At 43.8% G+C, this 72,089-nt stretch overlaps 1 protein-coding gene and 1 non-coding gene across 11 annotated transcripts; one reads left to right on the top strand and one right to left on the bottom strand.

The window, feature by feature from the left end:
* Positions 1 to 15,532: 15,532 nt before the first annotated feature.
* On the top strand, positions 15,533 to 59,516 carry POMGNT2 (protein O-linked mannose N-acetylglucosaminyltransferase 2 (beta 1,4-)). Of its 10 annotated transcripts, XM_038388838.2 has the most exons (5): positions 15,610 to 15,863; positions 19,341 to 19,476; positions 26,741 to 26,824; positions 53,343 to 53,614; positions 57,222 to 59,516. In XM_038388838.2, the coding sequence occupies exon 5, from the start codon at positions 57,314 to 57,316 to the stop codon at positions 59,048 to 59,050; it is 1,737 nt and encodes a 578-aa protein (XP_038244766.1). In that variant the 5' UTR covers positions 15,610 to 15,863; positions 19,341 to 19,476; positions 26,741 to 26,824; positions 53,343 to 53,614; positions 57,222 to 57,313; the 3' UTR covers positions 59,051 to 59,516. The 10 variants fall into 10 exon arrangements, with proteins under 10 accessions (XP_038244762.1, XP_038244772.1, XP_038244766.1 ...); XM_038388839.2 differs by lacking the exon at positions 19,341 to 19,476; XM_038388833.2 differs by lacking the exon at positions 53,343 to 53,614.
* LOC119852366 lies at positions 20,880 to 21,049 on the bottom strand. The gene has a single exon (XR_005291634.1). It is a non-coding gene; the product is annotated as a U1 spliceosomal RNA (small nuclear RNA).
* Positions 59,517 to 72,089: the final 12,573 nt, after the last annotated feature.

The raw sequence follows: 72,089 nt of genomic DNA, 5'->3' as shown, positions 1-72,089 counted from the left end.
TAACATTCAAAAACCAGTTGGAGAACACTTCAATCTCTCTGGTCACTCGATTACAGACCTAAGAGTGGCTATCCTTCAACAAAAAAGCTTCAAAAACAGACTCCAACGAGAGACTGCTGAATTGGAATTAATTTGCAAACTGGATACAATTAACTTAGGCTTGAATAGAGACTGGGAATGGATGAGTCATTACACAAAGTAAAACTATTTCCCCATGTTATTTCTCCCCCGCCACCCCACCCCCCACTGTTCCTCAGATATTCTTGTTAACTGCTGGAATTAGCCTACCTTGCTTGTCACCATGAAAGGTTTTCCTCCTTTCCCCCCCTTGCTGCTGGTTATGGCTTATCTTAAGTGATCATTCTCCTTACAGTGCGTATGATAAACCCATTGTTTCATGTTCTCTGTGTGTGTATATAAATCTCCCCTCTGTTTTTTCCACCAAATGCATCCAATGAAGTGAGCTGTAGCTCACGAAAGCTTATGCTCTAATAAATTTGTTAGTCTCTAAGGTGCCACAAGTACTCCTTTTCTTTTTTAGTAGAACCTGAGAGTTACAAACACCTCGGGAAGGAAATGTTCAAAACATTATGGTTGTTCTTTCAAAAGTTTACAACTGAACATTGACTTAATATAGCTCTGAAACTTCACTATGCAGAAGAAAAACGCTGCTTTTAACCATCTTAATTTAAATGAAACAAGCACAGAAACAGTTTTCTTACCTTGTCAGATCTTTTTTTTACAAACATTGCCTTTATTTTTTTTTAGTAGTTTACGTTTAACACAGTACTGTGCTGTACTATATTTGCTTTTTTTTTGGTCTCTGCTGCCTGATTGCATATTTCCAGTTCCAAATGAGATGTGTGGTTGACTGGTCAGTTCGTAACTCTGAGATTCTACTGTATTTTGTTTTGTGCATTTTTAATGCCATTTTTAAGCACCATATGGAGATAACTGTTCTATATCTCTGCTGCATTAGAGGAATCTGAACCATAGGTTTCACTCTCTCTTGATGGCAGTTAAAGAAGTATCTCTGATGTATCTCTTACATTTATTTCCATGTGAAATTGACTTCTAAAGCCCGTTGAACAAGAACAGATTGTCATACATAGGCAACACAGTTTAGTGGATTGAATGTGGGGCTAAGAGCATTTCTTCTGTCACCTTCATATCTTGCTATGTAACCTTTACTAATTCACTTACGCTCTCTATCTCAGTATATCCATCTATAAAATGGGGATAAAAATGTTTATTTACTCCTTCTCATAGAGGTGTTTGAAGGGTTGACTTTCAAATACCATAGCAATGAGAGGGGTATAAATACCTAAGCAGATAGTTAACATAAGTGCTTTGGACTCTGTATCATGCCTTTAGAAGACCCAGCCTTGCAATGCATGTGCAGAAGCAAAATGAACCCGTGGCAGTCTCAGGAAGTATTCTACCTGCAGAGCACGTGGGAGGCAGAGTGCTGCTGGTGGAGCTCAAAGGCAGCTCTTGCATTTCATTTTGGAAGTGTAGTGTGAACTCCCTCTCTATCAAGTGGTTTTCACCAGCCAGTAGGGAGGTGAACAGGGCTGTACTCATACTCCTTGGCAGCACTAACGCTTCCTAAGTCTTTGTACTCAGGGAGTGGAAATACTGGGATCATGGTTGCCCCCTGCATTGGTGCATATAGCACCTTCTGTACACTCCCCTTCCCGGCATGTGTACACAGGGCCAGCTGCAATCTGACCCTTAGGGTAAGTCTACCCTTGGAGCTAGGGGTGTGATTCCCAGCTTGAGGAGACATATTTGCACGGGCGCTCATCAGGCTAACATGCTAAAAATAGTAGTGTAGCCCTGGCGGCATGGGCAGCAGCAAGCAGTTGGAGGGGCTAGCTTTCCTGAGCACAAACCTGCCTGGCATTATTGATACATAGTTGGGCAGTTAACCCTAGCTGCTGACCATGCTACACTACTATTTTTAGAGCACTGTCTCAATGAGTGTCAGCACAGTTTGTCTCCTCAAGTTGGGAATCCCTTAAAGTATGTCTACACAGGTAGCTGGATTCAGGCTAGCTCAGGTTCGCTAGCTCATGCATAGCTCCTGCTGTGTTGACATACCCTGAGTGGTGGTGTTGCTGAGCAGCAAATGTAGATTTAATCTCACATGCATGTGGCATCACCTTCTGCAGAAACTAGAACAGGTAAGTATTCTATAATCCATAAACTGTGGTGCAGGTTTTCTGGATGACACAACTATGACTGGATGCTGCAGCGTTGGGTATGGTTGATGCTGGCCTTCTATTGCAGGGCACTGTAAGCATTACCTTGGCAACCAAAAGTTTGGAGAATTCTGCTGTTTCTAAGAATGCGTGTATCCAATATCTGCCCAATGGGACCAGTTCATCAGCATCTGGCAGAGTGAATCTAAATCTATGCACAGCACATTTATAAAGACCCTCATTCTAAGGCTTTGTCTTTATTTACAAATGAGTACATTATGTATTTATCTGAATTAGGGTTTTTGGTAGTCTGATCAAAGAATAGCAGAGTCCCAGGATTTTTGTTTATTGCCTTTCACAAGATTTGACTCACTTTGGTGCTTGTCCAGAATGTTTACAGTTTATAAGTACTGATTGGTTGGCTTCAAACCTCTAACAGTATGGGTGTGGTGTACAGTTTATCACATACCTTGATTTTTTCCCCATCCAACAAAATGTAGAAGACTGATAGTTTAAATTGCCTTTGGTTCAGTCTCTGAGACATATTTGTAGCTATCATCTGCTTCAAATGATAGATTTGCTCCTTGTATACAGAGGTTAACAGAATACTTAACATAAATGCCCATAGAACGTTTAGCCATGCAACAGGCACAAAAATGATGAAAACTAAGAGCACTATGGGTCACTCACTGCATAGCTAAACCTAACTGTGATTGTATAAAATCTCATACAAGGCTACAGTATAGGAAACGAGTTGGAATGGCTGGATAGGTATGTACAGTGAGAGAGACTTGTGAATGGATACTGATTTTTTTCCCCCTACTAGAGCACTAACATCAAACTGGAATGTTTCCTGTACTTGCTGCTGTTGGTAGTGTAACCTTTCTGCCAGGTGGTCAATGGTAGCAAAAAGGGCCAGGTTCAATATAGCTAGGATCCTTGAAAAATAATTTAACTGGCTTAAGCCACTTCCCAGAAAACTGGGGAAATTAAACTCCCCCTCCCTGGGTGCCCTTAAAAGGCAGATCTTTCCCACTCACAAGCATCCCGAGACTGTGTACAAACAAAAAAATCTTTATTAAGGGGAACAGTCATGAACTTGAGGAAACGAGGCAACTGTACTTGCAAATAAAGAGGAGAATACCCCCCCCCCAGTAACTTTGGCAGTCATTCATCTAACTCCCTTGTCACCCACTGGGGGTAATAAATAGTCCCTTGGCAGTATCACCTCACTCCTCCAACAAAACCCACTGACTGTTGGGTCAGGGGGTAGCAGAAGTCTCTTTGCGGGTCTTTGTCCAGCCCCGAGGGAGCTGCTTGCCTGGAAGCACTGCCCTGTAACTCAACTTAGTGCTTCAGTCTTACTAAGGTGCTGCAGAAGCAGAGGCTCATCAGAGTCCACTCAGCTTTGCTGTTGCCCTCTGCATTTCTCTTGACATGGAATCCACACAAAAAGGGATCCAAGAGCACTTAGGACCCTTGATTAGACTCCTGGTTGTCTGAAACTCAGTTCTTTGCCACAAAATGGAGCCTCTTCCCCCTCTTTGAGCCTTTCTGGGAGCCCACTATTCCCCCAAATCCAAGTTCATGTCTAGGTATGGCGGCTCCCCAAGTGTCACTGCAGGAATTGTGGGTAGGTAGTCTAAGGGTATGTCTACACTACGAAATTAGGTTGAATTTATAGAAGTCGGTTTTGTAGAAAGCGTTTTTATACAGTAAAGTGTGTGTGTCCACACACAAATGCTCTAAGTGCATGTAGTCGGTGGACTGTGTCCACAGTACCGAGGCAACAGTCGACTTCCGGAGCTTTGCACTGTGGGTAGCTATCCCACAGTTCCCTCAGTCTCCACTGCCCATTTGAATTCTGGGTAGAAATCCCAGTGCCTGATGGGGCTAAAACATTGTTGCGGGTGGTTCTGGGTACATATCGTCAGGCCCCCGTTCCCTCCCTCCCTCCGTAAAAGCAAGGGCAGACAATCGTTTTGCACCTTTTTTCTTGTGTTACCTGTGCAGACGCCATACCACGGCAAGCATGGAGCCCGCTCAGCTAACCGTCACCATATGTCTCCTGGGTGCTGGCGGACATGGTACTGCATTGCTACACAGCAGTAGTTTATTGCCTTTTGGCAGCAGACAGTGCAGTATGACTGGTAGCCCTCGTCGACGTAGTCCTGGGTGCTCTTTTAACCGGGCGCCTGGGCAAACATGGGAGTGACTCAGCCAGGTCATTTCCCTTGTTTCGTCTCATGGCAATTGAGTCCTACCAGCAGTGCATTGTCTTTTAATTTGCAGCCAGCAGAAGACGATGGCCAGTAGTCATACTGCACCGTCTTCTGCCAAGCACCCAGGAGGTGACGATGGCTAGCGATCGTACTGCACAGTCTGCTGCCAGCATGATGTATAAAGATAGATGAAGTGGCTCAAAACAAGAAATAGACCAGATTTGTTTTGTATTCCTTTTCTCCTCCCTCCCTCTGCTACACCCAGTTTTGAGTTCTATCCTTGAGGTTTTGAGTTCTATCCTTGAGGCGGCCATTCAGTTTCTCACAAAGCCACCCCCTTTGTTGATTTTAATTCCCTGTAAGCCAACCCTGTAAGCCATATTGTCAGTCGCCGCTCCCTCCGTCAGGGCAACAGCAGACAATCGTTCCGCGCCTTTTTTCTGTGCAGACGCCATACCATGGCAAGCATGGAGCCCGCTCAAATCACTTTGGCAATTTGGAGCACATTAAACACCACACACATTATCCAGCAGTATATGCAGCACCAGAACCTGGCAAAGCAAAACCGGATGAGTAGGCGACATCAGCGCGGTTACGAGATTGATGAGGACATGGACACAGACTTCTCTCAAAGCACTGTCAATGTGGGCATCATGGTGCTAATGGGGCAGGTTCATGCGGTGGAACGCCGATTCTGGGCTCGGGAAACAAGAACAGACTTGGGGGACCGCATAGTGTTGCAGGTCTGGGACGATTCCCAGTGGCTGCGAAACTTTCGCATGCGTAAGGGCACTTTCATGGAACTTTGTGACTTGCTTTCCCCTGCCCTGAGGCACAAGAATACCAAGATGAGAGCAGCCCTCACAGTTGAGAAGCGAGTGGCAATAGCCCTGTGGAAGCTTGCAACGCCAGACATCTACCGGTCAGTCGGGAATCAATTTGGAGTGGGCAAATCTACTGTGGGGGCTGCTGTAATGCAAGTAGCCAACGCAATCAAAGATCTGCTGATATCAAGGGTAGTGACCCTGGGAAATGTGCAGGTCATAGTAGATGGCTTTGCTGCAATGGGATTCCCTAACTGTGGTGGGGCCATAGACGGAACCCATATCCCTATCTTGGCACCGGAGTACCAAGCTGGCTAGTATATAAACCGCAAGGTACTTTTCAATAGTGCTGCAAGCACTGGTGGATCACAAGGGACGTTTCACCAACATCAACGTGGGATGGCCGGGAAAGGTACATGACGCTCGCATCTTCAGGAACTCTGGTCTGTTTCAAAAGCTGCAGGAAGGGACTTTCTTCCCAGACCAGAAAATAACCACTGGGGATGTTGAAATGCCTATAGTTATCCTTGGGAACCCAGCCTACCCCTTAATGCCATGGCTCATGAAACCATACATAGGCAGCCTGGAGAGTAGTCAGGAGCTGTTCAACTACAGGCTGAGCAAGTGCAGAATGGTGGTAGAATGTGTATTTGGACATTTAAAAGCACGCTGGCGCAGTTTACTGACTCAGTTAGACCTCAGTGAAACCAATATTCCCACTGTTATTACTGCTTGCTGTGTGCTCCACAATATCTGTGAGAGTAAGGGGGAGACGTTTATGGCGGGTTGGGAGGTTGAGGCAAATCGCCTGGCTGCTGGTTACGCACAGCCAGACACCAGGGCGGTTAGAAGAGCACAGGAGGGTGCAGTGTGCATCAGAGAAGCTTTGAAAACCAGTTTCATGACTGGCCAGGCTACGGTGTGAAAGTTCTGTTTGTTTCTCCTTGATAAAATCCCCTGCCCCTTGGTTCACTCTACTTTCCTGTAAGCTAACCACCCTCCCTACCTCCCTTCGATCACCGCTTGCAGAGGCAATAAAGTCATTGTTGCTTCACATTCATGCATTCTTTATTAATTCATCACACAAATAGGGGGATAATTACCAAGGTAGCCCAGGAGGGGTGGTGGAGGAGGGAAGGACAAGGCCACACAGCACTTTAAAAGTTTAAAACTTATTGAATGCCAGCCTTCTGTTACTTGGACAATCCTCAGGGGGTGGAGTGGCTGGGTGGCCGGAGGCCCCCCCGACGCGTTCTTGGGCGTCTGGGTGAGGAGGCTATGGAACTTGGGGAGGATGGCGGTTGGTTACACAGGGGCTGCAGCGGCGGTCTGTGCTTCTGCTGTCTTTCCTGCAGCTCAACCATACGCTGGAGCATATTAGTTTGATCCTCCAGCAGCCTCAGCATTGAATCCTGCCTCCTCTCATCACGCTGCCGCCACCTTTCAGCTTCAGCCCTCTCTTCAGCCCGCCACTTACTCTCTTCAGCCCGCCACCTCTCCTCCCGGTCATTTTGTGCTTTCCTGCACTCTGACATTGTCTGCCTCCATGCATTCGTCTGTGCTCTGTCAGTGTGGGAGGACAGCATGAGCTCAGAGAACATTTCATCGCGAGTGCGTTTTTTTCACCTTCTAATCTTCGCTAGCCTCTGGGAAGGAGAAGATCCTGTGATCCTTGAAACACATGCAGCTGGTGGAGAAAAAAAAAGGGACAGTGGTATTTGAAAAGACACATTTTATAGAACAATGGGTACACTCTTTCACGGTAAACCTTGCTGTTAACATTACACACATATGTTATGCTTTCATTACAAGGTTGCATTTTGCCTCCCCCCCCCCCCCGCGTGGCTAACAGCGGGGAATATTTCTGTTCAGCCATAGGCAAAAGCCCAGCAGGAACGGGCACCTCTGAATGTCCCCTTAAGAAAAGCACCCTATTTCAACCAGGTGACCATGAATGATATCACTCTCCTGAAGATAACACAGAGAGATAAAGAACAGATGTTGTTTGAACACCAGCAAACATATACTGCAATGCTTTGTTCTACAATGATTCCCGAGTACCTGCTCCTGGCCTGGAGTGGTAAAGTGTCTTACCATGGTGGATGGAATAAGGCTGCCCTCCCCAGAAACCTTTTGCAAAGGCTTTGGGAGTATATCCAGGAGAGCCACGAATGCCAGGGCAAATTAATCATTAAACATGCTGGCTTTCAAACCTTGTATAGTATTTTACAAGGTACACTCACCAGAGGTCCCTTCTCTGCCTGGTGGGTCTGGGAGGCAGCCTTGGGTGGGTTTGGGGGGTACTGGCTCCAGGTCCAGGGTGAGAAACAGTTCCTGGCTGTTGGGAAAACCGGTTTCTCCACTTGTTTGCTGTGAGCTATCTACAGCCTCCTCATCATTGTCTTCCTCATCCCCAAAACCTGCTTCCGTGTTGCCTCCATCTCCATTGAAGGAGTCAAACAACATGGCTGGGGTAGTGGTGGCTGAACCCCCTAAAATGGCATGCAGCTCATCGTAGAAGCGGCATGTTTGGGGCTCTGACCCGGAGCGGCCATTCGTCTCTCTGGTTTTCTGGTAGGCTTGCCTCAGCTCCTTAAGTTTCACGTGGCACTGCTTCGGGTCCCTGTTATGGCCTCTGTCCTTCATGCCCTGGGAGATTTTCACAAGTGTTTTGGCATTTTGAAAACTGGAACGTAGTTCTGATAGCACGGATTCCTCTCCCCATACAGCGATCAGATCCGTACCTCCCGTTCGGTCCATGCTGGAGCTCTTTTGCGATTCTGGGACTCCATCATGGTCACCTCTGCTGATGAGCTCTGCATGGTCACTTGCAGCTTGCCACACTCGCCAAACAGGACATTGAAATTCAAAAGTTCGAGGGCCTTTTCCTGTCTAGCTGGTCAGTGCATCTGAGTTGAGAGTGCTGTCCAGAGCGGTCACAATGGAGCACTCTGGGATAGCTCTCAGAGGCCAATATCATCTAATTGCGTTCACAGTACCCCAAATTCGACTCAGCAAAACTGATTTCAGCGCTAATCCCCTTGTCGGGGGTGGAGTAAGGAAATCAATTTTAAGAGCCCTTTAAGTCGAAAAAAAGGGCTTTGTCATGTGGACGGGTGCTGGGTTACATCGATTTAACGCTGCTAAATTCGACCTCAACGCCTAGTGTAGACCAGGGCTAAGCAAATGGCAGCATTTTTCCCTATTCACCAACAGAGGGAGTAGAGAGCTGTTTTGCCTCTGGAGCGTCTGCTCATACATGTTTTTTTTCCACCAAATGCATCCGATGAAGTGAGCTGTAGCTCACGAAAGCTTATGCTCTAACAAATTTGTTAGTCTCTAAGGTGCCACATGTACTCCTTTTCTTTTTGCTCATACATCATACATCATACATACAAGTTCCTTTGCTGGTGCAGATCTTCAAAATATTGTTCAGTGATAGCCTTTTGGAAGGGATCCATATCTAAATAATGCCTGGGGTTTTTTTCAGAATGGTTTGACTTTAAGTATCGTGTTTAGATATATGGTTCTGCTGTTCTTCAGATGCTACACTTCCAAATTGACTAACTCACAGTTGGAGACAAATGAAAATTGTTTCCCAGTCACAAAAAGCTACTGTATTCAAGGGTACCTCCCAGGATTTTAGACTTGAGCCAAAGAGACAGCTTTAAGGCATCTTTAAGGTGGGCAGCAATGTGGAATCAAAGCTGTGCTTTGTGCCTCACAAACATGGTTTGCAGAGTCAACAAGAATCACTTCTGAATCATGGGCTCAATTCTGTAAGGTGCTAAGCACTCTGGCCCCTATCCAGCAGAGCAATTAAGCATATTTTAACTATAAGCACATGAATAGCCCCATTTATTTATATGTTTTGCTGCATTGGGGCCACCAAGCCCTATTTTCCTGCTCTCTTCGGGACAGGATGCATGCAACTAGCAAGGGTGCAATAATGCACATGTAAGGGATAGGGACATGTGAACTAGAAACGGTTTTTGTATTCATTTAAGATTGGAAACAAATCCCATGTCTTGCCAGTTCTCTTTCTGCATCGGTGCTGTGGACCCATCCAGCCAGTATCTTAAGAAGCTGGAGCTCAGACGCTGAAGCTTAGGGAAGGAGGTGGGCTTCAGACCCTGATCTTCAGCCTGAACCTAAACAGCTATACAGCTATTTTTAGCACCAGAGTGCGAGCCCTTGGAGCCTGAGTCTGTAGAATAAGGCTCTGAGACTTGTTGCTGTAAGAACCTGCTGGTTGTGTAGACATACTCACAGTGGTCACCCACCGGCAAACTCATACCATCTCATCTAGGTAACCACTATGTTATCTAGTATTAAGGAAAATGTTTCCCTGCCCCTTAACAGAAATATACCTATACTGTCAATGCCCTAAAATTTTGTTACAATCATGAAATTCCTTTTTTGGGTGATGACTGGAGATGGATGAACTGTTTTGGAGTGAAAATTTTGACAAATTTTGTCCTTTTATTTTCTATTTGCAAGTTACCCTCACAGACATTGACTGTTAATCATAATGGATCTATGAACACTTCACGCAAACACATTTCAACCTTCATAAACTATTATTTCTGTCTTTGGCTATTCACTATTTGTGCTATGCAACTGGCCACCTAATTCACATATATATTTTCTGCTTCTTGGTTGGATCACTGAAACTTTTATGAAAAGGAGGAATGGCTTTAAGAACATTGCTGTTGTGAATATTCAAACAAGTATTCATAAAACTTCAGTTTTCAGCAAACGTTCTTGGGGACAAAAATTTCACTTGTGAATATTTGTGGGAAATTGACAAAGTGCTGACAGGATCATCAAAATAAATGTGTGTTTTATTCATTAAAATGCTGATTAATATTTTATTGTATTGTTCCAGTTACAGGGACGACAGTGTAGGGAGCAGATATGGTTTCCCTCCAAACCAGAGGGTGAGGAGCCACTCTCTCAGCCTGTGTGGGCGGAGCCAGGCCAACCTTTCTCCTCCCCCCAGAAGGGGAGGGGGTGGAACAGGAAATACAAAAGGCGGGGCCCTTAGCCCAGTAAGGTAGCACCAGGGAGGGAGACAGACACAGGCCCCTGGCAGCTCCCTGTTGGCCCTGCTGCTGAACCAGGGCATGCCCTGGACCAGGGCAAACCTGATCCAGAGGAGGGACTCGGGTTACCAGGACTGCTGGCCGCAGAGTACCCGGAGGAACTGGAGGAGCCGGCCAGCAACCCGAGCCCGAATGAACCCAATGCTGAGAGCGAGCTGGAGCTACCGGGGCTACCGGCGGCTGAATACCCCAACAAGTGAGAGGAACCAGAGGGACCCACTTGAGAGACCGGGTAGGAAGTAGCCTTGGGCGGAACTGGACAGTGTGGTGAGTTGGTTTTTGGTCAGCGTGTTGCAGAAAGATCCCCGCTGACCCAGTGGCGGGTGGGCCTGTGTTCCCCTACCCCTGCCACCCCACCTCGGGGTGGCAGAACCCTGATAAAGCATCATAGACTCTTGCCAGCGCTCCTCTGCCTGAGGGGTGTGCCGCGGACTCTGGCCGGTACTCCCGTGTCACATCAACTGCGATGTCACACCTCCCTCCGCTAATTCCCCGTTGACAGAGAGGTGTGACCAGGGCCTTTTGGCAAGGCAGTAGCTCCCTGCCACCCGGTGGACCAGCTGAGACCTTGCTACAGACAGACCTAGCACTTTTTAAAGATCTTTTTAAGACTGAACTATAACTCCCAGAGATGATTAGAAATTTGGTAGATGAGATCTCTTTCAGTTGGTCAATTCACAAGTCAATATTTCATTAAGTTTATAGTTATTTTAGTCATTCTTATAGCTTTTGTGTGAATCTAGGATGAGATTTTTCAGAAGTGCTCAGCATTGGCCTAACTGTTCCCAGGGAAGTCAATGGTAAAATTCACGTGAACTTCAGTGGAAGTAGATTTAGACCCACATTAAGTACTCTTGAAAAATCCCACCCTTAGTGTATATCTCTTTTTACAGAAGATAGCTCTTTGGATCATTAGTTACATAATTTGGAACAAAACACAGATTGGGGGAGGGAGTGTTAAGCTATTAAATTGATAGTCATTTGGGGGAAATCAAGTTTAGCAGGGGCAAATGTTTTAACTGTTAAACCATTACATTAATTTATGAAAGCATGTTTAACAATTCTGTCACTCTGGGAGTATTTAATTATGCATACAAACATGAGAATTATTACCGTATCATTAACTGCTGAATACTACATGGATGTGGAAATAGGAAGTTCCCATGATAGAGGGCCTGAATGAAGTCAATGGCAAACCATCTATTGACTTCAGTAGAAGCAGGATCAGGCACAGACTTTGTAAGATTGTATGCTCACTGAGGGCTGGTTCAATCATAAAACATACAGCGGTGCCATTTCTCTCTGTTATCCTCATGATTTTAGTGTATTGTTTTAAAAGCTGATGATGATCTCAAGATAAGCTTGGACTGTCTTGTGAGTTCTGTCTGTTTAAAATCACCACATGCCCCCATGGGTACCCTCACCCCAATGGCCATCACTTCCTTAGATCCTTTGGTGCTGGAAATGAGCCAGCCTCTAGAAAAGATGGCTACTATCTTCCATTGTCTCCAAAGGGACTGAAGCCAGGATTTCTTTAATGGAAGTTCCTGCCCCCATTTACTGGGTATAGTCCAGGCAGGAGACAGTGAGGGGACAGTGAAATGTGGGCGACAGGTAGGGACTGTGGGGGCAGACAGACTGAGGAGCAAGGGAATGTCAGGATAGAGAGATTGGGAAGTGGGGACAAGAAACTGAAGAGGAAAGGGAGGGAGAATGGGGGGAAGAGATGGAGACCGTGGGAAGTTGAAGAATGTAGGTGAGCAAAAGACTGGAAGGAACAGAGAGGATTTTAGGGATATGAATGCCTGGGAGCGAGATGAGAATGAGATGGCAGGGAAAGGAGTTATGGGAAAAAAGCTATGAAGGGAAGTGACTATAATGTTGGGGAAAAAATAGGGCAGGGTAGGGAGGTGGTGGTGGTAGAAAGGATAAAATGGCAAATCCACCCACCTAGCGGTGCAGAAAGAGTAACTGGAGTGCCCCTGAAAACATATTTTTCAACCTTAAATGATCTCCCCCCCAACATGAGGGGATGGGGGAATAGGGCTTTGCAGGACTCTTTCTGCTCCCCTCCTGTGAGAAAGTTGTTGGCTATTCCCTCTCCCCCTGCCCCAATGTCCCTGAGGGGAGGAGGAATCTGCCTGCTTCCTGTAGTAGCACTGATTGGTGGCTTTTCTGAGGAGGCGGGAAGGTGGGGAATACAGCAAAGCAAAGGGAATTTCCCCAGGCAGGGATGAAATTCAGGAGAGATCAGGAGTTTCTGGCTTCACAGGGAAACTAGCCTTAGCCTCCAGTACTAACCACACTCATGTAACTCCCCAAGAAATCCTGAGAGTTGGCAACATTGGCATGAGAAGCATCCACAGCTTCCAGTGACTTCTTTTTAAAGTAGCAAGGTGTACTGGTGCCTAGGGAAACTGAAAGATGTGATGTTTGTTTATATTTAAAATACAGCCTCTGATCGTCTTTATGTTACACTGATGGGTTCTTGAAATTCGTGTATCTCCCGAGTCTTGTGCTTGGCTTTAGGAAATCTGCAGAAGCCAAGGCCCATCTGCACAGCTCTCAGCTTAATGGCTTTTGCAGGGTTAATGGAAAATGAGAGCTGGCACTTTCCACTTCTATGCCCTTTCACTACAGATCCTCTCTTTTTACTTCCATCTACTTTAAAAATGTAATTGGCCCTTAAGCAGTGACAGTTACAACTAATAGTGGTTTCATATTTAAGGAAACAGAAGTGAATGCTAATTTTTGTTTGGTAGGAAGGCAGTGAACCCAAAGCACATTCATCCCTGCTGCATGTTGCTGCCATCTAATCTATCTGTGTAAGATTTTATAAGGTCACCCCTCACCCTGGCTCTGAGTGCTTCTATCCAATGTCCTGAAGGGTAGCCCTGCATTTTGAAGCACTTGAAGGAGAGGAAGGTGATCAGGAACAGTGAACATGGATTCACCAAGGGCAAGTCATGCCTGATCAACCTGATTGCCTTCTATGATGAGATAACTGGCTCTGTGGATATGGGGAAAGCGGTGGATGTGATATACCTTGATTTTAGTAAAGCTTTTGATACGGTCTCCCACAGTATTCTTGCCAGCAAGTTAAAGAAGTATGGATTGGATGAAAGGACTATACGGTAGATGGAAAGCTGACGAGATCGTCGGGCTTAATGGGTAGTGATCAACAGTTTGATATCTAGCTGGCAGCCAGTATCAAGCGGAGTGTGCCAGGGGTCGGTCCTGGGGCCGGTTTTGTTCAGCATCTTCATTAATAATCTGGATGATGGGATGCATTACACCCTCAGTAAGTTCACAGATGACACTAAACTGGGGGCAAGATCGATATGCTGGAGGGTAGGGTAGGTCCAGAGTGACCTAAACAAACTGGAGGATTGGGGCAAAAGAAATCTGATGAGGTTCAACAAGGACAAATGCAGAGTCCTGCACTTAGGACAGAAGAATCTCGTGCACTGCTACAGGCCCAGGACCGACTGGCTAAGCTGCAGTTCTGCAGAAAAGGACTGGGGATTACAGTGTACGAGAAGCTGGATATGTGTCACAATGTGTCCTTGTTGCCAAGAGGGCTAACGGCACATTGGGCTGCATTATTAGGAGCATTGCCAGCAAATCGATGGAAGTGATTATTCCCTTCTATTCACCACTGGTGAGGCCACATCCGGAGTACTGCATCCAGTTTTGGGCCCCCCACTACAGAAAGTGGCCAAATTGGAGAGAGTCCAGGAGAGGGCAATGAAAATGATTAAGAGGCTGAGGCACATGACTTATGAGGAGAAACTTAGGGAACTGGGCTTATTCAGTCTGCAGAAGAGAAGAGTGTGAGTGTGTTTATGGGGGATTTGATAGCAGCCTCAACTACCTGAAGCGGGATTCCAAAGGGGATGGAGCTAGGCTATTCTCAGAGGTGGTAGATGACAGAAAAAGGTCTCAAGTTGCAGTGGGGGGAGATCTAGGTTGGCTATTAGGAAAAACTATTTCACTAGGAGGGTGGTGAAGCACTGGATTGGGTTACCTAGGGAGGTGGTGGAATCTCCATCCTTATAGGTTTTTAAGGTCCGGCTTGACAAAGTCCTGGCTGGGATGATTTAGTTGGTGTTGGTCCTATTTTGAGCAGGGGATTGGACTAGATGAGCTCCTGAGTTCTCTTCCAACCCCAGTCTTCTATGATTTTACATCCAGACAATAAGCGGGTAAGTCCAAAGTAAGTTTACAGGACCAATCTCACTTCTGTTGTTTGCATATGCACACACACTTATATCTGTTGTGTGAGTCGTAAGAAATTATGGTTCATCCATTTAGAAAGAAGAATATTCCCTCGTGGAATGACTATGTGGAAGCCAATATGGCACGACTAACAAAATAATTATTAGAAAGACAAGGTGAGTAAGGTAATATCTTTTATTGGAGTAACTTCTGTGTGTGAAAGAGACAAGCTTTTGAGCTTATAGAGAGCTCTTCTTCAGGGTCTGGGCCAGATCTTCTCCAGACCCTGAGGAAGAGCTCTGGGTAAGCGCCAAAGCTTCTCTCTCACCCACAGAAGTTGGTCCAATAAAAGATATTACCTCATCCACCTTGTCTTTCTAACAACCTGGGCCCAACACTGAATAAAATAACTACACTGCATTTAATGTTTAAAATAACAAGAAACAGAGGGCAAAGAGTCCTATGGTACCTTATAGGCTAACAGACATATAGGAGCATAAGCTTTCAGTTAGTCTATAAGGTGCCACAGGCCTCTCTGCTGCTTTTACAGATCCAGACTAACACGGTCTGGATAAGAAACAGAAGATTAGTCCTCCTCCTCTTCTCCCTACTCCCCTACACACAGAGACACTTCCAGGAAAACCCAAAGTAAAATAGGTTTCAGAGTAGCCGCCATGTTAGTCTGTATTCGCAAAAAGAAAAGGAGGACTTGTGGCACCTTAGAGACTAACACATTTATTAGAGCATAAGCTTTCGTGAGCTACAGCTCACTAAGAGTTTTTTCCACCAAATGCATCCAATGAAGTGAGCTGTAGCTCACGAAAGCTTATGCTAGAATAAATGTGTTAGTCTCTAAGGTGCCACAAGTCCTCCTGTTCTTTTTCCAAAGTAAAATAGGAGTATATTACAAAACTACAATCCCCACAATGCATGTAGGCAGTTCAGGGGCTGCCCGACAGAAAGTGACCATGCAGGCACTGAGCATGAGCAAGCGCCTGTCTGCGAGGCGGGCTGGGCGCTCCGGGACTGGACATAAACAAGAGAGCAAGGGGGGGTGGACGCGCGTGCGCGCTTGCCGCTGCCCTGCTACACACACTTTGCGTAGAGCTGCCGGCCGGGCCTGAGGAGCTCGTGCTGGCTGCGGCGCGCGCCGAGAGAGGGCGGGTGAAGTCGTGAGGTTCCGCGGGCGGGGGGCGGAGACAGAACGCGGAGACCCTGCTGCAGCGGCGGCACGAGGAGGAGGAGCCCGGGCAGGGAGCTGCGGCTGCTGCAGTGTCCTGGCGGCGGCAGGTGAGGAGTTACCCGCCTGAGACCCGGCCAGCGCGGTGTGGCATAGACAGACCAGCGGGCGGCGCTTGTTTCAGCCCTGGGCTTGTTTGTCGAGGCAGCGCCGAGGCCCCGCCGCTCTCTGCGGTGTGGCCACTGAGCCATGCTCTGTGTGCTAGGCTGGGACTGTGGAACCGGGATCCCAAATATCGGCCAGGTTTGGGGGGGTCGGGCTTCGGTTGCTGTTTCTCGCAACTGCAAGGAGCTTCCGAAGTAGGGGCAGCGTATATAATTGGAGAGGAAAAATGGAAAGAAATTCGAAAGGGACCGGAAACTTCCCGGGATATGGAGATTAGGTATGTCCCCGTCTGTACTTTGGGAATAATGATACAGTCATCTTTACAGAGAAGCTCAGTGCTATCTAAGAGTTAGGTCTTGCTGTTGTTCCTTTTCTTATCACTGTCACAGCTTAGTGCTTTCCCTCTTGAAAGCACTTTAAGACTGGGACAAATTGTCAGAATTCAAGCACTGGTCATGAGGCAGGAGAAGTTGATTACGTTATGATACCAAACCATTGCTTAGTTCCCTACTGCAGTGTTTATGTCCTAAAAATTTAAGTCCCTTGCCCCGCTACGGTGCCATGCCTGTAAGCCGATCCACATGGGCAGCCCTCTGTGTCTGTTCATAGGCCCATTAACTTTTTTGAGGCTTTTTTTAAACTTTGGGAGGTAGGGGAAGAAAGCCAGCACGGAACAGAGCAAGTCCCAGTCCTTGAACCTCTAGTGCCTCCATAAATCTTTCTCCTTTGACTCCCTGGATGAAAGGTTGGTATTAAACAAAAATGAGGGTTGTTTGTAAAGCTGGTTGGGAATATTTCATGAAAGGTTTCCCGTCTTTCCCCCCCCCCCCCCCCTTGAAATAGGTCACTTTCAATGAAGTGTTGGGAAAGTTTTCAGGTCTTGGATGGAATTCCTAGGATGTGGGTAAGAGACCTGATTAGCCACCAGCATTAGGGTTACAGCCCTCACAGGGGATGTGGAAGGCTCCAAGTTCAAGTCCCTGTTCTGCCTGATTCCCACATCCTCAGCAAGTGCCCTAATCACCAGTCACTCTCTCTTTATATAAGTAACTATATAGTCACTGAGGCAGAAAGAGACTGACTCTGCAGACTGATGATTAGGGAAGTTGCCTGGGACTTCAGAGACCCAGGTTGAAGTCCCTGCTCTATCTGAATTGGAGTTAAGGACCTAGGTGCTTTAGAAAATTCCATTAGGTGCCTATTTGTGTCTTTAGGTGTCTAAATATCTTTGTAAATCAGGCCCTTCATGGTTATGGAGGCTGAATTATACCATCACTTTAGTGGGGTGACTTTCTGTATCACAGGTGATGTATGATGACTAAACATTATGGCAAAGTTTGTATTGCTGCTGCCTCTTGTGTACCTGTTTGATTGATAACCTGGATTTGATTCTCCAGGATTATCTGTCTGGTACCTTACATGAACACTAAATTCACTACCTTCTCCCCCCACTTCAGTTAACACACACTACTCAACTCATATTTACATTGTTCTATTAATATATAATGGCTGTCATTAAAAAGGCAGCATTTGCCAAAAGACAAAATACACATTTGTTATCTAGTTTCGTACACTGGTGCCCATAACTGCAGTATCTGATAATTGCAAGGAATAATGTTAGAATATTAAATATCACAGTGGGATTACTATTGACAACATAATGTACAGTAGTTGGCATTTATCTATTAGTAAAGTGTTGGGAGAGAACATTTAGATATGTGCTCTAACTTTAAGATTGCACAATGCTATTTTACATTTCTACCTGATCTTGGTATGTTTGGAAATTAGCTGATAAAGCTCCCATTGACTTCAGTGGTGCAAGTGCAATACCCCCCAACCAACACACTGGCAATTGACCTGGGGGACTGCAGAGCTAAAAGCATGAGCTGCTACAGTTGCACTGTGAGTCAGGGCTCTCTAGTGGGGGCTGAAATAGCTCGTTTTCTCTGTGGATCAAGCATTGTGGGGACCTGTAACATGCACTCGCCAGTGGGTTACCCAAGATTAGCTCCAAACTGTAAACACTTATGTACATGCCTAGGCTGGTGTGAGTAGTGCCACTGACGTCAATGGGGCTACTCTTATGCTTCAAGTTAAACATATTGTTTGCAAGATTTCGCAGTGTCCTCGCCATCATTTTCATTGGCATACAGTAGCAATATTTTTTGTATGTCGGAACCAGCCTTATCATTTATTGCTGCAAAAGCAAATCTGATGGGTTTATACCTTCAGGGTGGCAGTTCTACTTGGATACCCCAGTGCTTGCTTTAATTATCCATCACTGGGGCCAGAGTTCAACCTCCAAAACTTGTAAAGTATGCCATGGACATACAATCTAGTTTCCTGTTTAATGTTTCGGGACTAATTGTCTACAGCCATTCTCTGTTAAATAACAGTACTAAATGAGTTGGGTAACTAAAGTGAAGTACTTTTTCCAATTAAATTGTCTGACCTATCAACTCACTTTTGACCTTGAGTTTCTTGTGATTCTATTGGCCCAGCTGCAAATTAGATTGTACCACGCCGTGCCCCCTCCTCCCCCCGATTTGCAACCCCCATCAATATGAAACTATTGTTATTTTTAAGCTTTCTGAAACAGTTATGCTGGTTGATGTAGCCAGGACATACATTTGTTCTCAGTGGCATCAAACTAGACTCAGCGTTTTCACAAATATTTATAACAAAGTTATGCCCTAGCCACACCAGCCAACATAAGTGTTTGCAGAAACTGCTTTTAAAACCCATGGGGCAGATCCTCAGCTGCTGTAAAATGTCGTTGCTCCATTGACTTCAATGGTCATATCTAAAATGGTTTCCTAACATGAGGCATGTGGGTGTTTTTGGAGCCTAAATCTATTTCAAAATCAGATGCTACAGGTGAGCTGAACTTCATAGAAAATGTAAAAATTGCTCATCAGACAGAGTGGATACCATTGAGAGTGAATAAACACCAGAGCCTTGAAATCAGCATGGGTGAGCTTACACCTGGAGTCTTCAAAGCCAGTTACTGGACAGTGCACAATCCTGTGTCAGACTGGCTTTACTTTCATAATTGCTCTCTGAGTAGTACTGAATAGTCACTGCCACAGACATCAGGGTCTATTCTGTGATTTTTTTTTTTTTTTGGAGGATTTCTTTAATAGTTTCTCCATCAACCCTATTAAATGAACCATTCCACTTTCATAGTAATATCTGCTGGTGCTTCTCTAGCTCAGAATCTTGTCACTTTTTTTGACTACACTAAAGATATATTGGGCAGAAATTGTGTAACAGAGAGGCCACAAAATAACTATCAGAATCTTGTCTAAGCCCCGATCCCACAAAGACGCATACACATGCTTAACTTTTAGCATGAGTAATTCTGTTGTCCAGTGGCACTACTCACATGTATTAAGCGTGTGTGTGTTTTTTTTTTTTTACAGGATTAGGGCCTTAATAGGGATGTGGTGAAATGAAAAGTGGAAGGTACAACTCTGTCCTTGCATCTGTGTATTGTAGGAATCTCATTTATAAGTACTACTACATAAGAAAAGCTTTGATATCACTTACAGACAACAGGTAGGCTAATGATACGTTTTTGTCCTAGTTATTAAATTCAATAGCTTTTAACAGTTTTAGGTCAAACTCTTAATTATTTGAAGAATGTCTTGTATTTATATGTTCTTTCTACAGGGAAAAAAGAGCAGTGGAAAGTTTCCCATTCCACTTCATTAAGGAGACTTAGTTTTAAATTTGACCAAGGATTTAATTTTTGGGCCAAACCAAGACTTTTCTAACCTGAAAGCTCTAGATTAATGTCACAATTTTTATTTTTAAAATTCCAGTGGAAACAGTTGATTTTAAACATGTTAACATTTATCTGCATTTTTGAAACCCTATAAATGCAATACAAAGCATCCCAAAGTGAAACAGACTTCATTGATTTGTTCTACAAAAGAAATGGATGCAATGAAGAGAGAAAAAAAACTAATAAGCAAATTGGATTTTAAAATTCTTTCACTTTTAATCATCAAAGGTTGTTACAACAGTACAGAATTATATCTGTTTATAATACATGATTTTTAAATTGACAGTATTCCTTTAATATGCATCTTCCGTGATCTGGAGGGACCACTGAGTATTTTAGCCTCTGGCCAGATTCTCCTTGATCTACACTAGATGCAGGAAGAGTTTGGCAGCAAATGCATCTTTAAGCCACCTTTGATCTTTTTCTTTCTCATTTTCCCAGGTGTAAATCAGAGCAGTCTCAGAGCTGCTCTAATCTGTGCTTTGCTGCAGCATCCCCCAACAGTCCATTCCACATCTGAGAATAGCCAGAGAGTGGGGTGTGGCTAGAACCATATCTACACCAGAGAGAGTAAGGCGGGGGAGCAGAGGGAGGGCACAGTGCTATCTGAGGACTTTCTTTAAAATTAAGGCTAGTTCCCATAACCTGTTTGTGCTGAGTTTACAACCCCTTTATGTTGCCAGAGTGGCATAAATGGGCCACGTGGAAGACAGAACTTGGGCCCATTCAGTCCTCAGCCTCTGAGCCTACTGCTAAGGGTGCCAATTGTGATAAAGCACTCTGGGGATTGGACCTTGACAGTCAGCTCATTTCACATATTAAAATGCTCTTTCCATTACTAATCTCAGGAGTCATCCCAACTATTCTCTCTCTCCTCTTAAAGAAGCCTGTTCTCTCACATGAATACAATGCAGTACTTCACAGGAGAGACCTTTTTATCTCCCTCTTTACTTGTGAAATGGGTGCACTTTACTTAACAGCAGTAGCAGCCTTTACAACTGAAGGAACACTTTAGAAAAAGAAGAAAATAGATATCTATTTATAATGCATAGACGTGCTCAAGACAGATGCTGAGAATTCCATGGGAGATTTGCTGTTGACTTGCATGGTTCAGGTTCTAAGTTTTGGAGTGAAACTTGAACATTTTGTGACAGGGTCAGGCCAGATGGCTACAGGAGAGTGTTTCTCAGCATGAATGCAGTCCCCCACTACCACAAATTATGCAGTCAAGCTTCCCGCATTTGGGGAAATTGCAGGGGTCGGCACGCCCGCAGTGCAATGGTTGAGCCTCACCCTGGGAAAACCACCTTCATGATCATGGTATCTCCTCTGCCAGGTAAGAGTGTTAGAAGGCAGATATATTAGTCCCAGATTAAGCAGGTCCATTTTCCTTGGGTAAGGTAACAGGGGCAGTTCCAGAACAAGAAGGAACTTGCTGGAACAAATGCAGGCAGGCTAATTAGGACATCTGGAGCCAATTAAGAAGCTGCTAGAATCAATTAGGGGAGGCTGGCTAATCAGGGCACCTGAGTTTAAAAAGGACCTCATTTCAGTTTGTGGCATGCATGTGAGGAGCTGGGAGCAAGAGGCACTATGAGTTGAGAATGAGAAGGTGTACTGCTGGAGGACTGAGGAGTATAAGCATTCTCAGACGCCAGGAGGAAGATCCTGTGGTGAGGATAAACGAGGTGTTGGGAGGAGGCCATGGGGAAGTATCCCAGGGAGTTGTAGCTGTCGCACAGCTGTTCCAGGAGGCACTCTAGACAGCTGCAGTTCACAGGGCCCTGGGCTGGAACCTGGAGTAGAGGGCAGGCCCAGGTTCCCCCCAAACCTCCCAACTCCTGATCAGACACAGGAGGAGTTGACCTGGACTGTGGGTTCCACCAGAGGGGAAGGTCTCTGGGCTGTTCCCTGACCCACATGGTGGATCAGCAGAGGTTGCGGCGATTGTTCTTCTTCCTTTTCCCCATGCTGGCCAGTGATGAGGTTAGCTGAGTGAATGGCAGGTTTGAGCCACTAGCAAAAGTGTCCAAACTGAGTCTCTGGGGCGTGAATCTCTGAGGCGAGCAAATCTGCCAATAAGTGCAGGACCCACCAAGGCAGAGGAGGAGCTTTGTCACAATTTGTATGTAGGTGATAAACCTCCCGCCCCACCTCAAAACAGTGCATTTATTTCATAGTCAGTGTTGCTTTCAAAAGCCTTCTTAGAACTTTAAAGTGCAGTTCTGTTCTGAAAAGTGATTGCTAAAAGGGTACCACCTTATTCATCAGTTCTGCTCACTGTGTAGTAGATGGTATCTGTTTGCTTTAGTGAATAAAATACTTTTTACTCCTGTTAGCCTTGCAGAGCCAACACAACTGAGGGTGGTAGCTGGATTCTGTTCCTCCTTTCGCACCATCAACAGAATTGTTAGCTTTCAAAGTAGCAGCCGTGTTAGTGTGTTTTCGCAAAAAGAAAAGGAGTACATGTGGCACCTTTAGAGACTAACAAATTTATTTGAGCATAAGCTTTCGTGAGCTACAGCTCACTTCATCGGATGCATTCAGTGGAAAATACAGTGGGGAGATTTATATACACACACAGAGCACATGAAACAACGGGTTTTATCATACAACTGTAAGGAGAGTGATCACTTAAGATGAGCCATCACCAGCAGGAGCAAGGGGGAAAGAGGAAAACCTTTCATGGTGACAAGCAAGGTGGGCCATTTCCAGCAGTTAACAAGACCATCTGAGGAACAGTGGGGGGTGGGATGGGGGGGAGAAATAACATGGGGAAATAATTTTACTTTGTATAATGACTCATCCACTCCCAGTCTCTATTCAAGCCTAAGTTAATTGTATCCAGTTTGCAAATTAATTCCAATTCAGCAGTCCCTCGCTGGAGTCTGTTTTTGAAGTTTTTTTGTTGAAGGATAGCCACTCTCAGGTCTGTAATCGAGTGACCGGAGAAATTGAAGTGTTCTCCAACTGGTTTTTGAATGTTATAATTCTTGACGTCTGATTTGTGTCCATTTATTCTTTTATATAGAGACTGTTCAGTTTAACCAATGTACATGGCAGAGGGGCATTGCTGGCACATGATGGCATATATCACATTGGTAGATGCGCAGGTGAACGAGCCTCTGATAGTGTGGCTGATGTGATTAGGCCCTATGATGATATACCCTGAATAGATATGTGGACAGAGTTGGCAATGGGCTTTGTTGCAAGGATAGGTTCCTGCGTTAGTGGTTCTGTTGTGTGGTGTGTGGTTGCTGGTGAGTATTTGCTTCAGATTGGGGGGCTGTCTGTAAGCAAGGACTGGCCTGTCTTCCAAGATCTGTGAGAGTGATGGGTCGTCCTTCAGGATAGGTTGTAGGTCCTTGATGATGCGTTGGAGAGGTTTTAGTTGGGGGCTGAAGGTGATGGCTAGTGGCGTTCTGTTATTTTCTTTGTTGGGCCTGTCCTGTAGTAGGCGATTTCTGGGTGCTCTTCTGGCTCTGTCAATCTGTTTCTTCACTTCAGCAGGTGGGTATTGTAGCTGTAAGAATGCCTGGTAGAAATCTTGTAGGTGTTTGCCTCTGTCTGAGGGGCTGGAGCAAATGCGGTTGTATCGTAGAGCTTGGCTGTAGACAATGGATCGTGTGGTGTGATCTGTTAGCGAAGTTCCAGTCAGTTTTATCTGGGTGCAGCCAGGGAAGGCAACAGGGTTACATTAATCTTGCTGTTGATACGAGATTTTGGCACTACTCAGACTATGACTTTAGCACAGCTTATTTTTTAAAGTAAATTTCACAGCAGAGGTGCAGGGGAAAAAAAGTCAGGAGCAGTTGGGGTGGGGGGGGGGAGGGAGGAAAGATTCACAGTGAGATCACTCCACAGCAGCAGCTCCAGTTTGTGCAGGGCTGGTCCTAGCTCCCCACTCTTGGCACTTGACACACCTGGTCGCAGTGCCACTGAGGTTTGGCGAGTCTGCCCCCCAGCTTTATCTATGAAGGGATGGATGGGGCAAACCTAATTAGCACTGGAACCACATATGCCAAGTCACAATGCCTGGAGCAGGGTGCCGGGACCAACCTCACAGGAGAAGAGCTGCTACTGCGGGTGAGTGCAGGGTGGATTTATCATGGACTTTATTCAAATACGAGTACATGATTACCATGAACACCGTGACATCTGTGCCAAAATTGGCCATGACTAAGGCTACAATGTAGCATTGACATGTTACAGAAGCCTGCATTGCTGTTGACATAGCAGTGTGTTGCAGTCCTTCCGAATTGCTGTCGGAGCCTGCTGGTGATATTCATATGGAAAATAGTGGCAACTTTAATACAATACATGTATATGAACATATCCAGAACTGCAGAGCTACCTCTGTTGAACCTGACATCTCAGGCCTGAACACTGCAATGAGTTCTGTATGGGTGGCCCCAGCATATGCATGGATCCCTATTGATAGGCCCTGATGGCACTTCATGTGGGTGCAGGAGTCTGGCTGCACAGAGCTGTCTGTAGAGCTGTGGTCAGGAGTAGTAAGAAACCTGTGGCTGGGCTGGATAAAGCTAACATTCCACTGTTGCTAGCATCTCTTAAATAGTGTGGCAATTTTCTTTATGTAATTTCCTTTTCTTGGGATAGCAGGAGGAAATTACACATAATCACTAATAGGTACAGATTGTGTTGGTGGGGGAGGAGCAGAGGTTAGCATGAGTCTCTCTTATTCTATCATGGATCAGGTAAAGAGGAAAACAAAGTGATTCTGATTTAATTTTTTTTCCTCTGCAAAAATTTTGAAAATGGATGGACACCACCCAGTGCCCTCTAGCAGAATTTGTGGATGTCACTTTCACTTTTTGATTTGTCTGTCAGGCTGCATTGTATGTTCAAATTTTTTTCATTTGTAACCGCTTCTGACAACTCTGAACTGATCCTGATCTGACATAAAAAAACATATTTTTATTTACAGGATTTTATTGGTGGTGCCTGAAATTGGGTGCTCAAAGTAGCCTTTTTCTTGTTTTAAGATGGTGAGCAGGTGTGTTTTTGTATGCAGAAGATAGAATTGCTAAAATTTAAGAATAAGGATGCCCTTATTGTTAAGGAACTGGAGTGGTGCTTAGAAGACCTGGGTTCAATTCCTGGCTCTGTCATAAACTTACTTTTTTGACCTTGGGCAAGTCACTTAATATTTCTGTGCCTTAGTTCTCCATTTCAAAAATGGTTATAATAATTCTCCCTTTGTCTATTTAGATTGTAAAGCTGGCAAAAAAAAAAGAGGAAAAAGACCTCACAGAAAGGGGCCTTAAGTTGCTACTGTAATACAGATTCTAAAGAATAGTAGTAATACTAATTCATAAAACAGGTTTGTATGTACCAAAGTGATTGGCCCCTTAGATATTCTTCTTGCTAGCTTAATAACCAAATAATTAAAGCAAGCTTTGTAGCTATGCAGAAATATATAGTATAAGTCTTAATGCATTCACAAAGCTAAGGCTGTGCTTTCTAAACCTGAAGAAGCTAAACACGCGGCAGACAAGTTAATTTTTTTCGTTGGATGTTTTCTGTGCCATAAATTGAAGTTTTATGTAGCAATTATGCCAAAATAAAAACTAGATAAATTCCAAAACCTATTACTGTTCTTTGTCTTTTATTGATGAGGTCAACAAGAAAGTAATTATGTTTAAACTTTAATGCTTTTTGCTTTATACTCTCTATCAAGAGTTGTATAATAAGCTTATGTGTTGAGGTGGTGGGTGAGGGTGGGGGCACAAATTGAGATGGGCCTGAGTTGCAAATTCAGATCCAGGCTCAAGTCCAGATTTTAAACTCTTTTATGCCTGAACCTCTAACATTTGGTTGTGCAGATCAAGTCTGGGCCTATCGCTTGTTCAATCTTAAACCGTTTTTATGATATTGGAGGGCCAAAGTCTGACTTGTAATGCAAAGCTGGGAACAACCTTAATTATGAACTCACTACTACCACTCTAGAATGTATCATGCAAAAGAAAAACTCAAGTTATAGGTGCTCTTTATTCATATTAAAGAAGCTATTGTTTATATTCTGGTGATTTCAGATGATACAAATGTACTTTGTGAATGATTGTGAGCTGTCTGCATATTTTGGAAGCAACTGTTCCTTTTAGGTGAATGGGGAGAGCTTCTCTGTGGTTCCTTGGGTATTGGCTACCATCAGAGTCAAGATATTAGACTTGATGGATCATTGTTCTAAGGAAAATACCCAGAGTCACATACTTCCCTCTGCCCCTAAACTCATGAAAGCAGGGATGGCACAGATGCAAGGTCCTTGCTGGTCCCAAAAACTGGGGAAACTCTTTTGTATGGGAAATGTTCCGTTGAGGCTCTGTGGATGCAAATGAGGGTATCCAGAGGCAGCCACTGTTTTGGGGAATGCCCCTCTAGAAATCCATAGGGATTATGGGTGTAAAATAACGGTGAGGGAGGGCTGGAGTCCATTCAGGTATAGGCCTGGGCTCCAGGACCACACTACCTTTTGGGGCTGGGGAAGACGAGAACCATCATAAAGGCATAAGGTCTCTTGGTGGATGATGTTGGCTTGTGCTGGACTGAGAGCATGACCCCTTTTCCTGTTTTGTTTGGGTGCAAAAACTAGCACCTTCAGCAAATGATTTGAAGGAAGTTCTATGAACGTGACCCTGCCATGTTTCCTGTCTGCTACCTGTGTATTTTCTCTGGAGGAAGGTCAAGTTAGCTTTCAGTTCATAAATAGATCAATAAATTAAATCTTGCCAGAGCTAGCAAGCTGGGGCAAGATCACATATTGCCTGTCCAGGCATGGGAGGCGATTCTATTTGGGAGGTATAGAATCCCATAGGAAGAAGGCCAGCAAAGGAATGAGGCGGGATAAAGATGCAGTCCACTGTAATGCTATCTGGGAAGGGCAGGTTCTGGCATGAACTCTCCCCATGCTGCTGCCTGTTAGGTGGGGTCTGCATCTGTTGCAGCTGAGATGATTTTAAACCTCTAGTGGTAGAGGGTGATCACTACCTTGACATGTTACCTTCTTTATTATAGGTAGTGGCATGTGCTGGAAGGATCGGCAGTGTGATTGACATTCTGTGGTACTTCCTCTTGATTTTCTTCATGACAGGAGAGGAGGTGAGTGGGTGGAGGTTACTTGAGATGTCTGGTTGAAGGCAGAACATGATTTATTAGTGTTCATTTGGCTGAATGGATACACAGCATATATATATTTTTTAGAAATTTGCAAAATAGGGTACTGTTGTATTTTATTGGTCACTAGCAATCGCCTCTGTTGGCATAAAATCTTGACGCATTGATACCTACATGAAGTTTATAATGTGTGTCCTATTTATAGTGCATTTACTATATAGCCAGCATGTCTAGTACAGATTTACTAAGACAATGTGTATAAATAGTATTGACATCTGACAGACAGGTATAAAGTTAATGTAGGATTTAACTCTGGATACCATGTGTTCTGTAGACACACCGGACCAAATTTATGGAATCGCATGGATTTAATCTGGTCTGTTCTTTCTATATCACATTTAATAATGACCACTCATTTCACAGAGTATCTATAGCTTGGATTTTTCTTTTGCATTAGTATGGTATTTCTAAGTTGTGTGTCTTTTTGTTATGTGCATCTTCCCATTTCTGTTCCCCAGAATTGATGATGGTGTTCTGCAACTAGGCAGTCAAAAAAAAAAAAGTGGATGCTGATTCCTTCAGTCATGATGCTGTGAAACCTACTTCTTGATTTCTCCACAGTGTAGCAGCAAAGGGGGCTAGTATGGCAGTGCTGTACTTCATCACATTAAGGATGAAAAATTGTGTCCTAGACAGTTTACAGACATGTAAAAACAAATTCATGTTCTGAAGAATTTACAGTCTAAAGCATTTAAATTTGTACTTTAATTTTAAACACAAGTGTAGCCTCATTGACATGGAATGGGACAACTTACATACGTAAAATTAAGCACATGTGTAAGTGCTTTGCTGGATCAGGGCCCGAGTGGTCAAAGGGAAGAGGAAAGGCATGCAAACCGATACTTTAGCAACAGGCTAGAATAGCATCTGCAGAGCGAGGGTGTGTTGGGAGTAAGGACCAGCAGCTAGTGTGCTTACCTGCTAGCTTAACCCACAGGCAGTCTAACAAGCACAGCTGGGCCCCATTTGAACTACCTGATTGGCTGAGAGGAGAAGCAGACCTGCTCTTAAGATCAGCAGCAGAGTACTGGCTGCTCAAAGCATTTGCCTACATCTACGATAATTCCTGCACCTGCTTGTTCCAAGCCCAGCCGTCCTCCTGTCTTGGTCCTGGTCCCAGTCCCACTCCAGCCTTGCCTCACTCCAGGTGACCTCCACTCTGATTCCTGACTGTGGCTCCAGGATCTGGTTCTGACTTCTGGTTCTGACCCTGGGCTCTGACTCCAGCTGTGACTCTTGGTTCTGGCACCTGGCTACTGATGCCTGCTCTGACCAGTAGGCCTGAACACCCAGGCCCCAATCCCTAACAGTTTAAGCAGCCTGCCAACAAAAATCCATCAGGAGAAAAGGGGCCCTGTTCTCTGCCATCCTGGGTTCCACCAAAACAAACCTCTCCCTGTCGGAGATAGTGTGTGCTGTACAGAACTTGCAGGGTCATGTTGCTGCCCTGAAGCTCCAATGCCGAACCAAAGAGTCCACTGCCAGATAAGTTCAGCAGTGACCATGGCAAATTTTGTGGAGTCCTGCATCAGGATCAGCTTCTGTTTCTCTTGCAACCACAAGCATTCCCCACCAACCAAACCCAACTAGGAAGGACTTACCATCATCTTGCTGACTGGTAAGGCCCTGGTCAAGGCTCCCTGCTGGAGAAATCTAGCCTGCTCCTGGGCCTGTTTGAAAACTTTGTGCAACTCTGGTGATGATCTTTGATGACCTGGACTGCACATGCATAGCAGAGGCTGTGCTTGAAGCATCATGGCAGGGGCACTCCTATCCATTGCCAAATTCACTGCAGAGTTTCTACACCTGGTAGCAGACACTGGGTGGAAGGAGGCTGTGCAGCATTATGACTTCTGGCTCAGCCTCAATGAAGCAATCAAAGACTAGCTGGTGCAGGGGGTGTCCCAGCCTGGCCTGGATGACCTAATTGAACTGATCAATAACTGTCTGACAGAAACAACAAGAAGTCCTTGTGGCATGTTAGAGACTAATGAATTTATTTGGGCATAAGCTTTTGTGGGCTAGAACCCACTTCATCAGATGCATGGAATGGAAAATACAGGAGTAGGTATAAATACATGAAAAGATGTGAATTGCCTTACCAAGTGTGAGGTCAGTCTAACGAGACAATTCAATTGACAGCAGGATACCAAGGGAGGAAAAATAACTTTTGAAGTGGTAATGAGTGGCCCATTTCAGACAGTTGACAAAAAGGTGTGGGTAACAGTAGGGGGAATTAGGTTTAGGTTTTATAATGACCCAACCACTCTCTTTATTCAGGCCTAATCTGTTGGTGTCCAGTTTGCAAATTAATTCCAGTTCCGCAGTTTCATGTTGGAGTCTGTTTTTGAAGATTTTTTTTGTTGAAGAATTGCCACTTTTAGGTCTGTTGTTGAGTGACCAGGGAGATTGAAGTGTTCCGCCAAGAGCGAAACTTAGCCTCCTGTGCCTTGCTGGTTTCCTAGATCCCAGCTCACCAACTGCTGGCTTTGCCCCCTAGTCTGAGCCCATGTAAATCAGCCCTGGCTTTCTGATGCTGAGAAAAATTGATGCCAAAGGGCAGATTTATGCCTGTACTGTGGAGAACCTGGACAGTTTGCATCAAGCTGTCTTGCAAAGGCTTGACCTGTGTCTCATCTGGGAAAACATCAAGTCCCAGGCCCATTAGAGGGGACTGGGCTGGGTTGGTATTCTTCTAACAGCAGTATCCAATTCTGAGACTTGTTCGCTGGTACTCTGGCGATGGTTACCCAGAACATCTCTGACTTTCCCTTCGACACCCCACATGTCACAGGTCCACCTGGAACCACTGGTGGTTTTGGGTGCCTCCACTAATTTCATGGTCTTGGAGTTTGTGCAAGTGCACATGATTGCCATCCAGTGAAAAAGCTCTCTAGACTTGGTAAGCTCTGTTGATGGGTCACTTCTCTTGTTGGGCCCCACCAGACTGCCCCCTTGGAGATCACCATCCTCCAGGGTCATCAAAACACCCTCCAGTTTGGGCTCATCCAAGCCCAATCCTCTCTGGTTATCCTCAGTGTAGCCTAGCTGGCTTGCTAGTTGCAATTTGCATGTCCGTTGGCAGGCATGCACAGTACACTTCAACTCCCTGCACTGTTGGCAATCTTGTCTCCCAAAGCCCAGCCATGGGTCAAAAGTCTGCTGCGGTTTAGTCTGCCTCCTCAGAGAATGTGAGTCTGAGGCTGTTGGGTCACAGGGAATCTCAGAATCCCCTGTGTCACCTCCTACTATTTCTGTGATGTCTGCTAAATACCAAGAATTTGTGGATATGCTCAATAAGAAGAATGCAGATGCTCTGCCCCATTGACCTTCAGCCGGGAGCCAAGATCCATTTTGGTGGCATCTACTCCCTCTCTGAGTATAGGCGCTCTGGAACTACCTTCAAGAGAACCTTCAGAAGCGTTTCATCCATCAGATCTCTGTGGCCCTGTGTGGATTACAGGGTGTCCAACAAGGTTACCATCCAGAACCAGTATTGCCTACCCCTTATCAGCAAACTGTTTGAACTACTTCACTCTGCCGACATCTTCATGAAGTTAGACCTCCCTGGAGTTTATAATCTGGTGTAGATTAGGAAAGTGGAAGACTGCCTTCTGTACCCAATAGGAACATTTCTAATATCTGTTACCTCAGTTTCCCTAGAAACCAACCCAGAGTTACGCTTGTATTGTTTTTATTAAATGCCTCTGTTGGATCAAACAGAAAAGGGATGGGGCTTATTCATGCATGCACTCATTCATCGCATTCATACCCTTGGGCACCCACACGCTCACACAGGTGGACAGGGACTGGAGACAGCAGAGGAAGCTGAAGCATAGTAGATCTGGTGTGTCCGCCTGCAGTCACGGATCTGGGCCGGCAAGCAGATGAAGAAGGGGCTTGTCTATGCTTTCTTCCTTGTGCTGGAACTGGGTGGCTCCTGTCACGTGCACTGAGTTTCCCTTCTGTGTCTGTCACAGAGAAGCATTCCCAGGCCTCGTTCCTTTCATGCATACCAGGAGGTTCTCTTCTTTACAGCACCCCATGATCGCCTTCTCAGGGCAGACTGCATCAGACGCTCCAGGCTCTATTCTCCCTGCAGTTCCTCTCTGCCCAGTCCCCCACACACTCCCTTGTTAACACACTCTCTGATTGCGTGATGGGGTATTGCAAAGCTTGGAGGTTTATACAAGTGGTAACTGAAAAGGTTACAAAGCTTAAAAGGAACAATAACTAAAGTTATAAAGTTTGCAAAAGGTTACAGTACTTAATGATCAGACTCACAATGACTGAAAAGTTACAAATCTTACAATCACATTCCGCCGGATTGAGCGGAGATTTTACATGACAATGGAGGCTTTACATGACAATATCTAGTTATGTCGATTTGACCTGAGAGGTGGTCTGGTGACCTTCCAGCACTTTATCAATATCTTCAGGGACATGCTAGACCATTTTGTAGTTATCTACATTGATGGTATCCTCTTCTTTTTGGAAGACCAGGATCTTCATGATCATCCTGTACACAGCATCCTAGAGAGACTCTATCAGAACCATCTGTATAAGTTTGAGAAGTGCGAGTTTGACTGAGGTACAGTTGAATTCCTTGAGTATATATGTCTCCGAAAGGGCTAACCATGGATCTGTGCAATGTGGCAGCCATATCTAACTAGGATACCCCGAAAGGCGTCCATGGGGTACAGCAAATCATGGGCTTTGCCAATTTTTATAAGCAATTTATCAAGGGGTTTTCTAGCTTAGTTGTCCCTATAACTGCTCTTCTGCATTCACTTGGTCCCCAAAAGCCCAGTCCACCTTCATGTATCTTAGTCACCATGACACCTATCCAGACCCCACAAAACCATGTATGGTAGAGACTGATGCATCAAACTTTTCCTATGGGCATAGTATTGTCCCAGTCACTAGGGCCCCATGGCTAACTGCACCCTTGTGCCTTCTACTTATGTAAGCTAGTCCAGGCAGAGAGGAATTATGATAAATGAGACAAGGACCTGTTAGCCATAGAGGCAGCTTTTGAGGAATTGCACCATCTCTTAGATCAATGGTTTTCAAACTTTTTTTTTCTGGTGACCTAGTTTAAGAAAATTGTTGATGCCCGCAACCCAATGGAGCTGGGGATGAGAAGTTTGGGGTGTGGGAGGGGCTCAGGGCTGGAGCAGAGGGTTGGGATGAGGGCTGCAGGGTGAGGCTGGAAATGAGGGGTTCAGGGTGTGGGGGGGGCTCTGGGCTGGGGTAGGGGTTTGGGATGCAGGAAGAGGCTCAGGGCTGAGGCAGGGAATTGAGGTGCAGGCTTACCTTGTACGGCTCCTGGTCAGTGGTGCAGCGGGGATGCTAAGGCAGGCTAGTTCCTACCTGCTTTGACACCACGCTGTGCCCCGGAAGCAGCCAGCAGCAGGTCTGGCTCCTAAGCAGAGGTTCACAAGCGGCTCCACGCAGCTCTCGCCTGCAGGCACTGCCCCCCCACCCCGCCCCAGCTCCTATTGGCCGGGAACTCTGTGGCCCCTTCTCCTAGGAGCCGGACCTGCTGCTGGCCGCTTCAGGGGTGCAGCACAGTGACAGAACAGGTAGGAACTAGCCTGCCTTAGCCGGGCAGCACAGCTGATGGGGCTTTTAACGGCCTGGTTGGTGGTGCTGACCAGCGCCGCCGCGACCCAGTGCCTTGCGTTCCGTGACCCAGTACTGGGTCACGATCCACAGTTTGAAAACCCCTGTCTTAGATGGGGCCAGACATTCCAGTCCCAGTCCTTGTATGCAGCCAGGCATATTAACCAACATCAGATCTGCTGGTCCCTCTTCTTTGCCGAGTTCAATTTTGTAGTAATCTATCACCCCAAGGATAAGAAACGGAAAGGCTGATGTCCTGTCCCATAAGGTTGAGTACCATAGCTCTGGCAGGGGAACTTCTTCCTCAGTTTTTAGACTCCAAAATATTAGGAGGGTTATCTGACCTGAACACGCACAAAAATGTAAATTAAAATGTTCATGTCAAACCTGTGCTTTATACATTAAGTATTCTCATATTATGATGAAGTCGATCTTTCCTCATTGGTTTTCTCATCCTATCTGTTGTGATGTTTGTGTTGCCCAAAAAAAAAAAAAAAAGTCACTGAAAAGATAATGGTCAGTTAGACCCCCTCAATGTTATTCAATGGGGAAAAATGAGAGTATTCCACTTTCAAAGTCTTTGCGGGGGTCTCTTGGACCCAAATATGTATAACCATTTAAATAAAACATGATAGGCAAACCCCTGCCTCTTCTTTCTTTAAGTATCCTCAAACAATGAGGAGGATAACCCGCTAGCATAGGTTTTCTCTGCATACCTGTTGTGGTTTTTAGGGTAGCGAAAAACGTCACTCAAAAGGTATTGAGGTCAGTTAGGTCCCAAATTAATTATGCAGATATTTCAGTATCAGGTATGTTTTTATTTTGAGGCAGCAGTTATGGTATGATTGTATGATTCTTTCAGCATTGTTTTTATCATCATAGTTTCAGTGGCTTTTCTTTTTTTTAAAAAGATGCAAGACCCCAGATAATGTTTGCCTCATGTATCGTCACAGTTGTCCAGAAAATTGAGTTTCTTTGAAGATAATGCTGTCAAATGGATTTTCCTGGAAGCCTACATGTGCTAGGAAGAATTTCTGGGGAAACCACAATTGTCAGATTTTCTGGCAAGGCCCATGCTTGACAGATGTTGCTGGGGCAAAGACTCGCTGTTACATTGCACATGCAGATTGCCTGTTTGAATGCATATATTATTTGGATTTTTGTTGAATCACACATAGCATAACAGAGTAAGGGATAGATGTTTCTGAGGGATCTGGATACAGAAATGGTGAAACAACTTGATCAAGAAAGGAACATTGCAGTCTTGCTTTGGCTTCTGGGGAAGCAGCGTCTTGTGTGCTTGGTATTAACACAGGGGGAATATATTTCATCTTACCAGAGAAGAGGACAGAAAAACACACCAAAAAGGCACAAAGCATGAACGCTTTGTATGTTCAGAATATATCATCTGTTTGCTTCATTTGTTCAAAGTAGTAGGCCATTATACTGCCACTTTACTGTTTGCCTTTTTATATTCACTGGTTACAATAAAATCTGTTTTAAATGCATCCCATGTGGGGTATCTTCTAGTTTTGAAATATATGGGGTGTGTCTCCAAGATCCCAGTACGGAAATAATTGCGTGATTTATGGCCCAATATTAGGGTTAATTTAGCCAATTTTGTTAATGGGGCAATAGATGGCAACCTGATGTCTTCCATGCGTTCCTTGTTGCCTGATGACCTGGTTGCTTCTCAAATCCTCCAGGCTTTGGATGGTGTCGGTATCCAACCTGTCACCAAGTTCAGATTACAGGATGATGTCCTCTACCCTAAAGGCCGTATTTATATCCTGGAGGGACAGATTAGGCTTCCAATCCTGAAGCTATGCTCTGATATATATCAGTTGCTAGTCACTTCGGCCGCATCAAGGCTTGGAATTTGGTGTCAAGGACTTTCTGGTGGCTGGGCCTGTGCACCTCTGTCAAAAATGTATAGAAAATCATGAAAACTGTATGCCAAAAACCACAAGCCCATGTTAAACACCATTCTGTCTTCTCCAGCCACTGCCTGTCTCATCTCACCAATGAGTCACATGTCCATGGACTTCATTGTGAAACTCCCTTGTTAGGGGCACACAGCGATTTTAGTGGTGGTTAATCTTTTCATTAAGATGGCACGCTTTGTCCTGTGCCGCACCATCACTACTGCCCCAGAAATGGTTTGGTTTTTCGTTGTCGGACTGCAAACACGCATCGTGTCAGACCGGGGCTCTTAGGTCATCTCCCATTTCTGGCTGGAGTTTCTAAGGTTTTGGACATAGAATCCCTCATCTCGTCTTCATATCGTCTGCACGCCAATGGGCAAATGGAACAAGTCAACCAGATCCTTGAGCAGTTCTTTAGTTCAAAAAGCAGTGATGACCAAGAAAACTTGGTTTCCCCGCTTCCCTATGCGGAACTTGTGTATAATAATAGCGCACACGTCTCCACCCTACAAAGCTACTTCTTTGAAACCCGTAGTTGGCATTCTCAGTTTCACTCTAACATCCCTGTGAAGTGTCTGGTACAGCTGACATCTGCTAAGGAGGCTTACGAGCACCCTGGTGACTGTTCCACCAGGCCACCCCCAACCTTGTCATAGGAAATGAGGTTTGGCTATCCACTCAGAATCTTAGGTCAGCGTCCCCTTCAGCTAAGTTAGACGACCAATATCTGTCCATTTCATATTCTGGAATGGGTCAGTCCAATGGCATTCAGATTCCAGTTGCCCAATATTTGCTTTTTTTGTCTGAGACAGTGTATTCTTTGCTTTCTGATGCTGATACTCAGTGACTAGTTACCTTTCACTGTAATCAGGCTGTGAAGTTGTACTTGTTTCTGTTTGATGTAGACTTGCATCCTAACTTGAAGAATGTCAGTGCATGAAGAGAGTCCCTTTCAGATTGTGGAAGGGAGATTGTGATCTCGAGGTGTAAATCAGAAGTAGTTCAACTGAAATGAATGTGGTTACATTTTTGTAAAACTGAGGTGACAGGAGAATCTGGTCTGCAATGGAGCCCTTTGATCCAGTAGCTGAAAAATATAGAAATAATTTGCTTCTTTTCTCTGGCTCTTTCTGTTTTTGGATATTGCACGTTCACCTCTCCTCCACACAGTGGATGTTTGGGTGTGGGTTGTACTTCTCTCTTGCTTTCTCCTCTTCTCCTGTGCTTTGCTTTTCTTGACTGCTTTATTTCAGTCTCATCTCCCTTTTTTTTTTTTTTTTTTTTTTTTAATGCCTGAAATCCCCACTGGTCCTCAGAGAAGAAAATAAAGTTAACAATCTATCTCAACCATGAGGTCTCTTTCTTTTTTCTTTTTCTCTCTTTTTTGCTCTCTTCCTTTTTAAAAGGAACAGCTTACAAGAGGAAAAGTCAAGCGTTCTGCAACTTTTACTCTTCCTTTTTAAAGATTCTCCCTGATCACCAGCTTGTAGCTGAAATGTTCTTGAAACTGTGTAACCTTGATTTCATAACCAGTTGATGTTCTTGGTTCGGTCATACAATATTTTGTGTGTGTATATATGTGTGTATCTATATTTATATCCTTTCAAAACACACGTGGCAGTGTCTTCCTCTCCCCCAGCCCTTGGCTGTGTCATGTGAAATTTAAAAAGAGATATAGATAGTCAGTGACCCCTGAACTCCTCCTCACAGTCAACACTGAGTGCCTCTTCTTTAGTTGTTAGATGTCTTTTAAGAGTGAAAGGGCCTGGGTGGCATTGTGATATAACCAAGGTTTTCTTGGTTCTTTGCATGAGTTCAGCATCCATGAAGCTCAGGTTGCTGGCATCCTGCCCCACCCCCAAGAGGCTGAGATTGCAGGAACCTTACCTGCCCCCCCACAAGGGGCTGTTGCTGTTTGCTGCAACCCTGCTTGCCAGCACCCCCTTCCATATGAGCCCTCCCTCTTCCCCCACAAGGGGCTGGCATCTCCACTCGCCCCTTCCCACAAATTCCTCCGCTCTGCTCCGCACCGCACCCCCGCCCTTTTGTCCAAAAAAAAAAGTGGACATTTGTTCTGTTTCCTCTTACCAGCTGATCAAGTTGGCAAGAGCAAATCGGACCAGTGCCCACTTTTGCCAAAAAAAAGTTGGGACAGGGCTTGAAAGAGGGACTGTCCTGGCCAAAACGGGATAAATGGACACCCTATTCAAAGGGGATGTTTTGAGGGTTACTCCTGCACACCATATTTTAAAATTCTGCAAATGTTATTTGTCAAATAAATGTGGAGGCTCCAGCATGGCATTGGGGAACACACGCCACTGGCTGCACAGAGGTGGGAGATCACTGTGCAGATCCCTGCTGCCCCGGGACACAGACTCAACAGTGAGGCTGCACCCAAGCCTGAAACAGTGCAAGGATTGGGCCTTCCCCAGAAACACTCCAGGGCCCTGTCCCTCTATGCCAGGTACACCAGGTGTGGCAGGCAGGCTCAGCAAGACAGGATCCAAGTGTGGAGGGGCTTAGTGTGGGAGGATCCACATGTGGGTTGAGAGAGTTCTGTGTGGGCTAATCTGGGTGTAGGTGGCTCAGTGTAGGATCTGGATGTAGGGGGGGATCTGGCTGCGCAGGGGCTTTTGTGGGGGTTCTGGGTGCAGCGGTAATGGGACTCTGCAGGGGAATCTAAGTAAAGGTGGTTGGGGCTCAGCGTGGGGGAAAGGGGGTTCCTGGGTGTGTGTGGGGGGGGGGGAATCCAGATGCCGGGGGAGTGGGCTTCAGTGGGGTGGGGATCCAGGTGCAGCTGGTTGGGGCTCTGTAGGGTGGGGATCTGGGTGCGGGTGGCTCGTCAGGGTGGTCCAGCTGCAGGGGGAGTGGGGCTCGCTGGGGCGTTGTGAAGTGGCCTACTCCTGGAGATTAGTTTCCCAGCCAGTATTGCAGAGCTCTAGGGTCTGCTTGTCCTCCCTTTTAATAACTTTCCATACTGCAAAATCTTTACCTTTTGGGGTGTTTTTGAGGTAGGTCTTATAAATACCATTCTCAAGTGTGGGTACCATAGGTGGTATCACTTAAAAACATCAATTTAAATATTTTAGAGCTGATTCTGCAACCTGTACACTGAATAACACTCACTCATGTGACAAACCCCTTAACTTTGATGGGACGATTGATAGGAGTACATTCTACTTTGCATAAGGGCTGCAGAATTGGGTACTTAGGCCCTATTTGATTTAAGCCCTTAACCCATGCTTTATTTTAAGCTATTGATCTTCCTCTCGGTTTTGTACTGCTGCCCATCACTTGTAATATAGGAGCACCTTCTATGTAGAACAGCAATTGCAGAGTGTCTCGTGGACGTCTTGGAGTCTCTGTCTCTTCTCCCTTTTGGGGCTCTAGAAAGCTCTGCTAGGTTTTAGAGGAAGGGGGTTCTTTGTCTTTGCGAGGGAAAGGTTGATGCTATGAATGACTTTCTGGTTATGGTGGAAAAGCTTTATCCATTTTAACTGAAACCATTCTACAGAACAGTCACAGCTGAGGCTTTCCATGCTTAGGAAAATGTCGGCTCTGAATCAGTTGCCACTCCGTCTGTGTGTTTGCTGGTTGCTCCTGCCAGATCTTTGCTTTTGACACTCATCCTTAAGCCCATCCCTGCAATATTTGTGTGATATGCGCGATGTCCCAGATGATAGTAAGAAGGCTGCCTAAAGGCAGGTGGTGGAAATGCCCTCCTGCCTGATGCACCCTGTTTCTGGGTAAGTATATTGATACTTGCTATCATTGCCAATTAAAAAACTGACTGCAAACTGGTTGTCAATTGTAGTGGCAACAAGTAGGAGTTCAAAGTCTGTGCAGAGTGAAAAATGAGCAGGAATGTCATGGCTTAAAAAACTGGGCACTAAACTACAATGGCTATTTTAGATTTCTCCAGCACATACCCAAGGGTCTCTATACCAGGCACATGACCATCAGTCCCGGGTCTCTTCCACAGAAGAGTCTATGAAGCTGGGTCTTCCACAGAACAGTCTGTGTCACTGATTGCATTCTGCAGCATTGCCAATGCAGGAAGATGTCCACTTTGAAAAATATATTTATTTGAGATAAATCAGATTTGGCCCAGAAATCTTGCTGTTGACCGGCATCATTTTCTCCTGCATCTTTCACGATGGGAGGGAGGGAGATGAGGGAGAAACAAAACCTAAATAAAATAAAAGCCGTACTAGGATCAATTTTCCTCATCATTTCCTTTTGTGCTCTGCTGAGACTTTGGAAAGGAACATTTGGGGAAAAGATCTGAACCTACACCACATGCCTTCAATGCACCTCCATATAACTGCCCTTTGTTACAGAGGGATACTGCCTGTCATTCCTGAGTGGCTAGGCAGTTCTTTATTCAGCACTAATATTATTGTGCGAAAGCCTTCGTATTGCAGAAGAATGAGAATTTTTTTTTTAAATTCTTTCAATCCTGATGATGCTGGTCACTTTTCGATGGTTTGTTCTTGTCCCTTCTCCTTGCATCTGATTGACTGTTTTGTTCTTCGCTTCTTAGGCTATTACTCATGTTCATGCAGAGAGCTGAGAGTTAATAGGAAATGAAGGTTGCAACTGTCCTCCCCGTCCTCTATCTTGTACAGCGCATATATGAGGCTACGTCATACCTTGGGTCCCGGGATAGTAACAGTCCTCCATATACAAATGTAGTTCTGTGCCATGATGTCTACAAGTAAATCTGGAGAGCAAGTTGCAGTGAAGACTTGTGCTGTCAATAATATGGGGCAGGGGGGCAAAGTGAGGGCAGCCAGCTTCAGCAGTGTTACTGAGCATGCTCAAGCCCAGCAGCAAATCTTGAGGGGAGGGGAAGAGTATTTGACCCCGCATGCTCCCCCACCTCCCCATGTCACCTTTGGCAAGTTTTTTTTTTTTATTTCTTTAGACTTTTATAAAAGGCACCAATTAATCATCTCTCGGTGCACAAAACGTAAGAGCCATCTTTTCCTTTCTTAATTACAAAATTTGGCATGAAGGCTAACAAAGTTGAGCCCCTATTCAGGAAAGCCCTTGAACACCTACTTAACTTTGGACACGTGCCTAAGTGCCAGTGATGTCAGTGGGACTTAAGCGCATATTCAATACTTAAAGTTAAGCACATGCTTAAGTGTTTTCCTGAATCAGGGCCGTAGTGATGAGGGTTTTTATTTTAGTATATTTCTCATATGGGCACCCAGATACAATGTTAATGGGCATAGTATACCCTGTATCGCTTTGTAAAATACATTTGCTTTGTTCTGTGCCTGACCTATAACTTTGCGGGGTGTATTTTTTGTAGATATGTTCCCTGTTAATATAGGGCCAGATTGTGCCCACTGAGAGAGGTGCATGGAGAAGTCCTCCACTTGTGACACCCAAATCCCCTGCATGGAAAGAGGGTTGACCAGCACCACAATCCCACCCTCCAGAACCCTTCAGAGGGCACACTGTGATGCTCGGGGCTTGCCAAGGAAAGGATAAAGTTTGGGTGGGCCAGGGCAGGATGGAGCTGGCTAGGGAAGACGCATGTTGTTTCCCTCATTGACCCCATGGAAGTTGTCCAGCTGGTGTCTGTGCCCCGGGGCACCCAGGGTAAGGTAAGATCAAAAGGGTCCCTGCTAGCGTGCCTCCACTGGACAAGAGGAATGGCGGGGGTAGCACTGGGAGCCGGAGGTACGGGGTCTGAGTGCAGATGGGCTTGGCCTCCTGTGAATCCCTGGGATCTGCCAAGTTTGGATATGGATTTTCTACAGGGAACAACTCCATCCTCCTCCTGCAAGGATGATTCAGGGGAATTTCCTCATGGAGTTTCCTTTTAAAAAGGTCCCCTCCCACAGCTCTTACTGCGTGCTGGGACAGTTTGGGCCATACATTTATTTATTTAAAATGCTGTATTTTCTCTTAAGATCACAAGCAATCTATTTCTGTCCTTAAAGAGTTTCCTTTTTTAATTTGGTGCATTTTATGTAACTTTGCCCAGTCTAGAAATTGATTGTGTGTGAGAGTGACGGAGCCAACTCGCTGCATCCCACTCCAGGTGGAACGCTCTGACCGTTCTGCAAGGCGTTAATAATAGGTCAGCCATCTGACACATGAAGCCATTGTATTAAATGAAATATACTTTAGGGCTGACTTGCCTCTGCATTTAGTAACATGGTCATTCTCATAGGACTGTGTCCTGTGTATTGGCAAATCAACTCTGGAGGAGTTGGGAGGTACGCTTCGACGCCTACAATAATACTCTTGATGATCTGACCTCAGTTTAATCTTGCTTAAGGTAATATTTGCCTATGGCTTTGTGAATTTCTTTTGTGCTCTGATCCAAAGCCTCTAATTACAAACTGAATAAATAAAACAAAAAACCTTTAAAAATGGTTTCCCTTGTTGCTCTGCCTCAATGAATAAGTATAGGTCTGATCACCATTCCTTACAATTTTCTGGCTGTCAAGGGTGTGAAAGGTTTCTTGCTGGCTATTGAACTATAATTCTTGCATATGACACATAGTGCATTCAGAATAGCATTGTACAAGTAATTCAGTGTATTCATCACGCTTCTCACCATTGTGCGGAGCAGGCCACATTGAAGTTGAGAAATATGATTCATATTGTTTTCTTCTTTTCCCCTGTCAATGGCAGCAGGAGCCCTCAGAGCAACATTTGAAACAGAAAATGCCTGGCCTGCAGCCATGTGGTGGTGTTGCTCTGCTGGGCCTTCTGATGCTTCTATAATCAGATAAGAGCTAAGGTAGGCATTGTTCTTTTCCACATAGTACATCAGACCACAGCAGTTATGTGCTGTGCAGAGTATTTTCAGGAAATGTCTGAAACGGTTCCTATAGCCTGTTTGGTCCTTCGACCCAAGCCCTGAGGTTAATTATTTTTAACTATAGATATTTTGTGACCAAACATAAGGGCTCAAATTCTTTGCTGCTTTCCACCTTGCATAATGGACCTGTGCAAAATGAGCATAATGTCACCAAACCAGAATACTAGTGTATTACACTCATGCTACACAAGTGTCAATGGCCACACAAGGGGCAAGGCTGTCAGTCCCAGATTTTTTTTTTAAATGTTGTACTAATACCATATGGATGGCAGTTTATGGTGACTGCATCTCTATAAGAGATTCTCTAGCAGAGAGAGCAGTTATTAATATACGGCCAGGAGCCCCTTTCCAGTTCATAAAGGAAGTGAAACACATCTCTGATACAGTATAGTCAGTCCTTGCTTTTACATGGCCTGAAATGATGGTGTCTATTGTGATGCTGTGCTAGTCACCTGCAAGTATTTTTCATAGAGCGACTTAACAGATGCATACTCCTGGTTTGCCTAGAAATATACTATTTTTGATTGGGCTTTTCATACGTTGCTGCTGCCACCGCTGCCTCCTCCTGAAAGCTATTTCCACACTTTTCAAAATGTTTGAAGTACTAGGACTTTGTTTCGTGGGTTTTGTTTTGTTTAGGGGGAGTGGGAAAGCATGTAGCCTCTGAACATAATGGAAAACAGAAGCTTAGTGAGAAGCCAGATGCTAAAAACAATCCCATTATAATCTTGCTGGAAAACAGAGGCATGTTATAATTTGTACTAAGACTATTATGGTCCATTTATAAGAGAATGCATAATGCCCCCCATTCCGCCTCAGATATTCACATTTATAAGAGAGTCATCTTTTTTTTATTTGTTTTTGTTTGAACTGCCTCATTTTCAAGATTCTATGCTAGATTTCATCTTTGCACTTGCTGCAATATTCTTTCCATAGAGTGTCATTAGGGATATATATGTATTTTAATATCCTGAGAATGACTCTTGATGAGGTTTTACCTTTTTCTAAAACCTCCACAGCTAGTGCAGGCTTCTTCTGAACTACTACCTTGGTGATGCTGTAGGGATCTCATTCCACCACTCCAGTTGCAGAGTGTTTTGGGGCATGTGCTGGGGGAGAGTTTCTTTTCTCAGCATCTTCCAGATTGTAACAGTCGATTAATCCTCCCTGTCGTTTCAGTCTTTGGCACATTTAAGATGTACTCTCTCTCTGCTGGCTCCAGCATCTTGGTTGGTCCATGGGGCCAGATTCAGTCTTGGTGTATACAGTGACTTCGTAAGAGTTACCTGGGAGAATTCCTTTGTGAGTGTTGCTTGGTGGATAAGGCACCGGACTTCGATTCAGCAGATGCAGGTTCTGGTCCTACATTGGTGTGGCCAGAGCAGGTTTATTTCACTTCTCTGTGCTTGTTTCCTCATCTGCATAATGGGAACATGTTCCTTTTGTGATGTCACACAGATGAAGACCTTGCATTGGAACTGAGGTCTGAGAATTGACCAAGTAAATCTTTTTCTAACCCCATGTGACTCAATTATGTCTATTTCCTTTATTGCCATGCCAGTTTTTATTACTGTTAGCAGTGTATGGCCTATGCAACTATGGAAGAGTGAGCTGGATCCTGTCCTGCCTTGTGTGCCAGCCAAATAATCTGTTAAATACTTGCCGCAGAATTGTTACTACCGGTGATGAAATATGGACAAGAATGAACAAAGCCTGACTTTCTGATCATGCTTCTAACTGAACCTGAGGATGCAAAAACCATCTCTCAATTTTGTAAACTAAGCAAACATGATTTGGAAGCTACTGAGAGAATAAATATGAAACCCCTCTGTATCATTCTTCTCACCATGGCCCCAATCTTGCAATATATTCTAGGCAGATGGGTTGCTGCATCTGTATGGAGCCCCACTGAAATCTGTGGGACTCTTCGTTGGTGCAGCAGTCCTCCTGCATGCAGCTAATGGTAGGACCAGAGCCAGTGTCACACTTCAGTACAGTCAGTGCAACTCCAAGCAGAGTGAGTAGAGATTTAAAATGTGCAAAATTCAGATAGCTAGTATATTTCTCCTCCTCAGCAGATGTTATGTAATATGGATAGATAACATAAAGCATGTGCATATTTACATTGGTGCGTGTGTAGGCGACTACGTGTGTGTTTTTTTGTGTGAATAAACATATATCGGTCTAAAATACGTATAATATAAGTATTTATTTATATTTTAGTTGTTTTGGCCAGTGTACTCCCTTACCATGCACTCATTTGAAGTCCATTTGGAGAGGGTGATCAAAGTGGAATTTTTCATTTGAAGTCTCTTGAGAGAAAATACTATTTCCCCCATCAAAATACTTTCCCCTTTGGAATCTTCAGTTTGTGGTTGAAAGCCTGGCCCTGTTGAAGTCAATGGGAGTTTTGCTGCTAACTTCTATGAAACTAGGTTGTCTGGAGCCCTTGTTTCAGTTCACCAAGTACCACTGTCGCCCTGTCTGAATCCTGACATTTGTCAACAAGACAAGGAAGCGTCTAGAGAGAGATGGTGGGTGAGGTAATACATCTTTTATTGGACGAACTTCTGTTGGGGTGAGAGACCAGCTTTGGAGCTTACACAGAGCTCTTGGTCCAATAAAAGATATTACCTCACCCACCTTGTCTCTCTAATATCCAGGGACCGACATGGCTACACCAAAACTGCATACAATGAAGCTTCTAGTAGCTTGACACGTTTTTTTGTGTTCCCTTTTTAAGTGGAAAAGTGCTTTTTGTTTTAAAACGCTGCAGGAAGAACAATTTCTTCTGGAGTGTGCTTCTAGGTCCATAAATAATAAATGTTGTAATTGGGAGTGACGCAGGTTCTCCTGCAATATCTATGTACAAGACAAAGATTCCATAAACAACACTTTTTCCTTGCTGCTTGTCCTCCCTTGGCCTAGAGAAAGCTATTCATACCTCTGTGCCAGTCTATTTATGTGCTAGCACTTTTTGGGGGATTCCAAAAGGTTAAGTGTTTTCTTTACGTGGTGCTGTGTTTTTAAAGGTTGAAACTTTACAATGTGAATTAAATATTTATTGATCTCTCAATGAGGTTTGACTAGCATTCTCCTGGCTCAGGGCTGGTGTGCATTGGGTAGCTTATTTAACTGCAGTCTGGGGCTGCAGTGGTTTGTTTTATATCACACTAGTAACAGACAAATAGTTACTATTACAGGGCCTTTAAAATCAAATTACGTTTAATTCAGTTAACAAGGCCCTGATCCTGGGTGGACCCCCTGTGTCCATGCAGAGCCCCATTCACTTCAGTGGGACTTTCCCGATATGTTTACATAGCTGCTGGGAGGTGTGATTCCTAATGCATGTAGAGACTTGCACTAGCTCAACTCAAGCTAGTGCACTAAAAAGAGCAGAGTGGACACTGCAGCACAAGGAAAGGCTTGGGGTAGCTGCCTGAGCTCAAGTTAGGGTTGCCAATTCTGGTTGGATGTACTCCTGGAGGTTTCACTCTGACATAATCTTTCATTGGAGATTCATCTTTAATTCCTGGAGTATCCAGGATTGTCCTGGAGGGTTGGCAGCCCTAGTCCAAGCCTGCCCAACCCTCTTGATCCAAGCTCTGGTGGCTTGCTTGAGCTGTTGCCAGTGCTGCAGTATCTACACTGCTGTTTTTAGCGCGCTAGCATGAGTCTGTTTATCCCTGCTGGGAATATCACCTCCCCGCTGCAGTGTAGAGGTGCCCTACACACAAAGATCTGTCTACATGCAGCTCGTGGCACGGTGAGAATCACATTGTCGTACTGTTTCTGGCTCCAATTCAGTGAAGTCCTTTAGCTTGTGCTCCATTTTAAGCATACGAGTTGCCTTCTGTGGGACTGTGTGCTTATAATTAAGCTTGTGCTGAAGTGCTTTACTGGATCAGGGTTCTCGTTGTAAACCTTTAATCTTGGTGTTACATCTTGTATCTCAATGGGGGACATTGAGTTTGACAAATGCCAAAATTCCATTAAATTATGGGGGATTGGGAAGGCTCCCTGTGTTGGGAGGACATTGAAAATCTAAGGAGTACTTGTGGCACCTCAGAGACTAACAAATTTATTTGAGAATAAGCTTTCGTGAGCTACAGCTCACGTCATTGGATGCCTTCAGTGGAAAATACAGTGGGGAGATTTATATACACAGAGAACATGAAACAATGGGTGTTGCCATACATACTGTAACGAGAGTGATCACTTAAAGTGAGCTATTACCAGCAGGGTGGGGGACCTTTTGTAGTGATAATCAAGGTGGGCCATTTCCAGCAGTTGACAAGAATGTCTGAGGAACAGCGGGGGGGAAGAGGGGAGGGGAGTAAACAAGGGGAAATAGTTTTACTTTGTGTAATGACCCATCCACTCCCAGTCTCTATTCAAGCCTAAGTTAATTGTATCCAGTTTGCAAATTAATTCCAATTCAGCAGTTTCTCGTTGGAGTCTGTTTTTGAAGTTTTTTTTGTTGAAGAATTGCAACTTTGAGGCCTGTAATCGAGTGACCAGAGAGATTGAAGTGTTCTCCGACTGGTTTTTGAATGTTATAATTCTTGACGTCTGATTTGTGTCCATTTGTTCTTTTACGTAGAGACTGTCCAGTTTGGCCAATGTGCATGGCAGAGGGGCATTGCTGGCACATGATGGCGTATATCACATTGCTGGATGCACAGGTGAACGAGCCTCTGATAGTGTGGCTGATGTGATTAGGCCCTATGATGGTGTCCCCTGAATAGATATGTGGACAGAGTTGGCAACGGGCTTTGTTGCAAGGATAGGTTCCTGGATTAGTGGTTCTGTTGTGTGGTTGCTGGTGAGTATTTGCTTCAGGTTGGGGGGCTGTTTGTAAGCAAGGACTGGCCTGACTCCCAAGATCTGTGAGAGTGATGGGTCCTCTTTCAGGGTAGGTTGTAGATCCTTGATGATGCATTGGGGACTGAAGGTGATGGCTAGTGGCATTCTGTTATTTTCTTTGTTGGGCCTGTCCTGTAATAGGTGACTTCTTCAAAAAAGCTGACAAAGGAGGTGCTGTCTTCGGAAACCAAAGTTCCCATTGAAATAATTTAAGGGGCTGATCTGAAGAGCTGTAAAATCAATGAAAAGACTCCCATTGACTTCAGTGGGCTTTAGATTGGTCCTTGAAAGTCTTGCGTGTGCAAGGACTTTAGAATTGTGGGTCATGTTGACTCCAGTAGAGGCAGGCCTGAGATAGATATAGCTGTTTCCATGTGTAGTTAAAACTTTGAAACTCCGTATGGGCTGACTATAAGCTCCTATCCTGACCCACAACACACTGTCCTACTACCTCTGTCCCCTGCATTGCCAATGTACAGTGAGGTGAGTTAAAGACAGAAGGGTGACTGTGGGCAGTCTCACTCTGTTTGCAAGATCGTTTTTGCTTCTGTATGGGAATGCTAAGGCAGAAAAGCAGCGCATTAGAAACCATATGTTTTAATCTGTGCCCAAGGAATGGTATTTCCATTAGATTTTGGTCATCTTGTCATCAGACTTACTTTGAAGATCTTGCTTTTAAGATCCTTTGTCAGTTTTATAGAATATTTAAGTTGGTTGATGTGGTGTGGTATTTTTTTCTCCCCTCCCTTGCATATTTGGTTTTTTTGTCTTTTAATATTCCAAAAATTCACTCTCAACCCCCCTAGATCAGAAGCAAACTCAGGTCTTAATCCTGCAAATACTTTCACATGTAACTTTACAAATATGAGTAGTCTCTTTAAGTTCAATTGGACTGTGTTGTTGTAGTAGTAGTATGTACGTACTTAAGGGTTTACAGGATCAGATCCAAATCAGTGCATGTGGTGCTCATGGAGACAATTATGCTAGAATTGGTCAAATGTTAATAGGTCCAATTGGTATAAATCCAAAGTCTGAAATTGCAGTATGATCCAGTATATGTAGCATAAATCCATTTAGCCTTCTCCCTAATGATTTATAGTAAGAGTCAAAAAAGAACTGTAGAGATGTTAGCTTGACTGCTCTGGGCTGCCCTCTTCACATTTAAAAAAGGGCTCCAGGTAGCATAGAGCTACCATTCATAGCTGAGAGTTTTTCTAACAGAATGCCCCTTACACAAAATGTGAATAATTAAGGTATGTGGATGGGGCTTTGTGCCTTCTCCTTTGAGCAGCTAGAATAATTCTTACCAGGAGCAAGAGAGAAACCCGGCATCTCGTCTGAGGGCAACTGTTTTTATCATGTGTGTATGTGTGTGCGCATGCATGTCATGGTAAGGTTGGGGCTTTACTATTGGGAGTAATCTCAGTCATTCCATTGGTTGCTGTGAGACTACTCCAAGCCATAAGCATTTTGTTTGGCGGTGTTTGCAGAATTGGCATCTTGGGCCTGGACCTGAAGTCCAGGATCAGGGACTTGACAAATCAAAACTGGGCACAAGTCTTCTTCTAAACTAATCTGATGGACCGCATCAAGTGTGGGGTTGAGTTTTACAGACTGATGCTAGGAAAATCACTGAGCTTGCCCGCACCCTGTGCACTGAGCAGCAATCGCTCCTGTCTAACTTGGACCCAGTTCAGTGTTTTCATATTAAATACAGTTTAATTTTGCGACTTTTGTATCCACAAAACTGTTTTCACAGTAAGAGAGAGTTTGTTTAAAAACATGATCCCCTATACTCTGAAGGTGTATGCTTGTTGCACGTTCTGTACGGAGCCATTCGCTGACCCTCATAGCTAGGAAAGCTCTTACAAGTTGCTGAGGGAATTGCCAGAAGGCATTTACAGTAGCTTTCTCCTTTTCTGGTGATTGGCATTCTTTCTGCCCTCCCTCCCCCCGCCCCCCTTCTCTTTTTGTTTCTTTGTGCGGAGCCTTTCTTTATTTTATTTATTTACCTAAAAGCAAGCTCTGGGGGGGGGGAACCACCCAGCTTTGTCTATCTCCTAGACATACTCAGCTTTGTAAAACAGCACCGTTGTATTTGTTTCAATGTGGCTGCCCTTTGGGGAATTTGCAGGAATACTGCAGCAAATCATCCTGCATGCAAGGCTGACCTCTGGGAGGCTAACAAATTGAGGTGAGCCAGCTGGAGGGATAGGACACTGCTGATAGACGGAGCATGCTCAGAGTGGGAGCTGGGGGAGAAAGGTAGCTCAGTCTGCAGTTGGTGCACTGGTTACTGCTCTGGTAGATATTTTTTTTTTGTTGGGGGGGTGGGGCGGGAGATTGGAGAGAGGGTTTCCCTGCAAGAAATAGATTTAAGATTTTTCTTTTTCTTGTGAAAGAGAGGCATTGGAAAATGTTTCTCTTATATAGCAGATCAGGTATACATGCATGTGCTGAAATCCTAATCTGTTATGGATACTTTTTTTTTCCCAAGGATTAAGGAGGTTGCAGATGCTCTGAATTAATGTATTGCTTTGGTGAGTGTTAATTGTAATCATTCTCTGTTAGCTGTCGAGCTCACATACGGATCTGACTTCAATTTTGCAGGTTGCTCTGTTTGCGCACCTTTTTATATTGCACTTCTAGGGTTTTTTAATGTGTATATCAGACCACTGTTCGAATTAATTTGTCTGAATTTTTCCTCCGTGGTTTTGTGGGTGATCAGTATTTAATTTATAATCCCAGCCTTCATGCATTTTTGTTGTTGTTGTTTGAGTATTTTGGAACAAATGATTTGTGGGGAGGAAATCCTGTTTCTGATATAGACTGAATTCTAGGGCTTCTTAAGAAAAATTTCTCCACTTAACAGTTTTACTGTCTCTACAGAACATGTCACTGTATAGCCTGTCAACCTACAAGGCTTTTTAATGTTCTTATTGGCTGTACTGGGTTGCTAACGTTTTAGGCTCCTGTTTAGAATTTTTATCACATAAAAACTGTTCCAGACACCATGCTAAATGGGAAACCTGAATTGCTCATACTAATTGTTATAAGACAATTTTGTACTATCCCTTTAAATTTCTATCCAGACAATACCCAAGCTGTTTCTTTTATGAGGAGGAGGAACAATATAGAAACAAATGGCTACTAAAACCCAGAGTTACTGAGATTCATATTTGAGTGCATTTTGGTATCAACACTTTCTGGGTATTCATATTAATTTTGCAGGATTAGTAAATTTTTTTTCTTTGGAGGAGTTTTTTAATTTATTGATAATTGTCTGTCAAATCTCTTATTAGTGGCTTTCCTGACATGCATTTTTATTGTTAATGAAGACTTGTTGCTTACAAAAAAAACAAGATCCTGCAACTTTTTTCTGATTAGCATCATTGGCTCCAATATAGTTTGATTCATGTGAGAGGAGCCATTGATTTCAGTGGAATTACTTATGTGAGTAAAGGTTAGCAGGTGTGAACTCTTTGTTAAGTTTCCTCCACCTATCCTCCATCAACTAGTTTTTTAGGTTGGTGAGTCTTCAAGTGCTACAGCTCCCAGGCATGTACTCAGAGAGGTATTGTTAGCTCTCCTGACAGTAGTTTTACTTAAACCCCCAGCTGCTGAAGTCATGTGGTTACATGACAATCTCAGCTTTTTGTTAGTGAAAGTTTCCAGCCTTCCTTATTTGTGGAGAAAAGCTTTAAAATGGGACCCCTAAAAGCTTGTAAACCAGAACACAAATAAAGACTCAATTTATTATTTAAAAATTTCTTAATTTTTAACTGTCTCCTGATGTGTGGTTTGGTTTTTTTTTGTTTGGTTTTTTTTTAAGACTCTGACTTTCAGTATTTGGGCTTGGCAATGCTGCATTTTTGACCGTTTTAGAGGCCAGGCATTTTGATAGAAGAGAACAGTAGGAATAAATATTATTTCAATGGAATACAGTAACTTGAAAGTTACAATCCAGTTCTGAATGACTATGAAAGAAATAGATTACATGAGGGAAATTTTTTTCCCAAAGGCACAACTGGTAGTTAGGTGCATGGGCCAATGGGCATTAGGCACCTAACTGCTATATGTGCCTTTGAAAAAAATCTTTCCCCCTTGTAGCGTACTTTATTTTCCTTTTCATAGTGAAGGTATATTTGAAATGGAGAACATTTAACAAAATTGGAAATGTTATATGGAGAACCTGCCTTCTTGTTTGCCATCTCCTGTAGAGCAAGGTTTTTGATTTAGATGAAGCCTTAGAATAAAAATAAACCTGTTTTGTTTATGAATGTCAGTGATATGGAGGTGTCTATAAAATAATAAACATTTTTGATTATTACTTTTCTGATATAGCCCTATTTTAAAAATCCCATTTGAGAATTGACATTTCAGGTGTTTTGCTTTATACATTTCTCTTCTAAGGCAGACTTGATTAATGGTATTTGCTACTTCAGTTGCATGGCTTAGTCCCTTCTTGATTTTGTAGGTTTCAGAGTAGCAGCCGTGTTAGTCTGTATTTGCAAAAAGAAAAGGAGTACTTGTGGCACCTTAGAGACTAACAAATTTATTTGAGCATAATCATCATCTGATGAAGTGAGCTGTAACTCACGAAAGCTTATGCTCAAATATATTTGTTAGTCTTTAAGATGCCACAAGTACTCCTTTTCTTGATTTTGTAGTTATTCTACAAAGCTGCTTTTTTTAAAAAAAAAATCAGCACGTATATGTAGTTTCCTGCTTTTTAGTCAGAAATTTACTTACAAAATATATCAATTACTTAATATACAACACTTTCATTGGATAACTCAATGGTTTATGAACATTACTTATTTAAATCACATTATGATCAATTATGTACAGTACATAAGATGGTGAAACTGAGGCACAGAGAGTTTGTGACTTGTGCATGGTCACACAGGAAGTCAGTGGCAGGGCTAGGAATAAAACCAAGAACACTTGATTCTGTTTTCTCACCAGACCTTCCAGATATTTCCCCTGTGACCATAAAAGAAGCAGGAATTCACAACTTTGTATGTGTGTAGAAGCTCTTCTGCTGGAGAAAGGGAAGAGATAAGAAGGCTTGTGAAGTCTACTAGGGACTTTGCTATGCAGATTGAATGTACCTGGGACGTATTTAGGCTATGTCTACACTATGCACCTTTTAGTGACACAGCTGTGCTGCTGTAGCCGTGCTGTTTAAAAGATGAACCGTGTAGCTGCTGTTTGCAGCGGGAGTTGAGTCTACTTTTTTATTATTGTCCAAGCTGAGTGAAATGCAAGAAATAATAATAAAAACATGGCAGAGGGACTGCTTCTTAAAATTCTTTCAGTTGTAATAATCTATGGATGTTATGAATAAGATCTTATAAAAAATATATTAATTTTAACAAGAGTGTGCCCCTTTAGTAACTAGTTTCAGCTACCTCTCTTATTGAAGCAGACATCAAAGTGTTCCTGAACAAGGCAGCACCTACGGTAAGCAGACTGGCTTCAAGCATGAATATGTGGTGTTCTGAAATAAGCACCCATTAACAGAGAGAAACTTAGTTCTGTATCAAATCTTACATAATGGTAATGAAAATCCTGCAAGATATTCTAATTGCAGTGTAGACATACCCAAGCATCTGCTTCTGGCCTGTGACAACTAACCCAGGCTGGTGGAGCTTGGGCTATGGGGCTGTGGTGTAGATGTTCCAGCTCAGGCTGGAAGCTGAGCTCCGGGACCCTGAGCCTAGACTCCAGCTTGAGCCCAGATTCCCACACCATAATTAAACAGCCTCGTAGCCTGAGCCCTGCGTTCCCAAGTCATCTGACACTGGCCAGACACAGGTGTTTAATTGCAGTGTAGACAGAGCCTCTAAGTCTATGAAATGTGCTCTTTCTGAGCAGATGTGAGCTGCTGAAGGGTTTACTTGCTTATCAGTAATAAATATTAACTAAAAAGTGATAGTTGAACTGAGGTTTTTTGAGGATAGGGACCCATGAACACTAGTTAGCCCACTTGCTAAAGGATGGGAAGGGGAGGCTGCTGGCAGCTCACCTTCCCTTAGGTGCCTACTCATTGGCCATTTTAATAAAAATTAAAGCAACCAAAGACAAGCTGGCGCTTCCTCTAGTCTCTGCTCTTCTTCCAGTCTCTGTCCACTCTCTTTCCTACAGGAAACTAGAGAGGCCCCTCCAACTTTCTAGTACTCCTGGTGCTGAGTTTGCTGTGTGTCTTGGCTCCATGCCTCAGCTTTTTTTCTGCAAATCTGTCTTATCCCACTTCCTTTGCACCCAGACCTCCCCACTGCCAGGCATCAGCTGCTCCCAGCTATCATCAAGCTTCCTGCCAGGGCAGTCTGCTGGTTGTGATTCTCTCTCTCTTCCACTCCTCTCCAATAACCTGTCTGTGTCAGGAACCGTCAAGGGAGCCTCCTTTGGGGCATCGTAGCCCTTTGAGCTTGGCAGCAAGAAGGCTCCCTGTGCTTTTACAAGTGCTCCTTCTGGCGAGGCTCTAATCTGTGTGCTGTCATTTCTTCCGGTGCTGCTGAATGAGAGTTCTTGAACATTTCAAAGCACTGTACAATGTTGGTCAATCCTTGCAGCATCCTTGGTGACTGAGATGCACGTTTCTGTAGAGCAGGGGTTCTCAAACTGCAGGTCATGACCCCTCAGGGGGATGTGAGCCCGGCCATGTGTAGGGGCTATCAGCCCCGTTACCCCGCTCACTGTTTCTAATTTATAAGGGGGAGTGTTCACACTTAAAGGCTTGGTGTGAAAGGGGTCGCCAATACAAAAAGTGTATTGCTGTAGATTGAGCTGCTGTAGACTGCTGTAGATTGAGGGCATGGCACTGAAAGATGCCATGGTGGGCGGGTGGACTGGGGAGGGGGGTGGGAAAGCAGTTCTGAGCCATTATACTCCGATTTTCCCCCCGAGGTTGAAGAGCTGTTTGAAGAACTGAGAGGATGAGTGGCATTGAACAATCCATCTGGCCTGTCTATAGAGCGCTTTTCATGTTCAAAGTGCATGCAGATATTAAACTTTCCTCCCAACACACCAATGATGGAGAGATGCAAAAAAAACCTCTGTTGCAGGAAGGGACGTGGAGGCAGAGAGGTTAAGTAACTAAAGTTATTTCCATGGTGAAGGCTCTCTCTCTTACAGGGAAGCGTTAATTTCAAAATTATCTACTTCCTCATGGCAGGTATCCACATCAGAAGACCCTCCTGGCAACTGAGAGAGGCTGAGGAGCCAGTAGATTTGGAGGCTTGCTGGCTGGTCCTCTTTCCCCTGGATGTAGTTCGCCCTGACTGGGTAGAGGCCCATACGTGAAACAGTATGGGACACCTTGGACTACCACTATTTATTCTGTACCTTTCTGTGAATGAGCAAAAGACTTCAGCCCTTAGGGCTATCCATCCAGCATCTCCCCTAGCACTGTGTTCACTGAACGTGTAAGAGAAAAGAAAATGAAAGGTACAGTCCTGCAGAAAATGAGCAAACATTCCAGAAAAATCCTAAAATTGCAGAATCCACAATTCAGTTGTGCCAGTGACTTTTCTCTTTCCTCCCTAAATCCTGCTCCTGGCCAGTTTTAGTTTGTTCACCTCCAGCAAAAGCAGCCTTCAGCCAAACAGCATGAACCAGGATTTATGCATCTCTAGGCAGCTGGGAACAAATATGATGATGGAGTCCTTCAGCAATGCTGGCTTTTAACAGCCATCCCTGAAACTTGGATGGCTAAAGAAAACACACTTGCTTCCGCTAAGTGCAGAGAAGTGAAAGATCTGCTATAGGGAGGGGAGGAAGGAAATCCATTAAAAAGGATGTTAAAGTAGAGTTATTTACTACAGTAGTTGTACAGGCACTAATGCAACCATGTGTAAAATGACAGATTTTTAACCTGTGTATTTGTAAGAGAGATCCATCTGGGCCACTTTTCAGAAATGAAGTTAGAAACCAATCTAAACTAGTTCTTATGCTGTCCCTTGGGGGCTGGTAGGATAAAGAAATATTAGAATAGACTTTTTCTCTAAGGAGGACGGCATGGCTCCCCGGGTTTTTAGTGAGAGACACAACCTTCCACCTCGGGGTTTCCAGTTGAGATATAGATGAGTATAGGAGTGTTTGAAGATTGATACCTCAGGTGACTCTTTGAATTTTTTTTTCATGTTAGAGTAAAATAAGTTAAAGATCTGATTTGTCAGAGGTGCTGAGCGCTAGCAGTTCCCGTTGACTTCAGGAGGAGTTTTGAACACTTAGTGCTTCTGAAAAACCAATGTTAAGGTTTGTGCTGTGCTCAGATTGACCCTTATTTTAAGCATTTTAAATTCTTCAGAGCTAAAGGCTTTCTTCCAGATCTGCCTTTTTATATACTGAGTAGCAAGCTTTGAAGGAGGTCACTTGGACTCTATCTTCTTCTTTGTTGGATTGATATTGCAACTTAAAACAATTTCCATCATGTACGTGTAGCTAAAATACGGGCTGTTTACACAGTCTAATACTATTGCTAGATTATTTACCAGAATAGCAAAGTAGAAAAAAGCAAAGTGAAACATGCTTTGGAAACAATATACCCAGCACTGAAGAAGAACTGTAGATCAACAAAATAAATGTAGATTGACTTGAAAGTGTAAGATCCTAGCTCTTGGATTATTCCCTACCCTCAAAACTCAGTGGCCTTTTCTACACTTACAAGTCAGCACCAGTCCAGCTACACCAATTGATGGCTATTAATGGTGGAGCCGGGGCTGTCCTGAGCATAAACAAGGCCTTGGTCAAAGTTTCAATGGTGCCACCATTGGTGACTCACGAAATCAAACATATCTTTCTTTGTCTGGCCCTTACTGAGCTAGATACTCATTCAGTCTACCTGCCAGAGGAGATGGACTTCATCTCTGTTCCCAGCAAAGGCTGATCCCAAACTGAAACTGCTGTTTTGATCTCCAAAGATCATGTCTACAATCTGCCTCCTTAACAATGATCTTAGACTACCTATAACTTCCAAATTCTCCTTTGAGAGTGTGCACATGGGTGTGTGTGTGTATGTGGGTGTCTGTGTGTGTGTACATATACATATATGCAAAGTCTGCCTATTATATTATTCTGAGTATGCGATCAACCTGCCATGCAATTCTTTCCACAGTTCAACAATTATAGAAATAACAAAACCAATGTACGTCTGGCTTAAAATGCAAAGGGATCAGTACTAATTCATTGGACTTACCTAAGCATTTGTGAGTTTAAATTTACAGCAAAATCAGTTTAAACTACTCTCTACAAATAAAATTAGAAATGGTTTGGTCAGACATAGACCAATCAGAAATTGTCCTTCCAATAATTCCCCCTGGGTTTTGGCTACAATTTATTTGCAATCTGATTAACAGTGAATATGACGCATACTGAAAATTAATCTCAGAAATGCTGCAAATGAATTGGTGCATAAATTGAAGTTCTAAAGAATATAATGTAATTGATGCTCAAACATAAACCAATAACAAACCTAAATGGAAGGAGGCTGGTGCTCTCTCAAATGGAAATTGCCAAGACCTCTGCCATTGGAAAAAGGGAACACTGAGTCTCTGCACCAGCAAGCACATAGAGATGAATCTAGGGTCAGATTTTCAAAAGTGTGCCAATTTCAATGGGAACAGAGGTAGGCTAATGCTGAATGCCTTTGAAAATGTCACACTTTGGGGGGGAAATGCCTGGAATGCGTTTCTTTTAGATACGTTTAAAGGTTAGCTGTACTGGTGTGAGTCAGCTGCACTCTTGCTGGACAAGGGTGTGTTCATTTTAATACAGCTGTGACCCCTCAAACAAAGAGCCAAACTTTCTCCTGTGCAGATATTTAGGAGTAGACAACTCAGACCCATCGATCCTGGGCTTCAGCCAAGAAACACAGTACAATTTGGAAGTGTGCAGCCCCATCCATCCTCCTGGGCAGGCTGTGCTCTGGGCCAGCATTGTGTTGCCATGAGGTAGAGCAGCCTCAAGGATGCACTAAATTATTCTGGCTGTCAATAACCCCAAGCCCTGGACACTCTTCCTATGCCAGAAGCTGGGAGGGGAATGGAGTAGGAGCAACTCCTCTGTGTTGCTGGAGAATCCCCTAACAATTGACTAGTGATTGGGTACGCTACTGTTTGACTGCTCTGTGTTGGTGGCCTGGCACAATGTGGGCACAGCATAGCTGAGGATCTAGACCATTCTTTCCATTCACTCTTTCCTTTTATTTGTTTGGATGAAGTTGGCCCTCTCTGTTTGCCAATGGATCCAAGAGCTGTGTGACTCTCCAGAGGTTTTTTGCATCTACACATCCACCCTGCTAACCCCTCTCTTCCAATATCAGCATGATTCTTGCATCAGCCGCTGTTGTTGCGCCTTCCTTCCCACCCGGTTCATGGCCATGCAGTAGCCATCATGTAGGAGGGGTAACAGATGTGTGAGGCAACATTAATGTCTGGCCAGATAACCCCATGGGATCATACTTTGGAGAGAGGGGTCAGCTTCATTTCTTCTTCCCCCTCCCCCCCCCCCCATGGACCTGTGGAGCTCAAGTGATGAGAAGCACTGCTGGAGTCACTTCTCTTGGGTTGTAGAGTCTGCTGTGAAATCAGCTCCCTCCACATAAAAGCCTTTTAAAAAGGTTCCAAGTGATGTGCCCAAGACCACAGAGAAGGCCATGGCAAAGCAGAGAATTGAACCCAACTCTCTCAAGCTCTAGGCTAGTGCTCTACACTGGGCCATTTGTCCTTTCTACTGAACTATCCTATTGTAAATAGCTTGAGAAAGTTTTTGGTTTGAAGCATATTCCTAATGAAAATAATTGCTTAGATTGCCTAATGCATATTCACAGAATTCATCTTACCATTTATTTTACTTAAATGGTAGAAACTAAAAGTAGAGGGGAAGCTGCTTTTTATAGCTTCTCCCTATTTCCCCCCCACCCCCATTGAGTTCAGTTTTGGACAGTATCTTACCTTCATCTCTCTCCCATTTCCGGGGGGGAGGGGGAGATGCCGAGACATTATTTTAAAAAAAAAAAAATTCCAATGGCTTCTTTCTTTTTTGTTTTCCACAGGGCTTTGTCCTCACCATGTCAAAGAGGATTAATGATGTTGGCTCTTTCCATTGTGTTCCCCACCTGTCGTCTTGGTAGGATCTAGCTACAGAATGAACATAGCAGCGGTGTTTAATGCCCTGCTAGTGTCTGCCCTTGCAGCTGTGCTTTGGAAATGCATCAAGCTGCGAGAGCACATCTTCGTGCTTGAAGAAGAGCTGGTCCTCACTCGCCAGTCCCAGGAACTCTCTCAAGTCCAGATTGACTACCATGCGGCGCTTCAGGCCCTGGTGGAGGACGGTACCAGGATGGTGTGCACAGGCAGGATGCACACGGATCGCATCTGCCGCTTTGAGTCCCTCTGTTACTCCACTGAGGCAGAGGAGTTTGTCTTCTTTCACAGCAACGCATCAGTTATGCTTCCCAACCTTGGCTCCAGGAGATTCCAGCCTGCCTTGCTTGATCTCTCCTCGGTGGAGGACCACAACACCCAGTACTTCAACTTTGTGGAACTGCCAGCTGCTGCATTGAAATTCATGCCAAAGCCAGTCTTTGTGCCTGATGTGGCACTCATCACCAACCGATTTAACCCGGACAACTTGATGCACGTCTTCCACGACGACCTCCTCCCAATCTTCTACACCATGCAGCAGTTCCCAGACTTAGATCTGGAGTCACGACTCTTCTTCATGGAGGGGTGGAATGAAGGCCTGCACTTCGATCTCTACAAGTTACTGAGTAATAAACAGCCACTCCTCAGAGAGCAGCTTAAAACCCTGGGCAGGCTCCTTTGTTTTACCAAATCTTATGTAGGGCTGTCCAAAATCACCACATGGTACCAATATGGATTTGTTCAACCACAAGGACCAAAGGCAAACATCTTGGTTTCTGGCAATGAGATCAGGCATTTCACCAAGTTCATGATGGAGAAGCTGAATGTCAGCTTGGAAGAAAGTGCTAGTGAGGAGTATATTGTAGTATTCAGTCGAACAATCAACAGACTAATCCTAAATGAGGCAGAACTAATCTTGGCACTTGCCCAGGAGTTTCAGATGAAAACCATTACAGTCTCCATAGAGGACCATTCATTTTCTCACATTGTACATCTGATCAGCAATGCATCCATGCTGGTCAGCATGCATGGAGCCCAATTAGTGATGTCTCTCTTCCTGCCAAGAGGGGCCACTGTCGTGGAGCTCTTTCCTTATGCAATCAACCCTGAACACTACACCCCATACAAAACACTGTCAACGCTCCCTGGCATGGATCTCCAGTACATTACCTGGCAGAACACTGATAGGGAAAACACTGTAACCTTTCCTGACAGGCCATGGGACCAGGGAGGAATTGCTCACTTAGACAAGGCAGAGCAGGAACGCATCATAAAAAGCAAGGAGGTTCCACGGCACCTCTGCTGTCGGAACCCGGAATGGCTTTTCCGTGTCTACCAGGATACAAAAGTCGACATCCCTTCCCTTATCCAAGCGATCAGGCAAACTGTGAAATCAAAGCCTGGACCCAAGAAGCAGAAGTGGACTAGTGGTCTGTATCCTGGCAAGGTCAGGGATGCTAAGTGTCAAGCCTCTGTCCAAGGTACTAGTGAAGCGAAGCTCTCTGTGTCTTGGCAGATCCCCTGGAATCTTAAGTATCTGAAGGTCAGAGAGGTGAAATATGAAGTGTGGATACAGGAGCAAGGTGAAAACACTTACATGCCTTATATTTTGTCACACCAGAATCACACCTTTTCAGAAAACATTAAGCCATTCACAATATATCTGGTGTGGATCCGCTGCATCTTCAACAAAAATCTCCTTGGACCTTTCGCAGATGTACTCTTGTGTAGTACATAACCCACTCTCTCTCGTGTCAAGTCCTGCCATGCACCCCACCACATCAGTGGTTTTAAAAACCTGTTGTCCTGTAGTTTTTTTTTTTTAGAGGGCTGAAGGAGGACCAGACCATGCCAATTCCTAAGTGCCCATTTTATGCATTTAATGTGTGTGTTCTCTAGGTGGCATTTATTTCCATTTGGTGTAAGAGCTGTCTGTTCCTGAAAGTAACCTCCAGAAATGAAATTGTAAGCTGAATACCTGTAATTGAAAAGCAGAATGGAAGTGAATCGCGTGTAATTTGGTAGTGATTTGACTTTCTGTTGTGCAGTAAATATTTAAGTGCAGCATTAAACTACAATTAATTATATGGCTATATGGACAATTGTCGTCATCTTTCCCCATTGTAACTTCTTTTTAAAAGCTGTATCTGTAACCCAAGTACAGGATTCGGTACAAGAGTATTCATTAAATTATTGTAAACCTCTTCAAGAGTTCTTTCCTCTTCGTATCAGTCAAAATGATTGTTTTGTAAGAGTTTATCCAAGATCATGATGAAATGTGTGTGTGGATAGCTCGCTCACGCGCTCTTCCTCTCTCTGTTCTCTCCCCCCCTCCATCCCCCCCAGCCATATTTTGGCTGAGCAGAATAAGACTGCAGCATCAATGATGTTTAAAATCTGGTTTTACTCTACCCCAGTAGCAACACACAAAGCTGTTAAAAGGGAGGCACCACAGATGGAAGATGACAAGGGATGCGATGGGTAAAACAGCTGAGTGTGGGTGGGTAGTGCAAGCAGTAATTACTATGTTTTAAGGTCCGTTTGCATTTTGTAAGCTGTAGACTTGTATACAGTTCTGTAGGATGGGTGGGGAATGGAGGAGGGAGGGTGGTGGGGACAGTTTACCTCAACTAAACATTTTACATAAACCTTTTGTTTCCTGAAATACAGTATAACCCTGTTCATAACAGCCACCAAGGGACTAAAAATTCTATTGATGCTTTAACAGGTGGTTGCTTAACTCTTATTAATAGGTGAGCTCCCTTATGGGATCAGAGATTTTACTGGCTGTTAGACAAGACTACAGTTAGCAGGTAATCACTAGGACACGTGTCACTCTATTATACTAAAGAGAAATTGTGTGCTATGGGCCAGATTCTGATCTTGATTACACAGAAGTCCAGAAGAACTCCACTGAAGTCAGTGGCAAGAACATCGGAACCTTTTGTAGAAGTGGGGTGGGGGGCAAGGGCAAAGTGGATTCCAATGTCCCTTCTCCCATCCTGCGCTCCCTTCTTCCCTAGCTCCTGTGTTCTCTTGCAGTGCCCCCTGCACCACTGCTGCCTGGTGCAGTCCGTCTCCTACTCTCCAGCAGCTGCACTTAGCTTGCTGGGAACCAGCTGCACAGCCCATCCTCCTTCTGCCCTTCCCACCAGCTGCCGTCTGGCCCCTGCAGCACTCTGAGCAACTCCCCTGCTGCGAAGCACAGTCCCTGCCAGCGCCGCTGTGCACCTTCCGAGGCTTGCAGTTTGGGAGGCCATGGCCCCTTGCCCCCCCCATCCCCACCCACTTCTGGTTCTGGTGGTCAGTGGAGTTATTAAAGTTTTACACTGTGGCTCAATATGACCAGGATCTGGTGCTATGGTTTTATCCTCTTAATTTGATGGATTTCTGGGGCTTTGGAAAGGGTCAGCTAAGGCTCTATCCTGCAATCATTCAAATGAGTATTTCCAGGATTGGGCCCTTAATTATGTTGCTTTTGTAAAACCATGTAGGGTCAGACCTCTGGGTGCGTAAATTAGCCTGCTGCAGAGAAATCAAGGGGATTTGGCCTATGCTGTACTTAATGTCTCTTATTGGGTAAGGTACTTGAAGAATTTAATTTATAAATAAGGTTACAGAAACTGAGAAGTGCTTCTTTCCACTTCTGCACAGGCAACTGTGTAGTGGAATGGATCTCAATCCATTAATGGGATAGCACCTGAGAGATGAGTCTTCAGGAAAGATTATGATACGGGTTTTGAAATACTAAAAATGTGTTGAATAAAAGGAGGGCTGGAAAACAAATAAAATGATGTACAAAAGTAGGCGTTGAGGCTGGCATGTGTTTTGGTAATGCATTTCCATTACATTTGGTTTTGTTTTCAAGCCTGGTTTGGGAGTTTTTTATGATGAAGTCACATTTGCTTCACAGTTCTATCATCCTGGATGTATGATATAGTTTAAAGGGGACTATTGATATTTCTATCATCCTCTGTGTTCCTAGGACTAGATGAACTACTTGATGAGTCCGGGTACTACCCATCATAATGGTGGCTGTTTCTGGCCCCTAGATCTGCAAGGTCTCCATCTGAAATGGGCCTTCAAAGAGCTGAACTATGAATTTGTTCTTACAAGTATTCAGAAAAAAATCTCTTTGGGCATTAACCTCTACGTGTTCTGATAACAAACGCTGATGTGACACACATACATATGTGTGTTGCTTAGCTGCACTTTTTGTAACAGATTCATTTTTAGAATGCCATTTTGCCTTTACCCTTTACCCATAATGTGGACAAACCCTTTTTTATTTAATTAGTTTTCTGTTGTAGCTAACTTCCTAACGTTTGCAAATTGGTTACAGCACATTAACTTATTGTCTTCACATATCCACAGTGGCATCCTAATGTCTCTAGACATAATTGTCTTTAAAAAAAAAAAAAAAAAAAAAAAAACACCCAAGACTGCTTACAGTAGATATGGACCTAATTTTTTGAACCATTACATTCTATTGACTTAACACTTATACAAATGTAAGGCGATAAATTGTGCAAGCACCTTTTCCCAGAAGATCAAACATTGTGGGTTTAGTTTGTGGGTCCAGGTGGTGGTGGCTTGTAATATACAGGAGGTCAGACTCAATGATGGTCCTTTCCGACCTTGAACTTGATTCTGTGCTTTGCAAAAATGTGTATGTTCAGATGTGTGTTCTCCCACCAGTGTGTTGCATATTTATATAAGATAGTAATGAACACAAAGGGTAAACCATTGTTTTCCTCACTACTAAAGTGTAAAAGAAGAGAAGCTAAACTACAGACATCTTGATTGTAACTGTAGAGATCTTACTAACCCTCACCCCAATACAAGAATGTCTGCAGTAGGGCTTCACTATCCCATCCTGAGCTCACCTTGTGTCTACCAGGTTGCAATGAATCCATTCAATGTCAAGGCCCAGACTCTGATCCATAGCTGTTGCAATTCAGCAAAGCTCCATTGACTGCAATGGTGCTATGCTGATTTAGGCCAGCTGAAGATCTGGCATGGAGTTTTTTAGCTTTGCCTCTGTAGTTGATTGGTTTGTTTTTTTTTTTTGTATTTCCACCAAAGCTCTGAGGTTCCACTCCATTTTCTCTTCTGTCACCCAAAATCCATCTGTTTTACTTCCCATTGTCCTTGATGGTTTATGACACAGCCTCCATCTTTCAGGTTGAAGAGAACTTGATGGGTCTTGATTCTGTCAATGCTGCTGCTTAATTGAGCCAAAAGGATTGCTTTGCATTTAATAGCAATGCCTTGTAATGAATTTGTATGCTCCAGACAATTACTGCTTATGTATCCCTAATATTCATAGGTGCATTCGTTCCAAAACATAGGCATCTACCAATTAAGCTAAAGGGAGCTCCTTTCAAAAAGTAGTAGGAGCAGCAGTAAGTCCCTAGTAGGCTGCCACTACATTGCAACATCGCTCCCTCATGCACACAAAAGAACAGTATAGCCTCTGTGGCACTCTCTCAAGCCTTGTCTATACTACCACAGTAAGTCAACCTAACTTACGCTACTTTAGTTATGTGGATAATGTAACTGAAGTCGACGTAACTTAGGTCAACTTACCACGGTGTCTACACCGTGCTGTGTCGACAGGAGGTGCTGTCCCACTGACTCTACCTTACTCTTCTTGAAGAGCTGGAGTACCACAGTCGATTGAAGAGCACTCTGCTGGTAAGTGTAGACACTGCTGTCCAGGAGCATGAGAAATGGAAGGAGTTTAAATCCCAGATGCTCTCGTCACAATACAAAACACTAATAGCAGATTCTCAAGCCATCTTAGAAAAGACCTTTAGCTAGCTTGAATATATTTACAATGCCTAATTGTCTGGGACAGGGTTTCTCAAACTTCATTGCAGCACAACCCCCTTCTGACAACAAAAATTACTACACGACCCCAGGAGGGGGGAAACTAGAGCCTTAGCCCACCCGAGCGTTGCTGCCCTGGGCGGGGAGGGGCGAAAGCTGAAGCCAAAGAATATCCACCCCAGATGGGAGGCCTGTAACCTGAGCCCCGCCATCCAGGACTGAAGCCTTTGGGCTTTGGCTTTGGCCCTGTGGGGTGGGGCTCAGGCTTCAGCCCCAGACCCCAGCAAGTGTAACGCCAGCCTTGGTGACCCCATTAAAATGATTGCGGGTCCTGACGCACAGTTTGAGAACCGCTGATCTAGGATATGATGAAGAAATATTCTTATTTTAATTGATGTAAATGCTAGGGGCACAGGGCCTCCTTGTCTTCCACTCTCCCAGGAAGAATTGGGTGGAGGAAAATGGAATGGAATATTTATCAGATTGCATGTGAAAGGGGATTGAAGTGGCAATATTGTCATTTATGGGTGGGATTTTCAAAAACACCAAGTGACTTAGGTGAGGTCCCAGTGATTTTTTTTTTCTTCTTTTAATGGAGCTTGTGTTCCCAAGTTATTTGTGTGCTCTTGAAAATTCCATCCTGTAATGAAATGTCCTGCTTTTTCTGTAATCTGACCTGAAGCGTATTTCCTGGGAAGCGTGTGTTACCCAAACTAGTTACCAGAATTTGTATCTGGTTGGAGATGGAGACCTGTGAATGAAGCATGTGTAGCGGGGCCTTTCCATAAAGAAGAGCAGTGCGGTCATCTTTTGTTCAACATGCTTGGGAAAACAGTCGCTGTAGTGGAGAGCTCTCTGAAGAACCTGAGAGGAGTTGAAGCAGTTACACAAGGTAAGGAATGAAGAAGAAAAAAAAAATTGGGTCAGAAAAGTTCTCTCAAGGCAAGCCAGAATTGCTCATGAAGGGAGGGACCAATCCCAGGGCAACTCGACTGAATGCTTTTGGGGTGATTGGCAGCTGGAATCTGTATTTGAGGAAATTACTAGAATTCTTATTAGTATGATACTAACAGCAGCTTTCCAGGGACCTGGTATATTGGAAAGTATTAACATTTAAAGTTTAATATTTCTGTATTGTTTATATTTATTGAATGAAATCATTTGAGCTGTTCTTAATCCTACTTGCATGGTTAGTTGTGTTCATTGAATGGCTTTTGATATCCTTGCTCTGTGCAAGAGACACGTAGGCTACCATTTAGAGTTTAGGTGATTTATAGTTGCATGACTTAGATTGCTCCCACAGAGGCATACAGGATGAAGGCAGACCATCAGGCTATAAATTAAGACCTGTGATATTGGTCTTGGGTGAATGATACTTTTATGTTGATGAAATTCAGATTCCCCTGAGAGGCCGAAACTCCTATTTTCTGCTGAAGGAAAGCCTGCTGAACCCTTTGGATGGATGCCATGCTGGGGGAGTGAGTTGGTGGCCATCTACTATTTAGTTGTACCAGCAACTAGCTGTATTGCGCTGCCAATAAAACTCTATTGTAGCCTACCCCAGCACCATTAGCTGTCAAGTTGAAAATATAGACAGGTGAACCTAATCTGATCGGGCCTGAATCTACAATCAAATACGAGTTGCTATATTTTGTAGCAGATTTATTGTGCTCCTTTTTTATTTATTTATTTTTCTTTTTAATTGGGCCTACAAACCTATTCATTCTTTTGGCTTCTCCTATGTAGCTATCTCACATGTATCTTCCCCCCCCACCCCCAAAAATAAAAAAATGCTGGATAGCATCCCCTTGGTAAAACTAGACTCATGGACTAGCAATCTGTGGCAAATTTTATGTCTTCAAAATGACTAGAACTTGTCAAAACAAGTTGTCAAAAATAATTGTGATATCCAGGTTTTCATTTTGCAGGGTTAAAAATAAACCTCTATTTTTCTTTCAAAGTTGATTTTTGATTTTTTCATTTTTTTTTTTTGCAGTCACTTTTGGATTTTTGAAAATGACGGAGCAGAGGGGAAGAATGGAAAAGAAGCAAACACTAAATATATATAATGTGAAACATACCCACAAATGTTGAAAATGAACAATTTCATTTTGAACAAAAGCCATTTTAAATGAAAATTTTCATCCAAAAAAGTTGACCTGCTCTAGAAATGAGCTTTAATCACTTCATTCTCCACATTTCTGCAGGTAATATGCGACTAGGAAGGGGAGTGTGTGTGCCCGTGTGTGCGCGCATACACTCCCTTTTGAAGTATGTACATTGGGGTGACCTGTTCTCCAGTAGCCGTTAGTCCCTACAAAATACCATATATCTGCATATAAACTGACACATAGGCCAGAATTTCAGGCCTACTTTTTGGAAGTTGTCTTGTTCACGGATTGGAGAGGCGCCCTGAATAGGGGCATGCACTAGCAAGAGCTTTTTGAGGGTGCCTTAATCAAATTGGAGAAATAAATGCCACTGGCACTATGGAGCAGCTAGTCTGGTCAGAATTGTAAAACAAAGTGTTTGTTTATAATCTCCATCCTTTCAATCCAAGCCAGACCAAAAGTATAAACATGGAGGCAATGTCCCCAACCAATAGTCAGGGCCATCCTAAGAGTTACCTTTCCTCACCAAGCAATTTCAAGCAAAAGCCTGACTATCCAAATGGGATTTGCATGTTTACAAAACTTAAAATGGGGCTTTGGCCGCACAGGTGGTAGCCAAATTGTGTGTGTGTGGGGGGGGTAATTTCATGGTCAAAATTTTGACTACCTCTATTTATTGGACCAAAGGAGACAGCAAATTCCAGACTGGGAATCTCTCCCTTGAAAAGGCCATGCTGCTTGCTTCCGGGCATTGAAAATCAGGGGGCTGTAAATGTGGTGTGTGTGGGGAATTTGCATAAGCTGGCATGCAAGTTAACAACATGGTGACCGTACTGGTATTAGAAAGCAGAGCTCCACAGTCATGGCATAAAGCTGCTGAAATAGCAAGATCCTTCTGCACCCTGGAGAACATCCATCAAACTATTCTTGTGGGAGAAAATTAATGGAGATAACACCTAGATTTTTTTTAAAAAAGTTAAAAAGTAAGTTCTTATTACAAGATTAAGTACAGGTTGATCAGCATGACTCTAGCAATTACTGGGTTAAAGTATCTATGATGTTAGTGAATTGTACCAAAACATCTCACTTCAGTAGGAAAGATTCAAGTTCACATTTTTTGATACTTCTATTTACATATTCTGACACTTTAAAATGCTCTTATTACAGTGTTATCAGACACACACGATGACTGTCAAAGAGGAACTACACAAGTACTGCAAAAATTAATGAAGAGGAACTGTTTTAAGGATCTCCAAAGCAGCTACTGAATACATGAGAAGAATTGAAAGGGACCTTATGTCAGTAGCTAATTGGCATAGTTGAGGTGTACACACTCTCCACAGCATGCCCGCTCCCTATACCAAGGTGGGAATGCAGTGACTGAATACAGGAGCCAGCTCCATCACCTACAGCAGCTTTATGCTAGCAGGGAACTCACTTCCATAAGCAGAATGATGCAAAAAGGCCAGAACAGAGTGGAGAATCCAGCTCTGTCACTCTCGAGGCAATGATAATCTGGTTGCAACTGGGTCCTTCGAGTTGGGAGCCCAGGTTCTGCCCCTGAGTCTCGCACTCACGGACTCTTGTGACCTTGAACAAACCACAAAGGCATACGTTTTCAAAAGTTTTCACCAATTTTATTGTTGACGCCCAATTTGCGCCACTTACTGCCTGATTTTTGGAGATGCTCAAAACCCCCAACCCCAGCTGTCAACTAGAACAGCTGGTGCTCCGCACCCTTGAAAATTGGGCTTTGGGGTCTCAAGCTGGACAAGCAAATATAGGGGACACTTTCAAAAAAAAAAAAGTGTGTGTAAAATATATATTAAAAAATATGGCCCAAATCTCCTTGCTGTGTTTTGTGAGTAGACCCCCTGGACCTGTGCACAGTCCTATTGACTTCAGTTGGGATCTGCAGGTTCAGGGCCTGAGAGCTTAACCTGTCTGCTTGAGTTTGTGAAATGTGGAGAATGACACATTCCCAGCTTTATAAAGCCTTTTGATATCTTCAAATGAGAGACTCTATATAAGCACAATTATTTAATTTATAACAAACAACATGAGGATTTTGAAGGTTTTTTAAATTAATGTTAACACTCAGCTGTTGAGCTATATAAATAGCAGGTTTTATTTCTAAAATATTTTTGCTTTTGGTAGGTTTGTGCATTGTGAGATTTTGTAAGTTTATGTAATAAAAGAACATTTTAATTTTTCCTTGGTGGATTTGGGATAGAAGCATTCTTGGAAATACTTTCAATGTAATGACTGATGATCCATCTGGGCTGTGGGTGGTATGAAAAGCATTGCCAGCTCTGTGTGTATCAGGCATCCTTCTGTCAGTGAGATAAGTCACCACATCCAAAATGTCTTGTAATGGAGTTTGGGCTAGATTCTCAGCAGGGGCAAATTAGTGTGGCTCCATTCAAGTCAATTAATCTATACAAATTTATACCAGCTGAGCATCTGGCCCTTTTGTCTTTACCATCTCCAGTTGTCTCTACCAGAAGTGCTTACTACTAAATTAATTATTGCACATTCAAAAGCAGATAAATTGAGTAGTTTTTTAAATTTGTTGCTTTTCAGTATAATTGAATATCCCCTTGTCCTTGCATTATCTGAATAGATAACTAGAAGTGTTGGATTTCCCCTCTCTTTAACATTCATTATTGTATCTCCTCCTCTTTTTCTCCTTTCTGAAGGACAGTCCCACATGTTTGCCTCTTCATATGGAAGGCTTCCTATGCCTCTGATCATTTGTCTTCTGTCTCTAAACCCCAGTTTCTGCTGTATCATTTTTGAGCTAGGGTGACCAGAACAGTACTCCAGATGAGGGCATTCCATTGACTCATATAATGGCAATGTGATATAGTCAGTGTTTGCTATCCTATCCCATATGCTCCCAAACTTTTTTGTTTGCTTTTTTCAGTTGCTGCCTCAGATTGAGCCAGAGGCTTTCACTGAGTTTTCCACAATGGTCGTCTTCCTGAGTTTATGGCTAATTTAGCAAAGTGTCTGTCTGAGTGGTTCATATTATTCAAATGTATTGCTTGCCATAGGTGTTGCTTTGCACACGCCATTGAATTTTGTTTGAAGTCCCTCATAGCTTTCTGTAGTCTTGACTAAACTACACTGGTGTGTGTGTGTGTGTGTGTGTGTGTGTGTAAATATATTGGTTTTATAATATTTTAAACAAAACTGGTCCTATCAGGGAACATTGAGGCAAGCCTTATGAACCTTTAGCCATGCTGAAAATTTGACCATTTATTTTCTTTGTTTCCTTAATAGCTGCTAGTGCAGGGCTTCGGCAAAGGCCTTTTGAAAAGCCAAATAAATTTATATCCAGCGTTTCTCCTTTGTCTATTATATAAGTATCCTGTTCAAAGAATATCAGTAAATTAGAAAAGCCTGATTTTCCTTACAGAATCTGCTGGATTGTCCCTATTGTACAATGGTCATCTGGAATAAACTGTTGCTTGTGCCCCAAACAACCATCTCTGACTGTAGCTTTCTCAAAATATAGCTTTTCATGGGTGGTCATGGAGTTAGGCCAAGTGTGCACTGTGGTTTTGCTTTCTTTCAGCTGCTGGTCATTGGTACACAGTATTTTTTCATCTGAGGTGTTACCACATATCCATGTAAAGTGAATATTGGATTAATAGAACTTGTGAGCATTTTCAGGCTCAGAAGGTATTGTAAAAGGAAGCTTTGCTGAGTGACAGCATTACTCACCTGGAAGTTTGTCAAGTGGAAAGAGTTCCCCATATCTTACACTGCCTCACAAGAGCACTGTAACAAGACAGGATAGCTCTATTACCTTAGAAAATGAATGCTTCTATGAGAAGTCATTTGCAAGACCCAGGAGGGTTTCTCCATATCTTGGGTTCAATAATACATTTGCCTGTTCCCAAGCACTCTCTTTTTGGTAATATCCTGGCTCAGTCACCAATCTGGAATAGGCAAATAAGACAGGGAGTAACAAGTCAGATGAAAGATGCAACAGATACTTGAAATTAGCAGAGAATATGTAAAGCGGCCAGTCTGCAGATGAGTGGGATTAACTATAGGCAGTTATCAAAAAGAAAAGGAGTACTTGTGGCACCTTAGAGACTAACAAATTTATTAGAGCATAAGCTTTCGTGAGCTACAGCTCACTTCATCGGATGCATTTGGTGGAAAAAACAGAGTAGAGATTTATATACACACACACAGAGAACATGAAACAATGGGTTTATCATACACACTGTAAGGAGAGTGATCACTTAAGATAAGCCATCACCAACAGCAGGGGGGGAAGGAGGAAAACCTTTCATGGTGACAAGCAGGTAGGCTAATTCCAGCAGTTAACAAGAATATCAGAGGAACAGTGGGGGGTGGGGTGGGAGGGAGAAATACCATGGGGAAATAGTTTTACTTTGTGTAATGACTCATCCATTCCCAGTCTCTATTCAAGCCTAAGTTAATTGTATCCAGTTTGCAAATTAATTCCAATTCAGCAGTCTCTCGTTGGAGTCTGTTTTTGAAGCTTTTTTGTTGAAGTATAGCCACTCTTAGGTCTGTGATCGAGTGACCAGAGAGATTGAAGTGTTCTCCAACTGGTTTTTGAATGTTATAATTCTTGACGTCTGATTTGTGTCCATTCATTCTTTTACACAATGGCAAATCAGACGTCAAGAATTATAACATTCAAAAACCAGTTGGAGAACACTTCAATCTCTCTGGTCACTCGATCACAGACCTAAGAGTGGCTATACTTCAACAAAAAAGCTTCAAAAACAGACTCCAACGAGAGACTGCTGAATTGGAATTAATTTGCAAACTGGATACAATTAACTTAGGCTTGAATAGAGACTGGGAATGGATGAGTCATTACACAAAGTAAAACTATTTCCCCATGGTATTTCTCCCTCCCACCCCACCCCCCACTGTTCCTCTGATATTCTTGTTAACTGCTGGAATTAGCCTACCTGCTTGTCACCATGAAAGGTTTTCCTCCTTCCCCCCTGCTGTTGGTGATGGCTTATCTTAAGTGATCACTCTCCTTACAGTGTGTATGATAAACCCATTGTTTCATGTTCTCTGTGTGTGTGTATATAAATCTCTACTCTGTTTTTTCCACCAAATGCATCCGATGAAGTGAGCTGTAGCTCACGAAAGCTTATGCTCTAATAAATTTGTTAGTCTCTAAGGTGCCACAAGTACTCCTTTTCTTTTTGAGAATACAGACTAACACGGCTGCTACTCTGAAACCTATAGGCAGTTATGTGGCTGTTATAACCAGCACAGAATCTGGGGCTCAGCTGCAGGAGTTGGAGCAGTGCATAGAATCCACCAGTGCATACAGCAGGATTGGAGAAGGGGGATCTGATGGGACCTGCTCCTATCTGATGGTTGCAGCAGATCCTGGGAGGGGGTAATTGGTAGTGTGCCTCTCCCTCTATTCCTACAGATTGCACTAGAATTTGACACACGTTGCTGCAGAGAACTGAGGGCCTTGATAGGAGGAATATTCACAGCACTTCCATGATGAATTAGTTTCTACTGCTTCTTAAGTAATAATAAAACCTGTCAGTTCCTCATTTATTTTTGAGTAGCTATTCACACAACAGCTCAAGTCTAATTCAGTTCTTGATACAGACACTTTAACCCAAGGTGCTTTTAAAAATGTTGAATGAAAACCAAAGGCTTTTTTTTTTTTTTTTCGATTTCAACATTCCCCCAACCCTGCCACTTATGCGGTCAGATTCTTCCTCCTACTGCTCAGTAGTTCTTTACATCCCAATAGTCCCCTGGATTTCCATGGGACTATTCATGAAGTGAGGTGCTTCTCAATGGGGGTAAGGGTGGCAGCATCTGGCCCAGAGTGGTTTTGAGCTGGGGTTTTGATTCAGGCCCTTCTCTAAAGGAAATCTTTCCCCACGTAAAGTGTTCTGTGTTTTGTACTAGTGCCTGGCACAATGGGCTCCTGGTCTATGACTGGGATCCCTAGACACCACCACAATACAATCAATCGCTAGTCAGTTGCCTCTTTCTTATTTTGTTACATGTACATTTTATTACCACACTACTTTCCATGCACGGCAGTGGAACATCCTCTTCACATTTTACTGTTGCTAATGTGCCCATCGCTGCAGTAATATTAAGAACTCTGATCCCTGAAAGGGAGCATGTGCAGTGCAACCCCCAAAATGATGGCGCATTATATAAGCGCCATGCATGCTGGGCGGATTGGCACTGGCAATTACCTTTGATGCCTTCATCTTCTGGTTAGAGACATCCCTGCTCCTCGCTTGATAAAGCTTTTAATATTAGATTTTATTTTCCTAGCCAAGATTTTAGATTTATGGCTCAAAGAAAGACCTTCTGTAATTACACTGCAAGCATTTTACAAGATGTCCTAGTGCTGTGCATGTCTCGTTAGTGACAATATGTAACAGATCTGGATTAGAAAATAGTGGGTGAGGCTGCTGTCCAAACTGCCTAGCAGGGTAGGGGTATTGGCAGACTTCCCGCAAAAGCTTAATGAAATGTCTGTTTTTTATGGGATTCTTACTGAAAAGGGGATGGGAAAGAAGGGGGGCAGATGGACTGTTGCCATTTGGGATATGTTACCATAATGTCGTCTTTTTTTTTTTTTTTTAAATCGCAGACCAATACAACATTGTGAATTCAATTCCACCATTTGAACGGGCACACCAGAAGCTTGCATTTTTAAGATTTGCCATTTGTAGAGGCAATCTTCCTGATCTGCCCTCTCTTCAGTATTAAAGGATGTATTCTACCTACAAACATACCTTTTTATTGGCTCCTTTAAAGAATCCATTTGCTTTTTTGCTT

This window comes from Dermochelys coriacea, chromosome 2, assembly GCF_009764565.3.
Source record: "Dermochelys coriacea isolate rDerCor1 chromosome 2, rDerCor1.pri.v4, whole genome shotgun sequence".
Taxonomy (NCBI): domain Eukaryota; kingdom Metazoa; phylum Chordata; order Testudines; family Dermochelyidae; genus Dermochelys; species Dermochelys coriacea.
Note: the sequence above shows the minus strand (reverse complement) of the source record. Positions and strands in the feature narration are given on the sequence as shown.

Excerpts from the sequence above, each read along its gene's own strand:
- POMGNT2 (XM_038388834.2), top strand. The coding sequence starts at position 57,314 with ATGAACATAGCAGCGGTGTTTAATGCCCTGCTAGTGTCTGCCCTTGCA.